Here is a 72,089-nt window from a genome sequence, read left to right on the forward strand (position 1 = left end):
TGTCAGAAATCACCACACTATCAAGTAATCACATAAAATGGCATGTATAGCTAGACCCAACGCATTACGGTAGTCCTAGAATCGAAAAACCGTAGCTCTGATACCAATCAAATGTAACACCCCGAACCCGAGACCGACACCGGAATCGAACACGAGGTGTTAACAGACTTTAAACCCCTTATAAAAAAAATTTCCCAGACACTGCCAATCTGCGTACTAGTCGCTTTAAAAATCATATCTTGAGTTTCACAACTCGAAAATCAGTTTCGTGATTTTTCCCTGAAACTAGACTCATATGCCCTCTACATATTTTTTCTAGAATTTTTGGTTGGGCCAATTAGTACAGTTTATTAGTCAAATTCTCCCATGTTACAGGGATCGACTACACTGACCTTTGCGCATTACGACCTGGATATCTCCCTGCACAGAGCTTCAATACTGATCCGTTTGTTTCTATAGAAACTAGACTCAGAGAGGAATCTATAAATATATGATATGACTCCTAATTATCTCTGGTTAATTTATAGTGAATTTCCAAAGTCGGAACAGGGAATCCAGAAACCGTTCTGGCCCTGTCTCACGAGAACCTGAATATCTCTTAACATACTGTCCGTATGATTGTTTCGTTACTTTCCTATGAAAGTAGATTCATCAAGGTTTGTTTACATAATTTATTCACTATTTAATTCCCTTCCTACTATTTTTAGTGATTTTCCAAATCTACATCACTGCTGCTGTCAGCATCTGCCTTTAAGGTAAACTTTACCTATTTCATGGTATCCATGATTCAACTAGCCCTTTTTGCATAAATAGCACAATTTATGATAGTGATTAACCATTCCTATGGCTAATCCTTTGTCAAGCATATCCACACCGAATGATTATAACATTATACTCAAACACATATAAGCCATTTTCGCATGGCTATCCAAAATTATACAAGTCCAAAGGGTCCACGACCCACAACAAACGGGTAGTCCTATACATGCTATTTCGAAGTTCAACCAAAATTGTACCAAAAGGGGGCTTTGATAGTGTGGGCGACTTCGACCTCAAGATCCCGAGTCCGATAGCTGGAGAACCAAATCTATAAAACAGAGGAGCAATGAAACGGAGTAAGCAATTTATGCTTAGTAAGTTTTGAGCAATGAATTCCAGCACAACAAAAGTATAGCATTCATATAGCTAAACGGATAATTTCATATGCACAAATTTACGATATCGTACTTGCTTCACATTATCAACCCTTATGTACATACACAAAAGATCAACTCAGCCAAAGGCCGGTAGCTCGTTTATCAACTGAGCGAATACTTATTTGTAAGGGCTCAACTAAATTCAAGCACATACGAAACATACCTCAATGTTGGGATGTTTCGAGAGTATTAACTGGAATTTTACAGCAAGTTCATTCATTCCCAAATCACGTACCTTCGGAATTTAACCGGATATAGCTCCTCGTTCAAATGCCTTCGGGACATAGCCCGGTTATAGTAATTCGCACAAATGCCTTCGGGACTTAACCCGGATTTAGTAACTCGCACAAATGCCTTCGGGCTTAGCCCGGAATTAGTATCTCGCACAAATGCCTTCGGGCTTAGCCCGGAATTAGTATCTCGCACAAATGCCTCCGGATCTTAGTCCGGATATTGTCACTTAGCACAAGCCTTCGGGACTTAGCCCGGACATCATTCAAATAACCATGCACATTTAACAATAAATCATGGCCCATTCGTATTTCATTTTCGTTAGCAAAACTCAAACACAAGACATTTATCATTCTTGCAAATTCGGCTCAATAGCCACACAAAGAGCATGATTTTAATTTGCTTAAAACATGATCTAATCACATCATAATTTAAGCTCTCTTACTCAAGAACTTACCTCGGATGTCGTCGAACGATTCCGATGGCTATTCGACCACTTTTTCCTTCCCTTTATCGGATTTATTTCCCCTTTGCTCTTGAGCTTAATTAAACAAATAAATTGATTTAATCATTTGAGCATCGAAAAGAGGAACATAAGGCACTTAGCCCATATTTATACATTAGACTTTAAAGTCACATACATGTGAAATCATGCATCAACTCAACATATTAACCCACACTCCCCTTTAGCCGATTGTCCTAACCAAGATATAGGCATCAATATGTTTGCCTCTAACCGAATTCATGCAACGCCAATCCATCTCATGTGGCCGAATATGCATGTCTACTTTGAGGCCAAATTATATTCTTAGTACCACATATAAATGACATACATTTTACTAACTAATGCATTACATATTATAACTTAATATGCATCCATCATTTAGTCCATAACTAAACCACCACCATATATAAACATATACTTTGGGGTGATATATATTTGTATCATACCAATACATCATGTGCATATATATATATATATATACAAGAGCCGAATCACAAGGCTAATTATAGCCATCTCATATATTTTCATCCCATACCCGAATGTACAAGTACATTATAATAGCTTCCAACTTAATTCATCATAAATTTCCCCCTTTGCTCTCTTTTTTTTCTTCATGGCCGAATGCTCCTTCTACTCCTTTTACCTTCACAAAGCATGAATTTCATCATCCAACTTACAAGCTTACAATCTCATGAAGTTTAACCTCATGGTACCTATCAAACTCTCACTCATTAGCTTCTATCATAAACCTCCAACAACACCCAATAAACATATACTTTGGGGTCTATGGTAGAACCAAGAAAGGAACTCATAGATATCAAGATGTGAGCAACTACCATTATTCATCTAAGTTTAGCATGAAACACAATCATCACCCTTATTAATCTTTTATAGCCGAAAACCATACTCACCCCCAAAATCGAAATTTCAACATGGTTTACAAAAATCACTTGATAACTCACTCAATATCAACTAAAATTTCAAAAGCTAGTACAAACTTCCTTACCTTAATAGTGACCTAAGATGACCGATTGCTTCACTCCCTTCTTCTTCCTTTCAATTCGGCCAAGAAGAACCAAAGAACACAACTTGTTTTTCTTTCTTCCTTAGAACATTCGGCCAAGGGGAAATGAAGAAAGATGGACACTTTTTTTTTCTTTGTTTTCTTTCTTACTTTCACGGCAATGGGGAGGAGAAGAAACAATTACACACATCCTTTCCTTTTTCCATTTCTTTATTCCCCATACTTCTTATTATATTTTATCCTACATACCTCACTAGGCCAACATGTTCCCAACATGTTTCCACCCATAGCATGGCCGACCACTACTTATTAGGGGGGAATTTGACATGCAAGTCCCCCCTTTTTTCCACATGCACTAATAGGTCCTTACGCATTGACCTATCACATTTTAAAATTTTCTCACATAAGTCCTATTGACTTAATTCACATGCAATCGACTAAATCGAAGCTTGAAATTTTCACACATTCATAATTACATATTCTAGACAATAAATATCACATTCAAACATTTCGGTGACTCGGTTTAACGGTCCCGAAACCACTTCCCGACTAGGGTCAATTTTGGGCTGTCACAATCACACTCTTTGCAGCGGAAATAAATCATGTCAAATTTTACTTAGGCCAAATAGCATGCATTTACCGAGATTATGTCCATGCTATTATAGTATATGATGTATGCATAAGATATTTCCCCAAATAAAATTTAGCAAGCCACGATCCAATTTAATAATTTATAGTTCAAAAACCAGTAGAAAAATTATAAAAAAATTAAAGAAATATTTATTATAAAACAGTCTGGTGTCTTAGAGTCATCCGTATGCCAAGCCCAATCCTAGTTTTGAGCAATACCTGAGAAGTAAGAAACTAAATAGGTTTTCAATTTTATTCGAGTTAGCCCAAATTTTTACGATCTATTCCCTGAACTTTATATCAGCCAATTAACATTTCAATCAATCAACCATAAACAAAATTAGTTACTACCCATGATCAATTCAAGCAACCCAATCATTTTCATGCTAAATTACATAAGAAAAATAACATAAAAAAGATAAGGTTTAGAGATGCTTAATAAATTCGATGAAATCCTTGAGTCAGTTGATGTGTAATGCTTCAAATCCACATTTATGCACAACCTATGTAAAATTAGATAAAAGGAAATACTATAGATCTATTGAAATAATAAATGAATGCAAAAAAGGTACAAAGAAGGTCCTTGTACCTTTTGCCATGAAAAATAAGTGTAGAAAAATTAAAGAGAAATATCTAAAAATCTAACCTAAATAAGATAGTACTAATAATCTATTAGAAAAAGTCCTTTCAAAATGTGCCATAAAGTGACTTATATAGTCTGATACAAATTGACCTACTAATGACAATTATACCTTCACTTAACATTTCATTTAAGCTTGGTTGGATTGAAGATTGCCCTTTAGGATTTTTCTTTCTCAAATGCTAGCGTCGAGACATCCAAACCTTGGTGTCATGACTTCCTCGACAAATGACTCCTCTAGTTGTTAGGCAACTTCAATTTCGTGACATTAACACTCTAGTGTCATGATTCTTCCCTAGACCGCTCGACTTCTTCAAGTTGGCAACTGTGGTCGATGTTGTAACGTTGCAAATCCCTTGTTACAACCGCAAAGGTTCATGTTGTTGAAAAAAATTCTGTTTGAAAATGGTTTTCTTGCACGAAGAAAAATAAAAATTTTGAAAACGAACCCAGTTTGTGATATTTATAGTAATAAACTTTAGGCCGAAATCGTACCATGTCTTTGGATAAGCAGATCCTTAATGTTTTCAGCTTTCAACCAAATAATCTTCTGCACTATTCTCGTACCATGAACTACTTCGAGTGTGGACTCAAACCAATTGAATTGAAACACAGAATTAGAAAAAGTTTTCCCTTTGCGATGAAAATGAAAATTCTCTCTACAATAATAGAAAACGGTAAACTTGTTATTCTGAAAAATATACTTATAAGTTGAGAATAAATTCTCTTTATTTTTTTGAAGGATAAAAATCTCTCAAAAGTTGTCTAAATAGTTCTATCAGTGACATTTATTTATATGAAGACAAGGTATAACACTTGTAGAGTTGTAGATGTAACACCCCATACCCGTAACCCACACCGGGGCGGAGTACAAGGTATTACCTAACTCGATATCATGCCTACAACCAACCTCAAGTCATCGAGACTCGGTTCAAATTAAACCTTTTTCTATTTCTACTTTAACCTTCTTATTATGGGCCTACGAGCCTTAAATCGATCATTGAAAACTATCCGAAACCTTTCCGGGTCTCTAAACCAACCTTAAAAAATTTGCCTTTAAACTAGGACACACGTCCGTGTGGAATGGTAACACGCCCGTGTGACCATTTTGACATGGTTGTGCTGATGGGCTGATGGCCCGTGTAATTCAAATGGCCTAAGCACCCTGGGACACGCCCGTGTCCCACACCCATGTAGAATTAATTTCTAATTCATACCTACAGGGGTTTTCTCACGGTCGGACACACGCCCGTGTTAGTGGCCTGTGTTTCTCACACGGCTATGACACAACCGTGTTCTAGCCTATGTGCAAAAACTTGGACATTCTATTTCTGACGTCAGCATTCCTAAAATGTCACACGGCCATGGCACATGCTTGTGTACTAGGCCGTGCCCTCTACACGGTTGAGACACACGGCCATGTCTCTGCCCGTGTGTTTATTACCATGCATATTGACTTGAAATTTTTATGTGCAGGGGACACACGACTGGACCACATGCCCATGGGGCTGACCGTGTGTCAGACACGGCCTAGACACACACCCGTGTGTCTACCCATGTGGACAATATAAGACTATTTACCAAGCCTCTTTGCCACCCTGACATACTTAGATTCATACAAATACCAACCAATTTCAAAACAACACAACTTCTAATATCAAATCAGCCACAATAGACATTCATTTAACCATGACAATACATCTTTTAAAAATCAAAATGAGTGTTAGCCATCATTCAAGGCTTAATACAAAATGAAGGGTTCCCAACCCGAGCCATTACAATTGGTCAATTCTCAAAGGCACAAAATGATGAAGTCTAAGCCCTATACAGCCATATTTAAAAATATAAATCCAACTATACCGATTGCTTCGGCTGATAGTGTGATCGATATCTTTGACTTTTGGTGATCCTTGATCTATATAGGTGGCGCTGTAAAGAAATGGAAAGGAAAGGGAGTAAGCATAAATCTTAGTAAGTTTTACATAAATAAATATACAAAACTAAGTCTACCATTTATCAACAACTCATGATACCAAAGTGGGCATAAGCATGACTTACTCTTCACTTCATACAAATCACATAGCATATACAATAAGTTCACATCTTATACATATGTATCACTTAGGTACCTGTAATACTCACAATATGAATATACTTTCCTCATTAACTTAAATTCATAACTTTCACCGTTGAACCATTCGGTACACTACTAGATATTCCATAAGACTCAAACATGGGTAAGGAATGATGCCATGTCCCAGACATGCTCTTACACTGGCTATACTCTTCAAGGCTGATGCCATGTCCCGGACATGGCCTTACACTAGCTCTCACATAACCGTGCCGATGCATGTCCCAGACATGTCTTACACTGGCTTATGTCTCGAGGTCGATGCATGTCCCAAACATGTCTTACACTAGCACTTGTCTCGATGTTGATGCCATGTCCCAAACATGGTCTTACATTGGCTCTCATATTGTGGCCGATGCATGTCCCAGACATGTCTTACACTAGCTCACACAAGTGACCCAAATGTTACAGTATGAATATACGGTTTACTTCCTAAGATTTCAACGGAAGTTCTACTATATCAATTTCATAATCAATCAATTTAGGCTATATCAATTCAATGACGATTCCAACACATATGTCAGTAATGTAGTTGTATCATTCACATACAACTTACCTCGGATTTCAAAACGTAGCGAATATACGACTTAGTCGATTTCCTTGGCTTTCCCCTGGTCTTGGTTCTGATTTAGAAATTCTTGATCTATATTAGCAAAAATACACTCATTTAGTCACTAATTACAATTAGGCAATTAAAAATTTACACCTTTGGTAAAATGACCATTTTGCCCCTATGCTCGAAAATTGATTTTTATCAAATTTCTTCGCATCTTAAGCCTAGCTGAACTCTTTTTACTCTTATAGCAACTCCAAATTCTCTCTATTTCACACACTTATCACTTATTTTGTAACTTGTGCAAAATAGTCCCTTTAGGTGTTTTTATGCTAACACCTTTCACAAAAGTTGTTTATAAGACATCCAAGACACATTCTCTTCCATAAAAAACTAGCAAATAACACAAATCATTTCATGGCAAAACCCTAAAATCTTGATCATTTTGCAAAATAGACCCCTCATTAGAAAGCTCATGTTTCTAGGGTCTCAAAAATATAAAAATCATTAAGAGAAACTATCAAAATCACTTACTTGAGAGGGCTCAAAGTTGCTGAAATTTTTGAAGCTTTCAAACCACAACAATGGCTGATAATTTTAGTGGAAAGAGATGAGAATAAAAGAAAGTTGACTACTTTTTCTATTTTAGTCAAAATAAGTCACCTAACATACCAAACTTAAAGATTTTGTCCCCTCTTTGACTCTATGGCTGGACAAGCACTTTTAAAAGGGACTAATTGCCCTTTAAAGACCCCAAATTTTTGGTTCTCTAGCTATTTGACACCTTTAGCTATCAATTTAGGACTTTTGCACTTTATGCGATCTAGTCCATTTTCGCAATTGGACTCACAAATGTTAAAATTAGCTCACCAAATTTTTATGCACTATTATAACCATGGTATGACTCTATTTTAAAAATAAAATAATTCCTCCAAATTTAGATTTTGTGGTCCCGAGACCACTATTTCGACTAGGCCCTAAATCTGGCTATTACATTTCTCCCCCTTAGGGATTTTCGTCCTCGAAAATCTTACCAGTGAATAAGTTTGAATACTGATCTCTCATAGTCTCCTCGGGTTCCCATGTGGCTTCCTCGACTCCATGTATATGCCACAAAACTTTCACAAGTGCTATACTCTTATTTCTCAACTGTTTGACTCCCGAGCTAAAATATTGACTGATTCTTCACCAGAAGTCATGTCTAGATGATCTCCACCTCTAACGGCGTAATCACATGTGAAGGGTCTGATCTATATCGACGTAGCATGGACACATGAAACACGTCATGAATCTTTTCCAACTCTGATGGTAAATCCAATCGATAGGCAACCGACCCTACTCTCTCAGTAATCTCATAATGTCTTATGAAACGAGGACTCAACTTACCTTTTCTACCAAATCTAAGGACTTTCCTCCACAGAGATACTTTTAGAATACTTTATCATCGACTTGAAACTCAATTTCCTTTCATTTCAAATCTGCATAGGATTTTTGTCAATTTGAGGTGGCCTTCAAGCAGTCACGAATTACTCTAAGGTGGCCTTCAAGCAGTCACGTATTACTCTAAATTTCTCTTCAGTCTCCTTGACTAATTCGACCCCGTGAATCTGACCCTCTCTAAGCTTAGTCCAATATAAAGGCATTCGGCACTTTTGCCCATATAAAGCCTTATAAGCTGCCATTTTCAGACTTTTTTATAACTATTATTATAGGTGAATTCAACCAATGGTAGATACTTTTCCGAACTACCTTGGAAATCGAGGACGCAACATCGTAACATGTCCTCTAATATCTGAATTACTCTCTCAGACTGACCGTCAGTTTGCAGATGGAAAGCTGTGCTAAAAATCAAGTTTGTTCCCAAACCCTTTTGTAACTTTTTCCAAAACCTCGAGGTAAATCTTGAGTCTCTGTCTGAAACAATCGATAAGGGTACCCCATGTAGTCTCACAATATCGAAAACATACAAGTTGACTAATCTCTTAAGGGAGTAGTTGATACGCACAGGTATGAAGTTTCTCGACTTTGTCAGCCTATCCACAACAACCCAAGCAGCATCTTTTTTCTTCGGGGTTACTGAAAAACCCATCACAAAAGCCATAATGATCCGATCCCACTTCCACTCAGGGACTATGATAGGCTGAAGTAGACCCAAAGGTACTTGGTGTTCAGCCTTCACTTGCTAACACACTAGGCATTTAGACACAAATTCTGAAATGTCTCTTGTCATACCCGACCACCAATACACTTTTTTAAGGTCGTTGTACATTTTCACACTGCCCAAGTGGACGGACAAACAACCACTATATGCCTCTCTTAGAATCTTCTGAATAAACTCATTTTCCTTGGGTACACAAACTCTGTCTTTAAACCTTAAACATCCGTCGATACCAATACAAAACTCGGACTCATTTTTCGTTTTACACTGAGCCATCTTAGCTTGCAATTTCTTATCACCTTTCTAAGCTTCACGAATCTCTTGTAGGAATATCATTCTAACTCTCAACTCTGCTAGAACCGAACCATCATTAGACAAAGCCATATTGACATCCATTGCTCTCAGCGCAAATAATAATTTTCTGCTCAATGCATCGGCGACCACGTTCGCCTTTCCCGGGTGGTAGTCAATTACCAACTCGTAATCTTTTATTAGATCTAACCACCTTCGTTTCCGTAAATTTAACTCCTTCTGAGTCATCAAATACTTTAGACTCTTATGATCGGTGAATACTCAACATTTCTCTCCATACAAGTGATGCCTCCAAATATTCAACGCAAATTGTAACATCCCGAAATAGGGCCTAAACAGAATAGTGGTTGCGAAACCACAAATCTGAGGTAGAAAAATTTATTTTATTATTATTTTTAGGTTCATGATATGATTGCATGATTGTGTGAAAATTTCGTGATGAAATTCTATGCATAAAGTGCTTAAGTTGAGATTAGGGACTAAATCGAATAATTTGCAAAACTTGCATTCTAGAAGTTTTTAGTATCAAATTGCTTTGGAATATTAATTAGGAGGGTTTAAATAACAATTTGACCAATTTCTAAGTTCATGGACAAAATAGGACATGGATGGAATTTTTGAAAGTTTAATAAGGAAGGGCATTTTGGTCATTTGGATATTAAATGAAATAAAAAGGGAAAAATAACACAAATTTATCATCTTCTTCATTAGCACGAAATTTCAAGGGTTCTCCATAGCTAGGGTTTGTTTCAAGCTTTCAAGCTCCATAGTAAGTGATTCCAAGCCCCGTTTTTAATGTTCTTTACGTTTTCGGAGTCCCGATAGCTCAATAAAGCTTATGCTAGCAATAATTTAAGTTAGGGTTCATATTTGGAAAAATACCCATAGGTGAAAAGTGTTTATTTTGATGTTTTATGATAGAATATGAGGTTTTAATTTATGTTAGACAACTTGTGCTACTCGGTTTTAAGTGAAAACGAGTAAAAGGGCTTAATCGGTAAAAATACCTAATAGTCATAAGTACAGGAAGTTGGTTTGTGATATGTATTATTATTATGACTTTGACCATACGTATCGGTCTGCATTGAGTTATCGTATATGATCATGAGATGTCGTCCTTATCCATTATGGTTTGTAAGTTTAATTAATCATGCCATGTCATATGTTTTGATGTGATGATATAGTTAGCTTTGTTTGTTATTGCATGATTATGGATGTGTAAGTGCTCATTTATGCCACGTTATATGTCTTTTAATATGAGTCTATGCATGGGTTTGAAAAATTTTAAATTAAATGAAATTTTATGGCTCGGTTTTCGTCATGTGTATGGTTAAGTCTGGTAATGCCTCGTACCCTGTTCCGGCCTTGGATACGAGTAAGGGGTGTTACAAAGCGTATCTTGCTTATGTGTTGAATACAAAAGTGTCTGAATTGAAAATTGAATAAGTGCCGATAGTTTGTGAATATCCGGATGTGTTCCCAGAAGAGTTGTCTGGATTGCCATCGGTTAGAGAAGTTGAGTTTGGTATTGACTTTGTACCAGGGACCTGACCGATATCTATTGCTCCGTATAGAATGGCCTCAACTGAATTGAAGGAATTAAAAACCCAGTTGCAAGAGTGAACAGATAAGGGTTTTGCGAGACTGAGTTATTCTCCCTAGGGTGCTCCAGTGTTATTTGTAAAGAAGAAGGATGGGTCTATGAGACTTTGTATCGATTACCGACAGCTCAACAAGGTAACTATAAAGAACAAGTATCATTTGCCGAGGATAGACGACTTGCTCGATCAGTTGAGAGGAGCAATAGTATTCTCGAAAATTGATCTAAGATTTGACTATTATCAGTTGAGAGTCAAAGAGTCGGATGTCCCAAAGACCGCTTTTAGGACAAGGTATGGGCACTATGAATTTCTTGTCATGCCTTTTGGATTAACAAATGCACCTACTGTCTTTATGGACTTGATGAATAGAATTTTCTGACCTTATTTGGACAAGTTTCTGGTTGTGTTTGTTAATGACATTCTGATTTATTCTAGAGATGAGTCTAAGCATGCCGAGCACTTGATGACTGTATTATAAGTTTTGAGAGATAAGCAGTTGTTTGCTAAATTCATTAAAAGTGAGTTTTGGCTTCGAGAAGTCAGATTTTTGGGACATATTGTTTCAGGTGATGGTATTCAGGTGGATCCAAGTAAGATATTAGCAATTGTTGATTGGAAACTACCAAGGAACATATCCGAAGTTAGAAGCTTTTTGGGCTTAGCTATTATTACTGAGGATTTGTTAAAGGATTTTTGATGATTGCTACTCCAATGACAAAGTTATTGCAAAAAGATGCTAAATTTTAATGGTTTGAAAAATGTCAGCAAAGTTTTCAAAAGTTGAAGGGATTATTGACTGAGGCACTGGTTTTAGTACAACCTGAACCAGGAAAAGAGTTTGTGATTTATAGCAACGCATCACTGAATGGGTTAGGATGTGTGTTGACGCAAGAGGGAAAAGTGATAGCTTATGCCTCCAGACAATTGAAACCGCACGAGAAGAATTATCCGACATATGATTTGGAATTAGTCGCTATTGTATTTGCTTTGAAAATTTGGAGTTATCATTTGTACGGTAAGAAATGTCATGTCTTCTCTGATCGTAAGAGTTTAAAATACTTGATGACTTAGAAAGATTTAAACTTGTGAAAACGGAGATGACTCGAGTTATTAAAGGATTATGAGCTAGTAATTGATTACCACCCTGGTAAGGCAAATGTGGTCACCGATGCGTTGAGTAGAAAGTCTTTGTTTGCTTTGAGAGTGAGGAATACACGGTTGATTTTGTCCGATAATAGTTTTATTCTAGCCGAGTTGAGAGCTAGACCGTTATTTCTTCAACAAATTTGTGAAGCTCAAAAATGTGACAGAGAATTGGAATCCAAAATAGTTCATTGTGAATCGGTAGTGATTTAAATTTTCATATCAAATTCGATGACTTTTTGATGTTCTGAGGTAGAATTTGTGTACCAAAGAATGGTGAACTTATTTAGAAAATTCTTCATGAAGCACATAATGGTTGTTTATCTATGTATCCAAGTAGTACAAAAATGTATAATGATTTGAAGAGAATGTATTGCTGGTCTGGTATGAAACGAGACATTTCAGAGTTTGTTTTGAGATGTTTGATTTGTCAACAAGTGAAAGCTGAAAACCAAGTGCCTTTGAGTTTACTTTAACCAATGATAGTGCCCGAGTGGAAATGGGATAGGATTATCACTGATTTCTTAACGGGTTTGCCTTTAACTACAAAAAAGAAAGATGGCGTTTGGGTCGTTGTTGATAGATTGATGAAATCAGCTCATTTTATACCGGTACGTACTGATTATTCATTTGATAAGCTAGCCGAATTGTACATTTCAGAGATTGTGAGATTACACGGGGTGCCAATGTCTATTATTTTGGATAGAGATCCGAGGTTCACTTCGAGATTTTGGAAGAAGTTACACAAGGCTTTGGGTACAATGTTGAACTTTAGTACCGCATTTCACCCGCAAACCGACGATCAGTCTGAAAAAACTATTCAGGTACTCAAAGATAAGCTCCGATGTTGTGTTCTAAAATTTGAAGGTAGTTGGGAGAAATATCTACCATTAGTTGAGTTTGCTTATAACAACATTTTTTAGTCGAGTATAAATATGGCACCTTATGAGGCATTGTATGGCTACAAGTGTCTAACACCTTTGTATTGGACTGAGCTTAGTGAGAAACAGATTCATAGGGTTGACTTGGTTAGAGAAACTAAAGAAAAAGTGAAGGTGATCCATAATTGCTTGAAAGCCGCTTCAGATCGATAGAAGTCATACGAGGATTTGAAATGAAAAGATATTGAATTTCAGACCGGTGATAAATTATTTCTGAAAGTATCTCCGTGGAAGAATATTCTAAGATTTTGCCGTAAAGGTAAGTTGAGAACATGTTTCATTGGGCCGTATGAGGTTATCAAAAGAATAGGTCCAGTGGCATATCGGTTACCTTTACAGAAAGAGTTAGAAAGAATTCATAATGTGTTTCATGTGTCGAGGTTGTGACGATATTGTTCCGATCCTTCACATGTGATCTCTCTATCAGAGATTGAGATTAAACTGGATATGACGTATGGTGAAGAATCGATTAAGATTTTAGCTTAGGAAGTTAAACAGTTGAGAAATAAAAGTATAGCCCTAGTGAAAGTTTTATGGCAATGACATGGAGTCAAAGAGGCTATGTGGGAACCTAAGGAGGCTATGAGAAAATAGTACTCAAACCTATTTTATGGTAAGATTTTTGGGGACAAAAATCCCTAAAGGGGGAGAGTTGTAACAACCCGATTTTGGGGCTAGTCGGAACAGTGGTTTCGGGACCACAAATTCGAAATAGAAAAAATTATTTTTGTTATATTTTTATGGTCTAAAGTTTTACAGAATGATTTCGTGAAAATTCTATTCGAAAATTTTGACGTTTGAGCACTCAATTTAGTCAAAAAGATTAAATTGTAGTAAGTGCAAAAGTTGAGTTCTACATGTTAAAGGTGTCCAATTAATATGGGATTTTAAATTAGATGTCACTATATGATAATTAGACCATTTGTTAAGTTAGTGGACAAAAATAGACATGAGGTAAGAGAATTTTAGTGATTTAGGAAAAGGGCATTTGGTCATTTGGTTAATAAAAGAATTAAAAGGGAAAATAAAGCCAAAATTTGCTCATCTATATTCAACCTTGGTCGGAACTTGGAAGAACACCATAGCTAGGGTTTTTTCATCTTTCAAGTTTGATTGTAAGTACATCGTAGCCCCCTTTTTATTGTTCTTTATGTTTTTGGAGTCGTATTCACCCGATCTTTCTATTTCTACCATTGTTTTCAAGTAGGGTTCATGTTTAAAATTTTTACCCATGTATGACATGCATGTATTTTAATGTTTTATGGTAGAAAATGAAAGTTTGATGTGTTATAAACAACTTTTACTAGGTGATTTTTGATGGAAATACATAAAAGGACCTATTTGTAGAAAGTTATAAAATGTGTAGTAAAGATGTGATTTGATGAAAAATGTGGGATAATATGAGTATGTATACGGTTTGGCTAGGCTTGGGTAACAAAGAAATTGAATACATTTCAATTTACGAGCCTAAGGACTAATTTGTAAAAATGTGAAAAGTTAGCGGCAAAATGATAATTTTTCCATAGTGTGATTTTCAGACCGAATTGAACAATGTGATAATTAAATAAGTTAAAATTTCTATTTTAGAGTAAGAAAGACGAGGTTCGGACCTTGATCGGGGGAAAAATAAGGTTATTGACGATTAGATCCATTTCCACTATTTTTATACCGAGGTAAGTTCTTACGTAAATAATGCATTGTTTTAATTATGTTTTGTATGCTTTACTATTGTATGAATTACAACTGACCATTGAGCGTGTTCGACAAAGTTACGACAATCTTAAAATCCCGATTGAACCTTAGGAATAGATAGGATACAAATGTGATGACATTAAGGTTACCGAGACTATGTGGAAGACCATATCTAGGATATGGCATCATTATGAGACTTTGTGTAAGACCATATCTGGGATATGGCATCGATATGAGATTTTATGTAAGGCCATAGCTGGGCTATTGGTATCGATACGAGATCCCATGTAAGACCATATCTGGAATATGGCATTGATGTGGTACTATGTGTGCAAGATACCCGAGTATCCTTTAGTATTCCAAGTGGTTCAATGGGAAATGAAACAAGAATGTCATAGTTGTGAAAGACTATGGTAAGTTGTAAATTGGTATAGGTATGTACAAGAAACTTATGCTTAATGAGCTTGATATTTGATGAATCCCTCGGTAAGGTTGTGATTGAGTAAGTTGGATCCCAATTGAACTGAGGCTGATGAAATCGAAAGTAATGCACCGGCCCCCGCTCAAGGGGTAGTGCCATCTAATAGTAGACCTCATACAGTTAGTTAGGGAGAAAGGGGCAGAGAAGCCTTTCTCCACATGATGAATGAGTACACTAACTTAAAACATGAAATTTCTTTTACCTCATGTCTATTTTTGTCCACTAACTTAATAAATGGCCTGATTTCCATATAAGGACCTTCAATTTAAAATTTCATAACAATTAGACACCTCTAGCATGTAGAACTCAACTCTTGTACTTTTTACAATTTAGTCCTTTTTGCTAAATTAAGTGCACAAGCATCAAAATTTTCAAACGAAATTTTCACGAAATCATTCCGTAAAATTGTAGACCATGAAAGTGTAATAAAAACAAGTTTTTCTATGTCAGATTCCCCGAAACCACTATTCTAACTAGGCCTAAAATCGAGATGTTACAAAGTTTATTTCATACGAGCTTAATAAGCTTTATAGCTTACATCGTTTATTTTTCCCGTGTTTTATAGTGAGTTCAAAGCTAGATCGGACTCGAGGATTTTCGGAGGCATCATCACACTATCCATCTATCAATTTGGTACTTTTGAGCTTATGTTTTGAGTATATAGCATGTATAGGGACTTAGGTCATTTTGATTATATTTGGTAATGTGTTGTGCCATTTGAAATGGCTTGTAAATACTTCTTCTTTGGTTTGTATATATATATAGCCATAAGGATTGGCTTAATTTAGTTACTTTGAATATGTATATAAATGTATGTATGTGGCTTATGTAATGAACTTGAGGTTGGCTTTGAAATGTTTGTGGGCAGTAGATATTGTGGTAGTCAAAAGATGGAAATTTTAGAAGATATATGCTTGTGAAATTAAGCATAAAGATGCATGTTTAGAAAAAACTTACATTGTTGAATTGTATAAGTGAAGTTTAGTAGGAATTGAATGGTATTTTATGGTATTGATATGTTTTTGTATTGGTTGGTGTTTGAAATGGTTTAATTGATGATTGATTGAGAGTACTTAAATGCCTATATGTGCCATGTTTTGTGTCAATTGAGTTTAAACTAGGTGAGCACAAGAATGGGTGGCAAAATTACTTGGTAAATAGCCTATTTTTGTCCACAAGGGCAGAGACACGGGTGTGTGTCTCAGCTGTGTGTGATACACAGTCATGTACATGGCCATGTATCCCTAGTTGTTGAAATTAAAAGCAAGTCAGTATGCTCTACATGGCCTCACACACGGGCAAGTGACTTGGCCATGTGGGATAAGTCAGTATACCCTACAAGATTGGCACGGCCTAGTACACGGCCTGGCACACGGGCATGTATTGCCATTTTAAAGGCACATGGGCTAGCCACATGGGCAAGTGTGTGGGTCATGTGACCCAAGTCAGAGAGTTACATGGGGTCAAACAGGGGCTGTGACACGGTCATGTGCTCCCATTTCGAATGTCCACATGGCCTGTAACACGGGCATTCTAGTGGCGTGTGAGACATATGGCTTGGCCACACGGGCATGTGTCCCCTGTTTTGAGGAAAATTTTCAAAGTTTTGTGAAAGCTTCTTAAGTTATTAGTTTCGTCCCGAACCACTCCCAAAGCATGTTTAGGGCCTAGTAGGCTTGTAATAGGGACAAATTAATTGAGATTAAATGTTTATTGTATAAATTGATTAAATGTATGTGAAAAGTAATTTAAAATATGTTGTAAACCTATTTCGGCGTTCAATATGGGTCAGGGGTGTTACATTTATTGGTATCAGAGCTACGGTTTAGTCGATTCTAGGACTAACGTAGCATGCGTGAGAGTCCAGCTATACATGCCATATATAAATTGTGATAGTGTGATGACTTCTGACATTTTAAAATGTGTTTTATATAGTAAATGGATCCTAATCGAGCAATAGCTGATGAGGTTGAAAGTAACGTGCCAGCTCCAGTTCAAGGGACAACGCCTTCTGATTCTAGACCCGTATCGGGTAGCCAAGCAGAAGAGGTTAGAGAAGCCTTCTTCCAAATTATGAACGAGTGGTTCACTTAGTATATTCGGACAAACCCAGCTGTTCAACAACCTCCACCCCACCTAATCCTCAACCGATTCTTGTAATTCCTTAAGTTGTAGAACTTCAATGACTGAATAAGCCTCCAGTTGATAAGATTTGAAAGTACAGGAGGAAGAATTCAGAACTACTATTGATGATTATCCTGAGATAGCTAAATTTTGGCTTGAAAACACTATTCATGTATTTGATGAGCTTTCATGTACTCCATGTGAGAGTTTAAAGTGTGCCATTTCATTATTAAGAGATATAGCATACCAGTGGTGGAATACATTAGTATCAGTGGTGCTGCGAAAGAGTCACCTGGGAGTTCTTTCAGATCGAGTTCCAGAAGAAATATATAAGCCAACGGTTTCTGGATCAAAAGCACAAAGAGTTTTCGCCGTATGACTGTAACTGAGTACGAAAGAGAATTTTTGTGGTTGTTTAAATATGCTCAAGAGTATTTTTCTACAGAAGAAATCATTTGCGAATGGTTTGTTGATGGGTTGAACAAAGATATTAAACTTCTGGTCAGAATTTTAAATTTGAAGGAATTTGTTGTATTAGTTGACTGGGCTTGTAAAGTCGAAGACTTTAACCGAGAAAAGAGGAATACTAATTCAGAGGCTAAAGATTCAAGAAAAAGACCGATGAGTAAACCATATCATTCTTCATCAAAGAAATCCCGAGAATTGTATAGTCGATCGAATGCATCAGTGGTATACCAGAATAGAGATCGTGGAAATCAACATGTAAGTTCTAAAGCTCAAGCAACTTCCGTATCAAGTGTTGGCAGTGTAAGAAACAATAAATCCAAGTGTCAATAGTGTGGGAGACGACATTTTAGAGAGTGCTGGAATAAGAGTAGTAAACATTTTCAGCTGGTCGAAACTTTTCAGACACTTTTCAGACCACTCGAATTTGACGTCTTTTTTCAGCAATTTTGTCAAAGGTGTTGTGATCATCGAAAAACCTTTTACAAATCGTCGGTAGTAACCCGTAACTCCCAAGAAGCTCCGAACTTCTGAAACATTTCTAGGAGGTTTCCAGTCGATAATGGCTGAAATCTTTTTTGGATCGACTCGAATACCCGAAGCAGACACTATATGTCCCAAAAAGCTGACCTCGCGCAACCGGAACTCCAATTTACAGAATTTCGCGTACAATTGATTATCATGTAAAGTCTGAAGCACGAGTCTCAAATGCTCGGCATGCTCGATCTCATCACGAGAGTAAATCAAAATGTCGTATATAAACACAACCACAAATCGATCCAGATACTATCTAAACACCCGATTCATCAAGTCCATGAAAACCGCAACATCGCTAAAAATTCGTAGTGTCCGTATCTCATTTTGAAAGCAGTCTTTGGCACGTCGGAATCTCTAACTCTCAACTGGTAATAACCGGATCACAAATATATCTTTGAAAACATTGAAGCTCCTTTCAACTGATCAAACAGGTCGTCGATTCGGGGCAACGGATATTTATTATTTATAGTGGCTTTATTCAATTGTCTATAGTCGACACACATTCTCATAGTCCCGTCTTTTTTTTTCACAAACAAAACTGGTGTGCCCCATGGTGAGAAACTCAGTCATGCGAAACCTCTATCCATCAACTCTTGCAACTGAGCTTTCAATTCCTTCAATTCGGTTGGTGCCATACGATATGGAGCTATCGAAATTGGTGTAGTCCTAGGTACAAGTTCAATGCCAAACTCTACTTTACGAATAGGTGGTAATCCCGGAAACTCTTCAGGAAACACATCCGAATACTCACAAACCATAGGTACAGTCTCAATCTCTTGTTCGGATACTTTGCTGTCTACCATATAGGCCAGATACGCTTTACAACCCTTCCTCACATATTTCTGAGCTGACATGGAAGTTAATACGGCTGATAGCCCGTTTAAATCAGTGGATACAACCCAAATTATCTCATTATTCGAACATCGCAAATCGATAGTCTTTCACTTGCAATTCACTACAGCATCGTGCACAGTCAACCAATCCATTTCAAGAATAATGTCAAACTCATCGAAGCGTAAAAGCATCAAGTTGGCTGGGAAACAGAAATCTTGAACCATCAGGGGGCATTTCCTGCACACTTTGTCGACTAGCACATATCAACCCAAGGGATTGGATACTCGAATCACGAACTTAATAGACTCAACAGGTAAAGTCTTACTGGATGCTAAAGTCTCACATACATATGAATGAGTAGAACCAGGGTCAATCAAAGCAATCACATCAGTATCAAAGAGAGTGAAAGTACCGGTAATAACATCAGGCGAAGAAGCATCCTCGCGTGCGCATATAGCATAAGCTCTAGCAGGAGAACGAGCCTCGGTTGTAGCATCTCTAGACCCTATCTGACTGTCTCTAGCATTCCCCGTATTCCTAGGTGTTCTACCTCGTGCTGTAGTAGTACTCGATTTCCCACTCTGGTTCACATTTTGTTCGGATAATCTCGGGCAGTCTTTGATAAAATGGTCGGCTGATCCGCATCTATAATAGGAGCGGTCATGAAATCTACAGCTCCCCGAATGCCATTTTCCACAATCTTGCACTCGATCCTATCCCGTCGATCATTTCCAACACTGGCAACTGAAGTAGCTCGTGTACTCACAGGGGGTCGATCGCGGTCTCGCCTGGAAAAACCTGAAGTGTTCTTTGATTGGCCTGAATCATCTCAAAATTTCTTCGATGATTGCTGAAAAGAATTTCCTAAAGATCTTTTACGAAATTCTCCAGCTTTGACATCAACTTTTCTTTTCTCCTTACTAAGTTCTTTGGCTTTGCAAGCTCACTCGACAAGTACTACGAACTCTCGTATTTCAAGAATGCCAACAAACATTTTTATATCTACATTTAGCCCATCTTCAAAACGTTTACACATAATAGCCTCAGACGATACACATTCCTGAGCATATCTACTAAGTCTGACAAACTTCCGTTCAGAATCAGTAACTGACATGGAACCCTATTTAAGCTCAAGAAATTCTTTTCGTTTCTGATCGATAAACCTCTGACTGATATACTTTTTTCGAAACTCAGTCTGGAAGAATTCCCACGTCACTCATTCTTTGGGCACAACAGAAACCAATGTATTCCACCAATAATAGGCAGAATCATGTAGCAGAGATATGGCACATTTCAGGCATTCATCAAGTGTGTAAGATAGTTCATCGAATACTCGGATAGTATTGTCCAACCAAAACTCAGCTTGCTCGGCATCATCACTGTCTGTAGCTTTAAATTCAGTAGCCCCATACTTTCTAATTCTGTCTACCGGGGGCTTATTCAACCTCATGTGATCAATCACTGGAGGTATCATAGGTGCAGGGGGTGTATTTGTTGGAAGTGGGGGTTGTGGAGCAGCCGTATTTGTCCGAATGTATTGGTTGAACCAATCATTCATCATATTATAAAAGGCTTTTCTAGCCTTATCATTTTGATTGCTTGCATTAGGTTGAGAGTCTATCGGCATGGTCCCGTGTGCGGGAGCAGGCGCTACACTCTCAACATCATCAGCTATCGCTCGTTTAGGATCGGGATCCATTACTATACAAAAAAAATGGTTTTAACTGTCAAAAATCATCACACTATCGTATTAACACTTAATGGCATGTATAGCTAGACTCATACGTGCTACGTTAGTCCTAGAATCAAATAAACCGTAGCTCTGATACGAATAAAATGTAACACCCCTAACCCGTACCCGTCGTTGGAGGGTTAAGGAGTATTACCATACAAGCACGAAATTCCATTTAACTTTATTCGAATAACTCCCGTTGGCACACTTATAAAACCGAATTCCAATTTGTTTTTTTTTCAATTATACAATATACAAAAGAGTCATCTCAAGTTAAAGGGTACATTGATTCATTCTTAAGTTCAATTCACATCAAAACATGGAAAACATTAATCGAATATCAACCACACATTCACATTAACTATCTGGAACACATATAGTAACTTAACAATCGATTTTCGCATGGCAATACATATATACATCATCAAAAAGATACTTATTTAACATCAAAAAGTCAAGCCTATACATGCCATTATCAAAGTTTAGCTATTAGAGTACCGAATGAACTTAGATAGTGTGGACAACTTCAACTTTGAGATTCCTGAGACTGTAGCTAACGAACGAGATCTATAAAACATAGAATTAAGGAGAACAGAGTAAGCATTTCTATGCTTAGTAAGTTTTAAGCAAAAAGCATAGCATTCATAAGGCTTATCATCTTTTCTTTAACCGAATGTAACCATGACTAAAATATACCACTATTGTTCATGCATGTCATTTTAAATTTTTCCTTAAACACAAATTCATATCACCTAGATAACTTCTTTTTATCCAATCAACTTCATCATTTGGCCGAATACATCTAATTCAATTACAAGGCTAAATAAATACATATACGCATATTCACATATTCATGTTAATTCACACTTCAACCAATATACTCACATGCTCAGAGCCAATCTTAACATATTTCCACTTGAATCAAAATTCATGTATCCTGAATAAGCTATAGAATTCATACAACCCTAAGCAATGGTCGAAAGAGCACTACCCAAATGAATAATCACAATTTAAACCGAATCAAATTTTACAACATATATACGGTACATACCTGACCATCTTAGGGTTGTGAGCACATTAATTGGAATTATTACAGCATGATCACGCATTTCCAACACAAATGCCTTCGGGACTTAGCCCGGATATAACACCAGCACGAATGCCTTCAGGACTTAGCCCAGACATAACACCAGCACCAATACCTTCGGGACTTAGCCTGGATATAACACCAGCACGAATGCCTTCAGGACTTAGCCCGGATATAAATCTCACACAAGGCCTACAGGTCTTAGCCCGGTTATAATCCTCAATTATCATGCACATATATATAGCATAACACATTAGCATTTCATTTACATTACTAGAACACAAGTACAACATGCTTATCAACCATTCCACTTTTGGCTCAATAGCCACATACAAAGAACAAGATTTCGTTTCGCTATCCAACATGATTTCTATAACCATTCGGCTACAAGTCATATGCACAAATTATTTATCTCACTACGTAATTCAAGTAGAACCATTAGGTCACAATTTATTTATTATGCTTATATATCATGATTTTATCAAATCATAAGCTAAGTTCCATTACTCAAAGACTTACCTTGTATCTTTCTGAACGAATTTCGGGTTGGCTAATCTGTGACTTTAGCTTTTCCCTTATTCGATGTTGCCTCTCTATGCTCTTGAGCTATGTTAAACAAGTTTAATTATATTAAACCTTATTCATACCTCTCATTCAATAATTACACTTGCATTCCAATATGACACACACACACGCACACAATTTTCCTTTACATACACATTCGGCCAAATACAACTATGTTACAAGTCACAACTAAATTATTGATTTGATCCAGTTTACATAATCTTTTAATCAAACTCATTATTCATGACATATTATCATCAAGAGTCGAATATGTGATCACTTAGTAAGCTTAAATTCATGTGAACTTAAGTGTCAAAAATGTCTATGAAATATTTACTCACTATCTTCTATCTTTAACTCAATTTCCTAGCTCCCAATCGGCACACTAGGACCATCTTAATTCATTTCTCATCTTGTTAACATAAACATGGCAAAGTTAATTCCCATAAACAATTATCATCAATTCATTCATTCTCTAGGGACAAAGCCGAATGTTCAATAAGCAAATAAGGCACACAAAGCATGACTTCTTCAATTAAACCTACAATTCTCTATTTCATTGATTTTAACATCAATTTTACTTAGCAACTTCTCACTTTACAATTCGGCAACCATGAAAGCTTCTTTTTAAGCATATTGACTAAATTCTCAATTATCCGAATCTTAACAAAATCTAGCTAATGGCCGAATATAAATACTTTGCCCCATACCCACGAATTCACCCATTCTAAGCTCAATTTGCCAATTAAGTAAATAACACTAATGTTGAGCATTATTTGTCAATTTGCCTTATGCAGCTGACTAAATTCATGTTCCTAATTCATAATTTCAAGTATTTCATTCACAAGTTACACAAATTATGCTCAAAACCTCAAATTCAATTTCGATAAGCACAAACATGTTAGCCAAAATTCCCCAAAGCACCTAAACTACTACTATGCATATTTAACTAGTTTAAACCTCACTCATCCACCTTTAATCATAAGAGCATAAAACAACCACCATTTCTTACCATCCATATCATGGCCGAATGCCCAAATCACCATAGAATTCAAAATTTCAAAATGGGCTAAGTCAAATACTTAGCTATCAACCACACTTAAAAATTTTCAAAGGAAATAACATGAAATTTTTACCTTAATCAAGAAAAAATCAAAGAGTGACCGAAAGCCTAGCTTTCCCTCCTATATTCAGCAAATGAAGAACAAAAGATGAACTAAGCCTTGTTCTTTTCACCTTTCACTATTTTATTTATTTTATTTTAACACCAGTAACATATACAATTATAATTATATTATAATACAAATATATATATAAAATACATACATTTCAATGATTATTCCACATGGCCGGCCACTATAAAAAAAACATGTCAATTTGACATGCAAGTCCTTGTGTTTTAAAGTCACATAATACAAGGCCATTTCAAAATTTACCTAACACATTCTCAAAATTTTCACACAAGTCCATTTTCAATTAATTTCACATCAATTTGCAAAAATTAAAGCATTTAAAAATTCACACGGGCATAAACACATATTTTAGACATAAAATATTATATTCAAATATTTCGGTGACTCGGTTTAGCGGTCCCGAAACCACTTCCCGACTAGGGTCAAAATAGGGTTGTCACAAGCTCGTAATATCTGATATAATTCCTCCTAGGGTCCCAAGGGAACCTGGAGGAACGGGTGCCTAATCTCCGTGGTAGGACCCGAGGATGACGCTGTTCCTTTCCGTTTCTTCGAGGAGGGAACAACGGTCTTCTTACCACATGAGGATGGCATTGTATATCTGCATTTGAAAAGTCGAAGTTCAACCGATATGTCCCAAGAATAGCATGGAAAAAAATAACTAAATAGGAATATTTCATGAGACTCATGTACTAGATGAAGTAAAACAAAACTAAAGCAACTAAAATAAATATATTAAGTTATTACAATAAGACTATGAGAATAATGCTACGGGAAGATCTAATGCATGAGTGCATGTGAGTAAGCATGAGTATTATTATTATACTATGAATATTCACTTAATATAGTCAAATGGATCAGAGAAATCATGAAATAGGCAAAACATTTAAAGAAAATAGAGAGAAAATAGTAAACAAACGCAAAAGGGAGAAGCTTGGGTCGACGGAAACAGTGTTGTAGGCAGTGCACAGGCGTAGCAGGTAGGGCGTGTAGAGTTGCAGTGGCTAGGGTTAGGGATTTTTTGGGGAAGGCGATGATGAACAGTGAGGGGTTTATATAGATTTTAGGGAACACGGCCGTGTGGCAAGCTTGTGTGCCCTAATTTTTGCCTGTGTGTTTCGCGCTTTTTAAATTTGGGCTCGTCTAACATTCGGCCCACACTCATGTTCCTTGGGCGTGTGGGTGCACACGACCGTGTCTTGCTTCATTCGCTTCTCCCACACCCGTGTTCTTTTTGACAGTGTCAACCACGGGTGAATGACACGGGCGTGTCACATACCCGTGTTAAATTCTCAGTTTCAACCATGGTTTCAAGGCACAGGCGTGTCTCACGCCTGTGTTGTTTTGGCAGTTTCGCCCATCGCCATGTCTCACGGTTGTGGCAAATTATCGCATCCCGTGTTGGGGAAATTTTTTTCCCTATTTTTACAAGGCCGTATCGCACGGCCGTGTCTCCTCTTGTGGTGTGAACACGGCCTAAGGCACGCCCATGTGTCTGGTCGTGTGGATGGGAAAACCCTGTGTTTCAAGACTCAGTTAGTAGGTTAGATGTGAAAAACTAGAATTCAAATAAAGCATTAATGTTAGTGCTAGAGTTGCCTCCCGAGAAGCGCTTATTTATAGTCTAAGCTTGGCTTACCTCTCTGGTGTGTGATCATGGTGGCTTGAGGAGTTTACACTCCTCATCCCTGCTATCAACTTTATCAATATAAGGTTTAAGACGAGTATTGATTACCTTAAAAGTGCCAAATTTGGGATGGATTACCTCTCATATGGGAAAATATTGAGTACCATGAGATGAATTTCTTCATTAGGTTTAGAAGTGGCAATACGAGGGTCTGCTGCATCTAGTAGTACTTTGTCTTCAACCTTAAGTTGATTTGGTGCGTCATTGAGCTCGTCATGGCGTGGTTTTGGTTTATCTGTGTCCTCAGTCTATGTGTCGCCATTCATCCAGTTCCTCGATTTGTAGCCTTCGTTCTTCATAGATAGGTCCTTTGTTGTTTTCGAACATGGCTCATATGCGTTCTTCGAAACTATTTCCTGCACAGAGGGTTTAACCACATGATCAGTACTAGTAGAATGATTTATACAACCACCTTTAATTTTTGATGTGTTACTCGAATTAGAAGGGTGATTGTTTCATCTCCCACACGAAGTGTGAGTTCACCTGTACCAACATCAATAATGGTTCTAGCAGTCGCTAAAAAAGGTCGTCCTAAAATCAAAGGTGCGTTACTATCCTCTTCCATGTCTAGAACAACAAAGTCTACTAGGTATATAAATTTATCGATCTTAACAAGAACATCTTCAATGATACCCCTAGGAAATCTAATGGTTTTATCAGCCAATTGAATGCTCATCCTAGTTTGTTTGGGTTTCCCAAGACCTAGCAATTTAAACATTTTATAAGGCATAACATTAATGCTTGCCCCTAAGTCAGCCAATGCATTATGAACATCTAAACTACCAATTAAACAAGGACTCGTAAAACTCCCTGGATCTTTCAATTTGTTAGGCAGCTTATTCTATAAAATGGCTGAGTAAGCTACATTCAACTCCACATACGATGCCTTATCCAACTTTCATTTGTTTTCTAGAAGATCCCTTAAAAATTTGACTGCGTTTGCAATCTGAGAGAGAGCTTCGATAAACTATAAGTTAATATGTAATTTCTTTAATAGTGTAAGGAATTTACTAAATTCTTCATCTGTACGATCTTTCCTTGTCACATTGGGGTATGACACCTGTGGTTTGTACTATTTACTTACCATTTTCTGGTTATTGTGGTCCACCTCACCCTTACCTTTACTTACTACAGTTTCTTGCCTAAGTTCTGGTTCAGGTGAAACTAACCCTTCCTTGTCATGAGTGGTAATCACATTGAGTTGTTCCCTTGGGTTAGATTCCGTGTTACTCAGCAAACTACCTTGTGGTCATTCAGAAATCAGATTGGCGAGCTGGCCTATCTGAGTTTTGAGCCCTTGGATTGATGCTTGTTAATTCTTAAGGGCTGTCTCGGTATTCTGGAAACAAGTTTCTGACACCATGATGAATTTTGTTAGCATCTCCTCAAGGTTCAACTTTTTCTCTAGTTGGTAGAGTGGTTGTAAGTATTACTATAAGAATTATTCTGAGACCGAGAATTATTACCCATGTAATTTAACTGTTCATTCTCCATGTTGTGGTCATAGGGTGGGTATTCTGAATTGCTTGATCCACCTCCACTTGCTTCGCACTTCATCACTCGGTGAACCTATAAAGAACTAAGAAAACCATGAATTTTCTTATTCAAGGGTTCTACCTGATTAGAGAGCGGGGTGACCGAATCGACGTTATAAACACCAGTTGTTTTTGTTGGTTTTTTCCTCATGACTTGCCACTGATAATTATTCAGTGACATCTCTTCTATAAATTCATAAGCATCTTCAAGTGTCTTATTATTGATGGTTTCGCCAGCGACTTCGTCAACCATTTGTTAAGACGAAGGATTCATGCCATTATGAAACGTTTAAACCTGTAGCCAAAGTGGTAACCCATGGTGAGGGCATCTTCTCAAGAGGTCCTTGTATCTCTCCCATGCATTGTAGAGTGTTTCTAAATCCATCTATACAAAAGAAGAGATATCATTACGTAATTTAACCGTTTTAGTTGGCGGAAAATATTTTAATAAAACTTTTCAGTCATTTGTTCCCAAGTAGTGATTGACCCTCATGGTAACGAGTTTAACCATTGTTTAGCCTTATTCCTCAATGAAAAGGGAAACAACTGAAGGGGAATGACGTCATCAGAAACGCTATTGATTTTAAAAGTGTCGCAAAATTCTAAGAAATTTGCCAAGTGAGCGTTGGGATCCTCGTCCTGCAAACTATCAAACTGAACAAACTGTTGGATCATTTGAATGGTGTTAGGTTTTAGTTCAAAATTATTGGCAACAACAATAGGCCTAACTATGCTCGATTCAGTTCCTGTTAAAGAATGTTTAGCATAATCATACGTAGTATGCAGAGCAGGATTCTGATTAACAGCAATCGCAGGAGGTAGCAAAATTTCTTGGTTTTCAACCATTTCCTCTGTTGTGGTGGAAGTATCGTCCTCTTGCTCTTCCTCTGTGTATCGTAAGCTTTGCCTTATTTCTCTTCGGTTTCTACGAACTATGCGGTCGATCTCACTGTCAAAAAGTAATGGTGCTGATGGGTTTCATCTGGTCATAAACTAGAAAAACCTGTCAGAAGAGAATAAATGAAGAATTTGAAAATAAAATAAAAATTTCAATTTCAATAAAAGTAAAATGGCTAAAGTAATAAAAATCGAGTGTTCCTAATATCCTAGTTCCCCGGCAATGGTGCCAAAAACTTGGTACGTGATATTCGCGACAGGTTTTAAATATTTATAATTAATCATTCTTGAAACTAACTATTATCACGATGAAGGCAAGTGTACCTATCGAACAGTAGTATAGTTCAACAAGACCGAATTATCAAACCCAAAGGAACCACAAGTACTAGTATTTACTTCCTTTTTATTATCTAGCCTAAAAATTAAGAGGTTTGGTTATCTAAACTAATTACTAACCTAAGAATGCACAGAGAGAAATTGGGGAAAAGCTTTTGGGAAAATTCGATTGATTAAGACAATACCCAAGGAAAAATCCACCTAGACTTCACTTGTTATTTGACTCTGAATCAGACGATTTATTCATTTGACTTGATCCGTAGAAATCCCTAAGTTATACTATTATCTCTCTCGAGACTAATAACGTCTAACCCTAGGTTGATTAATTGAAATCTCTTTCTAATTAACACCTAGTGTTGCATTAACTCAATCTATGGATCCCCTTATTAGTTTTCACCCTAATCTGGCAAAATCTTATCACCCTATCTCTAGGCGTGCAATCAACTCCGTTTAATTATGACAAATTTACTCTTTGACAGGGTCTACTCCTCCTCTGAATAAGAATGTTAAGTCAAATCAATATCCTGGAATATTAAAACAAGAATTAAGAACACATAATTAAGAACAAGTCAAATATTTATCATACAATTTAGATAATAATAACAAGACTCGTCTTAGGTTTCATCCCCCTTTGGTATTTAGGGGTTTAGTTCATGATTATAGACAAAAACATCTCAAAAGCGTAAAGATAACAAATCATAAGAAAACCCAAAACTCCTGAAGGAACTTGAAGGGAGATCTTCAGTCTTGATGATGAATCCGGCTTCTGAGATGGATCAATCGACTTTCCTTGAGTAATTCATTGGTTCCTACTCAGCGTCTCCCTTCCTAAATGCCTCTTTCGGTGTTTAAATAGGCTTTAGAATGCCTAAGAGCCCTCAAAATTGGCATTTTCCGAATAGGGTTATACTCGGGCTCGGTAGAGACATGCCCGTGTTCAATTACTCCAGCCAGTGGTCAAGGCTGTTGAATAGGCACGGGCGTGTAGTCTACCCATGTAAGTCGTGCTTCGATCCTACCAAAGGGACACGGCCGTGTGACACGCCCGTGTGAGGAAGTCTAGGCCGTGTTGATATTCCATGTGGGTCCATTTTCTCTGTTTTCGGCCCGTTTCTTGCTCTTTTTACTCTCCTATGCTCACCTAAGTATAAAACATGAAATTAAAGTATTAAGAGCATCGAATTCACAAAATCTAAGGAGAAATCATCCATAAATGTGCTAAGCATGAGATAAAAACATGTATAGATTACTGTTTATCATGGGTCTAGTTTTACATGGAAGAAATGGTGTAAGCAAAAGAATTTCATATTATGATATATATGAATTTTTGTGAAACAATGTCAGATTGATTTAGGGTTCCCCTATTCTGACTTTGGAAAACCATAAAAAATTGTAAAAAAATAATTAGAGGTTTAAACTTATATGTTTAAATTCTTAATGATTCTATTTTCAAGAGAAACAAATGGAAATGTCATCCTAATCCCGTACTAAGGGATAATTAATATTTAGTAAAGAAAGGTCAAAGTTGTCAAATAGAAGAACAAGGAAAAATTTGAAGATTTTACTGTACTTATTGGCTAAATTATAAATTTTGAAATTTTTATGGTAGAAAGATATTTGAGTCTAGTTTCAAAAATATCAAAAGGATCTTAATTTATAATTCTTTAGCTAAAGATATAAATAATTTAGTTACTATGACTCAAGTGGACAGCTTTGATATGACCACATAAGTAAATAGTGGAACTATAGATAATGTTACATATAAGCATGTTATATACTAAAAGCTAAAGATTATAACAAATATATATACATAAAGGATATGGAATGGAGAGGAGGAAGAGAAAAAATATATGAATATATATATATAGTAAATGAATTTGAGATGTTTTGAAATGGTTGTAGGTGATGGAATGATTGATACATATGAGTATGTTTAAACGGATTGATAACATAATAAGCGAATAATTTTGCAAGTGCAAGTCCTCCAATGGTCTTATTTGTAAAATTTTAGTATTTGTGTTAATTTTATAAACTTTGTTATATTTAATTGAATATCATGTTGTTATAAGGACTTCAGATTAGAAATAGATGTAAGTGGATGATATGTAAAATGAAGTGGTGGTTATGATATCTAAATACGGTTCAGGTAATGATATAAAATAAAAAAATAAAAATAAAGCGTCAAACTTATAGGAAATAGTTCGCCATGTTACGACGTGGAAATCCCCAATGTCACGATGACAATTCAAAAATTTTTATGAACTTTACAAATTAGCCTTTGTGTAACGCCCCGTACCCGAGACCGTCGCCGGAGTCAAACACGAGGTGTTAATAGACTTAATTCATTACTTAAACAGCTCAAACAATTTATTTTTAAAATTTTCAGTCAAGCTAACAATCTGCGTCATAGTCACTTAAAAATTCATATCTCGAGTTACGAAACTCGAAATCCAATTCCGTAAATTTTTCCTGAAACTAGACTCATATATCTATTTATTAATTTTTTATAGAATTTTTAGTCGAGAAAATTAGTACAGTTTATTAGTTAAAGTATCCCCTATTTCAGAGTTTGACTGCTCTGACCTCTGTGTATTACGAATCAAATATCTCCCTGTACAGAGTTTAAATGACTATACCGTTTGCTTCTAATAAAACTAGACTCAATAAGGAATCTGTAAATATAAGTTATGACTTCTAATTATCTTTGAACAATTTATGGTGAATTTCCAAAGTCAGAAAAGGGGATCCAGAAATTGCTCTGGCCCTATTTCACAAAAATTTAAACATCTCATAAAATATAACTCATATACCTGTTTTGTTCCATCCATATGAAAATAGACTCATAATTATTCAATTCCATATATTATTCATCATCTAATTGTATCTCTACTATTTTTAGTGATTTTTCAAACTCACGTCACTGCTGCTGTCTGAATCTATTTTATGGTAAATTTTACCTATTTCATGGTTTCCATGGATTAGCTAGCAATTTAGCATACATAACACCAAATATGATCATGATTAGCCATTCCAATGGCTAATCATTACCAAGCATTTCCATACCACTCAATAACCATATCATAAGACCATATACACAAAATGATTATAATGCTATACATGCCATACTCAAAATATACAAGCCATTATGCCAAGATGGTATACAGATAGTGTGAGCATGCCTCCGATCGTTCCCGATTTCCGAGCTGGCTTGTCAACACTACAAGGAATGAAAAGGAGGAAGTAAACATAAATGCTTAGTAAGCTCACATGCAAATAGCAAGTAACACAACTATATAAGCAAACATAAAACATCATTTGCATAATCATCACCGAGACATTCATATCACATTTTCATTTATCATCTTACCATATTGTTGTTATATCGAGTTTTCAACCCGAGGGCTAAGTACATACCTGTTCAAAGTATTCATTTCATAACACTTACCAATACGTCCCTTTCATCTCGAGTATTCCTCCGCTTGAGTAGAATTTTACCCATTGAACACATCGGAATATAATTCAGATACATGGAAAGTTTGCACATAAGTGCCACATATGTAGCCAAGCTACTATGTAACCCGCCCATAAGCGAACTCGGACTCAACTCAATGAGCTCGGGCGTTCGCATCCATGAGTGAACTCGGACTCAACTCAACGAGCAAACGTCTAGCAGTTATAAATCCCTAAAAATAAATAATAACCCAATTTAAGTAAAAGTCTCAGAAAGTCTACAATTTACTTCAAAATAAACTAATAATCATAGTATGGGATAAAACCATGAGAGTTCAAAACCATGGTCACCACCGAGTCCTCCACCGCACCAATCCGTCTAAGTCTGGGGATTACCTATGCACATTAAAAAAATGGGTGAGTTTACATAAACTCAATGTGTAATCCCACAGAAAACATACAATAACCAATCATGGTGCACAGTCAAAATAGTTTTGGGCCTAAGCCCTTTCCAGTATCAGTAAAAGTTTGGGCATTAGCCCATCTTAGTATAGTATTCAGTAAGTAGTAGGGCCTAGCCCATACAGTATCACAGCATATGCATATAATATTCAGTAACAAAATCCTACCTAACCATCCTCTACATACCATCTCCGTCCAACCCTACACTCCATGTGGGGATATGATCAAGCCACCCATCCCTACACTCTAAAAAGTACCAAATGCGACACTAAATAGTGGTTTTAGGCCCAAGGCCTTTCAGTACAGTTCCTCCGAATAATACCAACCCCCATCCCAATGCAATGCAACATACAGTAATGACATGATATATCGTGGCAACAGTGCATGCAATATCAATTCATTTAAATATCACTATACTTGATAACATGCAAATATATATATTAGTCATACAGTCATTTCAGTCAATTAGGGGTTTAGGTAGTGCTTACCGACCGGCCCTATAGTAGGTTCACAGTCGACTTGGGCGACCCGTGCAACCTTAGAAAACATTTTAGTAAAATGGGCTCACACGCCAATGTGGCTTGCCCTTGTGGCCCACACGGCCCAAATTGGCCCTGCCCGTGTGGATCACACGACCTGGCCTAGAATCCCACACACCCGTGTGCCCACACGGCCCAAATTGGTCGAGCCCGTGTGTCATACACGGCCGACCTGGCCATCACACTACCATGTCTGAAGTGCACGGCCTGGCTCATCGATCACACGCCCGTGTTCCATCACATGGCCTACCAAATGGGTGACCACACACCCGTGTGGTGTCGATTAGTAAGCTTTTTTGACTTTTTACCGAGCCTTATTTTCTGTGTTTCGGGTACACACCTGGTATCAGTTTGATGCGAAACCACTCCCGAGACCAACAATTCTTATATTAGCCAACAATTGATCATATTATTCGCTTAAAACATACGGTTAAACTGAACCATATCAAGAATACGCAACCTCTAAATGCCCAAAATCCTTACTTTAGGACGAGCAGCAACAATTCACGCAATTAAAGCGTCGATTGGAAAACCCAAGCACATAGAACCTCTCCTAAACAAAAAGAATGCATCCATTAACCTCTAACTCAAAAACCACAATAAGAATTGCATAAACTAAACTTACCGGTAACACACAAGAAGTACCAAAATTAAAAAAATTGAGCTATGGTAGTAAAAGAAAACAGAGGGGACGGCAACAAAAAGGAACAAAAGAAAAGAAATGGAAAAAGAAAATAGTGAAGGAAGAAAAGGAGAAAAGTTTTGACGTTTGGGAATTTAGGAGGAGAGAGAATAGATAACCACAACCCAAAAATTAATCTCCCAAAACCCTAAATCTACTCACCCCCTAACCCACTACTCAGATTTTGTGTTTAACTGAAACTCTATCCACTAACAAAACTAAAAATATAACCTTATTTGTTGAAGCAAGGATTCGAACACCTAACCATCAACAAACTTACACTCCACCTAACCATCAAACCCGCAGGCCAGTTCTAATATGAGAATACAAGTAATTGCTGCTAAACTAGTATCAGGCTTAATTGAGGAAAAAACCAAAATTTTCCCAAGTAAAGGCTTGTACTTGGGACCTCACACACACACTTAGAACACTTAACCACTAAAGCAGATACACAATAGTGTCATATTTTAATAGAACATAAATATTAAATTTTTGAGGCGTTACAACTCTACCCCGTAAAAGAAAATTTCGCCCTCGAAATTTACCTGATCAGAACGGATGAGGATACTGCTGACGTATTGCATCCTCAGGCTCCCATGTAGCCTTCACAGTGCTATGATTATGCCATAGAACCTTAACCAGTGGAATGTATTTTCTCCTCAGAATCTTTACGTCGTGATCTAATATCTGAACTGGCTCCTCCTCAAAGGTCAGATCTGGCCAAAACTCAATTTCCTCAACTGGAACAATGTGCGTTGGATCAGAGCGGTAGCACATCAACATCGAGACGTGGAACACATCGTGGTACGGTCTAACTCTAGAGGTAGCTCCAACTGATAAGTGATCGGCCCCACTTGTTGCAGAATCTGGTATGGTCCAATAAATATACGGCTCAACTTGCTCTTACGACCAAACCTCAGTACCTTCTTCCATGGTGAGACCTTCAGAAACACGAAGTTCCCTACATAGTACTCGATCTCACGTCTCTTCAAATTAGCATAAGATTTTTAGCTGTCAAAAGATGTCTTCAGTCGATCCCTAATCAATCGAACCTTATCTTCAGTCTCAGAAACCAACTCAGGACCTAGAACTCATCGCTCGCCCAACTCAGTCCAGCATAAAGGAGTGTGACACTTACAACCATAAAGTGCCTCGTAAGGTGCCATCTGTATACTAGACTGGTAACTATTATTGTAAGTGAACACTGCCAACGGTAAATACTCCTCCCAACTACCTCAGAAGTCAATCATACAACTCCTCAACATATCCTCCAGTCTCTGAATCACCCTCTTAGATTGACCATCTGCCTAAGGATGGAAAGCAGTATTGAAGTCCAACCTTGTACCCAAAGCTTCATGTAGCTTTTTGTAGTACTAAAACATGAAGCGAGGATCCCTATCAAATAAGATTGAAATCGGTACCACATGCAGTCTCATGATCTCAAACACTTACAATTTAACCAGCTTCTGTAGTGAGTAGTCAGTACAAACAGGTATGAAATGGGTGGACTTGGTCAATCGATCCACGATGACCCATACAAAACCCTTCTTAGTAGGTGTGAGGGGTAACCCTCTAACGAAATCCATAGTCACTCGCTCCCACTTCCAAAGTGGAATCTTAACTGGCTGCAACAACCCTGAAGGTAACTGATGCTCAGTCTTAACCTGCTGGCAAGTCAGACATTTACCCACAAAATCGATAACCTCTCGTTTAGGTCCTGGCCACCATTATAACTCACGAAAGTCTCAATACATCTTACTTCTACCAAGATGCATAGTATATGGGCTACTATGCACCTCGCTCAGTATCGACTGTCTCAATTCAGTGTTTTTTGGTACACAGATTTTCCCACGAAAACAGAGTACCCCTTCGCTATTCAGTCAAAAGTCCTCGGTATGCCCACTCTCAATCTGCCAGAAACGAAGACCCAAAGATTCATCCTCCAACTGCATACCCTTAATCTTCTCAATCCACGTAGGCTTAACCTGAAGCTCAGCTAACAGACTTTCATCATCAAATAAATTGAAGCAAGCAAACATCACCCTCAAATTAGTCATAACCTTGCGGTTCAGTGCGCTGGCCACCATATTGGCCTTACCAGGGTGGTATTCAATTGTACAGTCGTAGTCTTTAAGTAGCTCAATCCATCTACGCTGCCAAGATTTAGCTCCTTCTGAGTGAGGAGATACTTGAGGCTCTTGTGATCCATGTAGATGATACACTTTTCACCATATAAGTAATGCCTCCAGATTTTCAGTGTGAATACCACCGTGGCCAACTCCAAGTCATGCGTCGAATAATTCACCTCATGAGGCTTAAGTTGACAAGATACATATGCTACAACCTTTCCCTCCTGCATTAACACACATCCCAAACCGACATATGATGCATCGCTGTAAACAGTGAACTTTTTTCTAGACTCTGACTATATTAGAATAGGGGCCTCCTTCAGTACTGTCATGAGCTTCTCAAAGCTCGCTTACTGTGCATCAGTCCAGTTAAATGGCACACCCTTACGTGGCATCTTAGTCAAGGGTGCCACAATTAGTGAAAACCCTTCCACAAACCGTCGATAATACCCTACCAGTCCCAGAAAACTATGGATCTCAGATACAATCTTAGGCTGCTTCCAATCCAAGAACGCCTCAATTTTTTGAGGATCGACCCTAATCCCTTCAACAGAAACCACATGGCCCAGATATGTTACTTTCCATAAACAGAACTCACATTTATTGAACTTGGCGTACAGTTGTTCCTCTCGCAAAATCTGCAGAACCACTCTAAGGTGTTCATCATGTTCGTCCTCAGTCCTCAAATACACCAGTATGTCGTCAATATATACCACTACGAATCAATCCAGATAGGGTTGGAACACTCGATTCATCAGATCCATGAAAGCTGCTGGTGCATTCGTCAGTCCAAATGGCATTACTAGGAACTTGTAATGACTGTATCGAGTCCTAAATGATGTCTTGTGTACATCAGTCTCCTTAACCCTCAACTGATGATATCCTGATCAGAGGTCAATTTTGGAGAAAATTGAAGCCCTTCGAAACTGGTCAAACAGATCATCTATCCTCGGTACGGGATACTTATTATTGATTATCAACTTGTTCAATTGTCGATAGTTAATACACATACGCATGATCCATCCTTCTTTTTCACCAACAGAATTGGTGCTCCCATAGAGACACAATAGAGTGGATGAACCCACAATCTAGTAGCTTTTAAATCTGAGCCTTAAGCTCCACAAGCTCTTTCGGTGCCTTTCTATAGGGAGCGATGGACACCGGAGCTGTACTAGAAAGGAGCTCAATCCTGAACTCTACCTTATGATTTGGAGGTAACTCGGGTAGCTCTTCAGGAAAAACATCCAGAAAGTCCTTAATCGTCCTAATATCCTTAACCAAAGAATCCCCAGAATCTGAAACACTGATGTAGGCCAGATATGCCTCACATCACTTATGAACCAACTTTTCTTCTGACGTTCCCCAATTACGACTACCTCACTATCCTCTTCAGTTCTCAGTTATGGCACAATCTAAGTGCACTCGGTGTTTAACCAACCAGTTCATTCCCAGTATCAGATCAAACTCTCCAAAAGGCAACTCCAACAGATCAGCTAGAAAAATAGCCCTTTGAACCTCTAAAGGAACGTCTTTAAGCAACTTATTTACCCTTACTAATTGTCCCAGTGAACTCAATGCAGTCACCTCACTTGCAATGCTCTCAACCAAGATACCCAAGTTCTTAGACACAGTACAAGCTATATAGAAGTGAGTGGATCCTATATCTATCAGTGCAGTATAAAGTACATTATAAATAAAGAACATACCCTAAAAACGTCTGGAGCATCTCCATCCTCTTGGCGGCTTGCAGCATAAACTAGAGTCAGCTGCCTCGCCTCAGTATGACCAGTACCTTTGCCCAGTGCTCTCTGACCACGACCCAACCCATTACCACCTCTGGCCTGACCATGGCCTCTCAGTTCCTGCTAAACTAGTTTCGGTGGTGGTTCAGTACCAGTACCTAGAGCTTTCATCTAATCAGACCTCCGCGGATACTCTCTAATATAGTGCTCTAACGAACCGCACCTCAAACAAGCCTCAGCTCTTTTCCAACACTTGTCCTGATGGTGTTTACCACTGTCAATACACGGCGGCTGTCTAGTAGCAGCAATAGGAGCCCCAACTCTAATCAGCCCATCAACTCTAGCCTTTTTCTTAGACCTCTGAATGGAACTCGAGGGCTCTGAATCCCTCTTGCCCCTACCCCTCTCTCAGTTTTGGCACTCAGCGTGCTTCACTTCTTCGGTGATCATCGCCTTATCAACCTATGTAGGAAATCTCTCTCACTCTACGGAGATATCAGAACCCTCAGATTATCCTTGAGGCCATCCTCGAAGCGTACACACCCCTCATACTCAGTCGCCACCATACCTTGCGCATAGTTGCTCAGTCTCAAAATTTTAGCCTCATACTTGGCCACCGATCTATCTCCAGTCAAGTTTAGGAACTCCCTCCTATGGGCATCCATATAATTAGCCCCCACATACTTCCTCTGAAAGTAGTCTTAAAGAACTCCCAGGCCAGTCGGTCGGGGTGAGTGCCCTCCTTAACAGTGAGCCACCACTGATATGCCTCATCACATAGCAGTGATACAACACCCTTTAATTTTTGCTCGAGAGTGCAGTCCAGATCGTCCATAATCCTCTTTGTGTCCTCTATCCAGTACTCAGCCACATTAGGGGAAACTCTAGCAATACTCCCTAAAAGCTCAGCTCCATTAGACCAGAGTCATTCTGAAACTGACCCGCGGCCCTCAGCTCCAGTATTGGGCCCAGCGTCCCTCTCTAAAATCCCCAACATGGCCTGGGACAGTGTGGCGTCCCCAACCGCTCGATCGTGAAACCCAGTCTCAGTCACAAGTGAAGCCGGTGTCTCACTAGTATCCAAATTAGATAGATTGCTAGATGACGAGGACCCAGCTCAAGCACCTCTACGGCCTCTACCACGGCCTCTTATACCCTGTCCGCGAGTACCTCTAGTGGTCATTATCTAATTACGTTTTATCTGTATTAACAATATGCATCAGTTTACAGTTCTAGTGTTTATTAATAGATATTTTATGAAAACAGTATCAGAAGTGTAAAGTTTGTTTCGTACATCCTAGTGTCAATCAATGTTTATCAATTTTACTACAGTCTCGCTATACCCTATTTTGGGTGTTTTCAGTAAGTCTATCTATAGTTGTCTCAGTATGTACTACCTATAGTAGTTTCAGGATATACTATCAATAACAGTTTCAGTTCAGTTTAAACAATTCACAATTTTAGAAAACTTACTGGATCAGTACTGGAGACTCGGTGTACCACACTTTCAGTAAAAACATTTAGAAATTAGTTCTCAGAAATCACGTCTTAAAAACCCATATCCACAGCCAAGTTTTGCAACTAGGCTCTGATACCACTAAATGTAATACCCCAAACCCGGCTTAAACGTTAGGGATGAATCTGGCAATATTACATGATAGCGTTTGAAACTAATGTTGACTCCAAAATCATTACTTATTTAGTCACTCGTTTTAACACATTTCGTTGCGGAAGCTTTTAAAAGTCATTTTCTGTAAATCGTGTGTATAGAGGAAACTTTACCTTTTTGACAAAATTAAGTTTTTCAAACGTCTAGCAGTTATAAATCCCTAAAAATAAATAATAATCCAATTTAAGTAAAAGTTTCAGAAAGTCCGCAATTTACATCAAAATAAACTAATAATCGGAGTATGAGAAAAAACAATAAGAGTCCAAAATCGTAGTCACCATCGGGTCCTCGCTGCACCGATCTGTCTAAGCTTGGGGATTACCTATGCACATTAAACAAATGGGTAAGTTTACGTAAACTCAGTGTGTAATCCGACAGAAAAAAATATAATAGCCAAACATGGTGCACAGTCAAAACAGTCAAAACAGTCTTGGGCCTAAAAGTTTGGGCCTTCGCCCATCTCAGTATAGTATTCAATAAATCGTAGGGCCTAAGCCCATCACAGTATCAGAAGCAGTCATGCATATTCAGTAACAAAATCCTACCCAACCATCCTCTACACACCATCTCCGCCCAACCCTACGCTCCATGTAGGGATATAATCAACCCATCCATCCCTACACTCCAAAAAGTACCGAATACGACACTAAACAGTGGTTTGCAGTTGAGCTGCCAGCAAATTAGGCTTGAGGTCTTTCAGTACACTTCCTCCGAATAATACCAACCCCCATCCCAATGCAATGCAACATATAGTAATGACATGCTATATCATGGCAACAGTGCATGCAATATCAATTCATTTAAATATCATTATGCTCGATAACATGCAAATATATATATATTAGTCATACAGTCATTTCAGTCAATTAGGGGTCTCAATAGTGCTTACCGACCCTATAATAGGTTCACAGTTGATTTGGGCGACCCGTGTAACCTTAGAAAACATTTCAGTAAAATGGGCTCACACGCCCGTGTGGCCCTCACGGCCCAAATTGGCCTTGGCCGTGTGGTTTACCTGTGTGGGACCACACACCCATATGGTCTACATGGCCCAAATCGGGCGAGCCCATGTGTCACACACTACCCACTTGGCCATCACACAGTCGTGTCTCAAGCGCACGGCCTGGCTCGTCGATCACACGCCTATGTTCCATCACACGGCCTAGCATACGGGCGACCAGGCACCCGTGTGGCATTGACAGTAATCTTTTTGGCTTTTCATCGAATCCCGTTTTCTACTTTCGACTATACACTTGGTATTTGTTCGATGTGAAACCACTCCCGAGACCAACAATTCCTATATTAACCAACAATTGATCAGATTAGTCGGTTAAAACGTGCAGTTAAACCGAACCATATCAAGAATACGCAACCCCTAACTACTGAAAATCCTTACTTTAGGGGCGAGAAATGACAATTCGAGCGATTAAAGCGTCAATTGGAAAATCCCAACACCCAGAACCTCTCCTAAATTAAAAAAAATGCATTTATTAGCCTCCAACACAGAAACCACAATAAGAATTGCATCAATTAAACTTACTAGTAACGCACAATAAGTACCAAAATAACAAAATCTGAGCTATGGTAGCAAAATAAAACAGAGGGGACAGTGATAAGAAGGAACAAAAGAAAAGAAATAGAAAAAGAAAATAGTGAAGGAAGAAGAGGTGAAAAGTTTTGACGTTTGGGAATTTAGGAGGAGAGAGAATAGATAACCACAACCCAAAAATTAAGCTCCCAAATTCCTAAACTTACTTATCCCCTAAGCCACTATTCAGATTTTCAGTTTAACCGAAACTCTATCCATTAACAGAACTAAAAATATAGCCCCATTTGCTGAAGTAGGGATTCAAACACCTGACCATCAGCAAGCTTACACTCTACCTAACCACCAGACCAGCAGGCCTGTTCTAATATGAGAATACAAGTAATTGAATGTAAGCCTGACGAACTAGTACCAGGCTTAATTCAGGAAAAAGCCAAAATTTTCCTAGGACAAGGCTTGAACTTGGGACCTCTTACACACACTCAAAACACTTAACCACTAAAGCATATACACAGTAGTGTCATATTTTAATAGAACATAAATATGAAATTTTTTGGGCGTTACATGAATAGTCGCTAAACTTCTGTTATTGCTACAGTTAGTTTGGTAAGTTTGTTCGATTTAATTTTAGTACATTTTAAAATGTATTATATGAACCTAATTGCATAATGTTGGATTATATTGATATGTGTAATTGAAAATGGAAATAATGAATTGATATAGTGTCGATTACTGGTTTAGATACTCTAAACCGTTACTGCAAATCGATCCTGTAAGTTCGTTTATATAAGTATGTTATAGGTAATTTCCTTAATACTTGTTTTACTTTAGTAAGGGTAGTGTTTTATGATTATTTGAACGTTTGATTTAACGGAGGTCAATAGTGAAATTGAAATGTATTGAGTGTATTGAATCGGGCCTTGAGCCTAGCAGGCTTTATGCCGGTGTACTGTAATGTATCAGACCTTGTTCCTAGCAGGATTCGCGCGTGTGTAATTATCGAGCTTAATGCATAGTAGGCTTTGTGTTGGTGTAATTATCAAGCTTAATGCCTAACAGGCTTCAGGTCAGTGTAGCAATTGTGTTGGATATTGGTGATTGGAGATCTTACTAAATGATAATTTGGAATATGATTTGAATTAATGTGTTGTACAATACTCACATATTGTGAGCTATGATTGACAAGAATCCTGATAAGTACCTTGTGAGAGGAACTCTGTTCTTTAATCTTGTTATTTGATTTATTGAGTTTAAATTCGGTAAGATTTATCGTTCAATCGACAAACTTACTAAGCTTTACGAAATCTTACTCGTGTTATCTGTCTTATTTATTATAGATACTTTTTGTGGATTGGGAGATTGGATCATCTCGAAGAATCACACTATCTAAGAAACATTTGGTAGTTTTTGAATATAGCTTGTCTTATATGGCATGTAATAAGATTATCTGGTTATGTTTCCTAATGTTACATAAGTACTAGTGGGTGTTGTTGTTAATGTGCATATGATGATGTGGTATAAGTAGTTAAGTGAGATGTAAATACCTGGTTCTATGGTAAAGTATAAGAGGTTGGGCATGAGATGGTAAGTTTGACTAGAATTTTGGTATAGCATTTTCAAATAGAAAGTAAGTTATGTGAACGTGCTTGTAACTTGTGTACATAGTTAAGGAAATAAATTGTGTAAGTACTTGAAATATGGTGTCATTCATGACACATTGGTTAGACCTTAGGATGATTGTTTTGGCATGTTTTAGGTGTGATTTAAATACATTTTAAAGTCTTATAATTATATGTTAAGAATTGGTTTAGGTACCTAAGCATTTAAATATGAATTAAGTATGTTTTGGGTACACACAACCTGGGACACGAGCTATAACACAACCGTGTCTCGCACACGGGCATGTGCCCTGAACGTGTTAGGTGTAGTTTTCACACGGTCTGTGAGTGACCCAAGTCAAAGAGTTGCACTGTCCATGCATACGGGCATGGGAGGTCGCACACAGGTGTGTAATATTGCCACACAATCATTCTAGAGCCACACGGTCTAGGCTCTGCCACAAACCTGGACACATGATCGTGTAACCCTTGTTTTGAAAATTTTCTTTTTTGTCCTAATTCTCCTATTTTGTTTCAAATTAGTCCCTGATTGTTCCTAAACTAATTTTAAGGCCTCATAGGCTCGATGTTATATCCATAAATACATGTATCACTTCAATCTGAATTATTAATGAAAATTCTATTGATTAATTTGGTAAACTTGCTGCTATCTATTATTGATTGTTTTGGATTGTACGGTAATACGCCATAACCTTAATTCAGAGATTGGTACGAGTAATGGGTGTTACACTTCAGGTCAACCAAAAGTGGATAAGAAGAAGACTAAGAAGCCTAAAGACTTATAAAAGTCTATTTTTTTCTTCTATAGTAAGAAATGACACTTCAAGGCTAACTGCAAATAGTGAAAGGACTACCTAGCCTCAAATGGTAAAGGTATGGAGGTCACACATGGTTTCCTTTAAGTCCTAAAATTAGGAATAAGTAGGGGTTAAATTGAAAGGAACTATAAGTTGGTAGCCTCTATTGAAAAATCAGGAAAAGTTAATGACTGATTGGAAATGGTTGAGATCAAATTCTAGTTTGGTTGGATTAAAACCAACTAGTTCCTCAGTAGGAGACAAAATGATTACCAACAGATGGTTTCTATAGGGTTGATAACTGAGTGCGAAGGACTTTAAATAGCTCAGAAATGACTTCTCAAGGAAAACTCTCCTCATCTCTAATCCTTTTTTTTTTATCCTCATCTTGGGTTTCTCTAAAGAGGAGATAGTTATAGGAAGCCCTGCATAGAGAAGTGACCATAATGTTTGAGTCGAAAAAGTAGAAAATCGAGTAAACTAGAAAGGTTCTAAGTCTTTCAATATACATAAAATTAAGGAAATGAAGTTAAGGACTTTCCAGAACATTTTAGTGGTTTTATCAAAATTGCATTGCCATAATCATGTATATAAAAGTTGTAATTTTGTATATTGTGTATTTTTTTATTGATATTTAATTTGTTATAAAATTCCAACTGATCTTTTTAGCTCACTCTTTAGTTTTCATAAACTTTTTAGATGACTCACGAGCGTAGAACTTGGATTCAACATATGGAGAGGTCTTACGAATGAAGTATTTTATAAAATGGTTAATAAACTTTTTAGGTTGTTATTTTGACATTGGACATTAGACTATTTATGGGTTGTTTTGACTTATAATTTATAAACTGCCATTCATGCATGATAGATGAGCTTATAAGTATTTTAAATTTTTGTTATAAAATATTTTAATGATTTTATCTAATTTGTAATATTCTTATAAATTTAAGTTTTATTCTTAAGTATTTTCAAAGTCTGCTATGAAATATTTTACCAAAATCATTTTTAAGAAATATTTAAAATTGATGTTGCAAATTCTTTATTTTTGTAACACCCTTTACTCGTATCCAATGCCGAAACAGGGTTCGAGGCTTTACCGGACTAAAACATAAACATTCATACGAAACTGGGCCATAAAATTTATTCAAATTAAAATCAACCAATTGCATGCAAATCATCCCTTATATGGATCTACGAAGCCCAAAACATACAACGAGAGCGGTTCGGGACTAAATTGAAAACTTACAAAGCTTCTTGGAAAAACTTAGAAAATTTCCATGGAACAGGGCACACGCTCATGTGGACACAAAGACATGCCCATGTGCCTTCGACACGCCCGTGTCCTCAAGCTGTGTAACTCTCTGTTTATGACATCAGCAAACAAAATGAACCACACGTCCAAGCCACATGCCCGTGTGCTAGGCCGTGTGATGGATTTAAATTCTCGTAAAAATGCTACAGACTTAACACGCCTGGGACACACACCCATGCCTCTTGACCGTGTCCTTCACATGGCTGAGACACACAGCCGTGTCTCTGCCCGTGTGGCCAATACTTAGTCTATTTTCCAAGCCTTTTGTTACCCTTAATATTATACCACATCTAAACACACCAATTCACATTCATTTTGCCTTGTCGTTATGATTATTACTCATACCTTAATACCATGATTATCAACATACCAATTAATCTCAAGTTAAACATCAAACATTCACATTCAAGGCTAAATCATATCTTTGTAAGATGCCAACCATTCACATTTGTAGAACAACATGCTTGCCTAAGACATTCCATACCAATTTCGTATGCAAGCATTATTTACATATTACCATTTTAATACACTTATTCCATAGTTATAACCACTTCAATTAAACGTAAGGCATTCATTCAAGCATATATATATACCATGACACTATCATTCATAGCAAGCAAGTATGATTATATCCACAGCGTCTTGGCTCATGCATGCACATAACCACGTCTCAAGGCATTAACACATTGCACGGATAACCAGGCTTACGATCCCATAACCAAACATAAGCCACACCTTAAGGCCATATACAAGTGAATTAATATAAGCCAGTACATTTGGTCAAATCATAAGAACACATATCACAAAAGACTAGATCTCTATACATGCCACCCACTTAAAAACACTTAGGATTTATCGATACCCCAAATTGATAATTCGATAGTGTGATGCTGTCGCTGACGATCTCCAAGCCAACCTGACAACACTAAGAGAAATGGAAAGGAAGGAGTAAGCTTTAAATCATAGTAAGCCCGTATGAAAATAATAAGCATTTCATGCTATTTCTTTACTTAGATCCATAATGTAAACACAATATAACATAAATCACAAGTATTTCATGGATATATCTACATACTTTCCATTCACAACTCTTACCACCTATTTACCCTCCCATGTTGCAGCTTATGAACACATAACTTACATTATACCTCATACCCATCACTTGTTCAAACATAATTCACCACAAGGTCATCAAGTATCTTAAACATATTGTAAATCATATCATTAGCATAGTGTACAATAAAGTCTTATAATCATGATTCATTCATTTACAACTCATCAAGATCTTATAATCATAACTTTCTCATGTACAATGTTACCACTTGGTCATCACATACTAAGCTCATTACTCATGAGTTTCGAGTACGTACCTGTGCCCACTTGTACATAATAACTTACTTTTTCATCTTTGATGTATTCAATAATATTACCCATTGAACTTCTCTTTGGACTACCCGTTGAACACTTGAAATACCATTGGATACATCAGAATCTCGCACCTAAGTGCCCTATATGTAGCCAACACTACCTCATATCACATACCACATGTTGCTCATTTTCAAGCTACTCACGGGTTTGCTCACACAAGCTGATGGTCAAGATGTAGCTACACGGGCTGCTCATACAAGCTATCAGGTATCTGCAACACATGCCGGACTACCTAGCCACCGGTAGAACATACATGACCAGCACTCAGAACCCTATAACATGTGTCACATATATCATGAACTCAAACCACAACTCATGAGCTCAGATCACATAGTTCCTAGTTTATCTTAAACTACTCCTAAGGTTCAAATAGGATTTCCATACTTATCGCATCACTATCGGACTGGTTCGTAATGTCGATCTCAATGTACATAGTATCAATCACTTTCTCATGAAAAAATCAAGGCATACTCATAACAACAATAAAGCGTTTAAATTTCCAAAATAACAAAGCATTGAACTTAATACATATTGCATTATTCACATATGAACTTACTCGAAAAATCTTTTTTACAACGCATAGAACTGATCATAGTATAAGCTTCATTTCATTTCACTTTTTCACAATCTATTCAATTCAATAAAATATCATGTTCCATCAAATTTCCAATATATCCAACCATCATATAGCACGTTATAGACACTTGGACTATCGAAGATTTCATGGGGTACGTCACTATCACATATACATTATCATAAACATATAATTCATCATAGCCAAATTGACATACCAATTTAGGTTTCAAGCATAAACAACAATAACATTAACAACATGCTTATTTTATCATACAAACTTACCTCGAATGCAAAAACAACTATTTATTCTAATTTAACCTATAACCTCGTTTTTTCTAGATCTAAGCCCAAATTTCGTTTTTCTTGATCTATCATATCAAATAATACTTATTTAACACTCATATTACTCAAATCAGTCCAAAAATCACACTTTGGAAAATTTACATTTTTGCCCGTAAAGATTCACATATTTACACTTTAGTCCCTAGGCTCGTAAAGTGAAATGCATGCATTTTCTTGATTACCCAAGCCTATCCGATTCATATTCCTTCTCATAGAAACCCGTATTTTTCTTTATTTCACATTTCTACTACCCACTCTTACATCTTTTTCAATTTGGTCCTTTTTAAGTGTTTTCATCCAAAATCACTTAGTAAAAGATGTTAAACACACATCAAATTTTCATGTTCTTCCTTTAAACATCAAAACACAAGCATGTCATACATTGGTAAAATTTTAAACATGAATCCTATTTCAAAATATGGGTATATCATGCTACGAGGACTTCAAAAATGCAAATAATATAAAAAACGGGGCTTAGATGCACTTACTATGGAGCTTGGAAGCTTGAAAACCCTCGCCATGGTGTCATCCTTGGTTCACACAGCAATAGGGTAGAATATGGAAAAATTTTGTCTTTTAGTTCATTTAACCACTAAATGACCAAAATACCCCTAAAGCCTTTCTTTAAAATTTTAGCCATCTAGGCCCATTTTTGTCCAAAATTTTAGAACTTGGTTAAATTTCTATTTAAAGACCTCTAATTAAAATTTCAAAGCAATTCCATACTAAAAGCTTCTAGAACTCATATTTTGCAACTTATTCAATTCGGTCCTTGAAATCATAGCGGACACTTTTCACATAAAATCTCTTCATGAAATTTTCACACAAGTATGCAAACTTATCATAGGCCTTATAATAGTCATAAAATAATTATTTCTATTTTCGATTTGTGGTCTCAAAACCACTATTTTGACTAGGCCCTAATTCGGGATGTTACAACTCTCCCCTTTTTAGGGATTTTCGTCCTCGAAAATCTTACTGGAAAAGAGGTTTAGTTTTCACATAAACTCCTCTATCCCATAATCATTGCTAAAGGACTTTCACTCAGGCTGTGCTTTTAATACTTAGCTATTTAAATCTCTCATACTAGATTCATGATTAGTTCTTCACTATATAACACGTAAATCTGAATTTTAACCTCTATCGGAGAGTTTATGTACCCAAAGGGTCTGATCTATACTGTCATAACACATATACACATAACATACTTGAATCTGTCAAATCCAAATGGTGAAGCTAGCTAGTTCATCATGGCCTTACACTCTCTATAATTCATATGGCCTGATAGTTTGCTTTTTAAATTTCAAAGCTTCCTTTATCTTTCTCAATAAATCACTATATAAAACCCGAATATTAATTCGATCAATGAAGACTAGCATTCTAAAAAATTTGACAACCTCTAAAAAACACAATTCCATCAATTTATTAAGCGAGAATTTAGTACATACAGAAATGATTTGCAGATTTCACCAAACGTTTAACAACAAGCCATATAACATTTTTCTTTCTTAGAGACGGGGACAATCCTAATATGAATTCTATAGTGACTCTTTCTCATTTCTATTCTAGTGTCAATACTGGCAAAAATTATTCTGATGACACTTGATATTTAGCTTTAACCCTGATGCAATTCAAGTATTTATACCCAAAGATCAAAAATGTCGAGTTCCAAACTCGATCATTAATACATTATTCATGTGAGTTTTCTTGTAGAATTTCTGTATAGGTTCTGGATTTTCTATCCGAACACTTGTAACCGCATTTTTCTTTTCTCAAAGATCATACAATAACTAACATCGTCATCTTTTAATAACTCAAGTCATCTATGCTATCTCAAACTCAGATCTTTCTATGACATTAGATACTTTAATTCTTAAAATCAAGGAATAAGTGACACTTTTTGTCAAATAACGATATCACCAAATTTTCAATACGGACATAAAAATGACCATCTCTAAATCACTGGTCGAGCGATTCTTTACATTCTAGTAATAAAACACATTCCCAATCCATTCAATAGTGCATCACTGAAAAATCATAAATTCATTACTCAATTCAAACTGAACTTAGAACCAGAGCTTCGATTAATAAAATCTTCAACTCTTTTCAACTTTGCTAACTTGCAAAGACCATTCAAATTTTCATAAATGTGATAACCATATTATTCAGAATAGCTTTAACTTATAACAATGTCTTCTAAAAATATACATTCTTCATTCAGTCTATTCATCATTTATCCGTAGAGAGATTGTAACACCCCTAACTCGTATTCAACGTCAGAATAGGGTTACAAGGCATTACCAAATAACACATTTCATTCACATACATTTATGAAATCATAACAATATTCATTCAAATTATTCACATTGTCCTTTATAAGGTCCTACTAGACCTTAAAACATGCTTAAAAGTGGTTCGAGACTAAGTCGATAACATTTGAAAACTTTGGGAAACTTAGAAAATTTTCAAACATATAAGGGTCACACGCCCGTGTGAACAGGCCGTGTGCCTCACATAGTTACCAGACACACTCGTATCACAGGCCGTGTGAAAACAAGGCATACATACTGACTTGCACCACACGGCTGAAGACACGCTAGTGTGCCATGGCCGTGGGAAAACTTGGGTTGTTGCTGACTTGGGTCACACTGTCGGCCACACACTCATGTGCCAGCCTGTGTGTCACAGACGTCCAGTAGACACCCCCGTGTGTCTAGGCCATGTCAAAACTATAGGGTATACTGCCTTTAATTCGAAAGGTGCCCCAGGGGACAAGCAGCTGTGTAACATGACCGTGTGTCACACATGGCTTAGACGCACGCCGTGTCTCTGCCCATGTGGACAAAAATAGGCCATTTGAAAAGCCAATTTGCCACCCTTTCCATAAGCACACCTAGCAACCAAAATAGCATCATTTCAATATATTTTTAAGTAACCAAAATCATGCTAATTCATACTCATATCAAGCCATTTATTTACAACATTTTCAACCACTTAATTCCATATTCAAAACATACCAAATCCTTATGCCAAAACTATGACAATTTACCTAATTACCAAATGGATTAACTCATCAACTTATCCTCTATTTCAAGTCACTTAATAGACCATATCATCATCTCAAGTCAAACCACAATATAACAACTTCCAAGCAATAGCACATCAATTAACAACTAACCAAAATAGCTAACACATAACCACACCAAATAAGCCAACTTATAAGTCATTACATACATCACATATATAACATTTACCAAACACAATTCAAGCCAACTTTAATGGTAATACATACCAACATTTACGAGCCAAATCTCATGGCTAATATCATAGTTCAAAACATACCAAAATGACACTAGCCTATACATGCAATATACTAGATATACAAAGCTCCCAAAAGTACCACTGAGATGATCGATAGTGTGATTACGTTTCCTGACGATTCCCGAGTCCAAGCTAGCTTCGAAAATCTATAAAACATGGAAAGAACACACAAAGTAAACTTCAAAAGCTTAGTAAGCCATATACAAATAAATTTACCACATGAATCACAACATTTTTATCAAGAAGCCAAATACAAGTAAACACATATAGATACACAAACCTTTCTCAATGAATGTATATTCAAATACACTTGTAATTTCATCAACCACTTCTTTTTCAAATTCTCGTATGAATCTTGTACGTACTTGTGTCATTTAACTCATTAACTCATTCTTTCTCGATTTGTCTTTGCCTGTGAACTGTTCAGAATTGTTAAGGATACTCGGCAATCACATATAGCTCGTACAATGCCATATCCTAGATATGGTCTTACATGTTATCACATATCGATGCCACTGTCCCAGATAGGGTCTTACATTAAATCGATTAATGATTTCGATGTCCCAGACATTGTCTTACACGTAATTGTAATACAATCCCAATGTCCCAGACATGGTCTTACATGTAATCACATCTTGGTAACCTAATGTCAAGACATTCATATCCTATACTATTCCTAAGGTTCGTACGAGACTTTCGGACGTCGCAACTTCATCGATTCTTGCTCGTAAGTACTCATTCAACATTCATAGAAATTCAATGACAAGTAAACATGTATAATTCAATTTAAAGACATTCATTTGTATATGAACTTACCTCCTAGTCGGAATAGAGGGAGTGGATCAACTATTTGGTAACTTTAGATTTCTTCTGATCTAATTCCGATTTCTTTCATTCTTGAACTATATACATTCAAATTAATCCATTTAATCACGAAATTATTCAATTTCATCCAAAAGCACATATTTGGGCATTTTTGTACTTTGGCCCCTAAAGTTACACATTTATTCAATTGAGTCTCTATTTCAAAAATACATAAAATTTCACAATTTCTTTCTAATACATGCTAGCCGAATTTTCCTAGTGCTCAAATCAATCCATTTTATCATTTATTCAAACATTTAAGCACACATGTTACACTTTTCACTTTAATCCCTAATTGACTTTTTGTCAAAAAATCACTTTACAAAACATGATAATCTATCAACAAATACTAATTTTTCATCATCAAACATCCAAAAGCTCAAGCACTCATCAATGGAAACTCAAAATTTCATCAACCAATACAAAAATTAGGGTACGACTAGCTAGAACTCAAAGCAACGATCACAAAAACGTAAAAATCATAAAAAATCGAGCAAAGAACATACCTTAATCAAGCTACCAAGTTGCCGAACCCTAAAATGCTTCCAAACTCTCTTTTATTTCTTTCTATTTGGTTAAGGAAGACAAAGATGGACTAAATTTGGCTTCAATTTTATTTAATTAACCTCTATTTACACAATTACTAAAATGCCCTTAATTAAAATATTAATCACACTTATAATGGATGATCATTTATGTCAAATTCCACTATCAATGGTCTAATTACATCATAAGGACCTCACATGTAATCAACCATAGCAATTAAACACATTTAACATATAGAATGTCACTTTTGCATTTTATGCGATTTAGTCCTTTTTCTCAAATTAAGCTATTAAATGATAAAATTAGCTCACGAAATTTTCACACATATATATTCACATGCTATAAACACCAAAAATAATATTAAAATAATTTTCTGACCTCATATTTATGGTCTTAAAACCACTGTTCCGATTTAGCTAAAATTAGGCTGTTACAGAGATGAAATTTTATTTTTAGACCTGGGAATAGACCCGAACACAAATGTCACATTTACTCTTTCAAAAAAATAACCCATACAGATTGAACAACCGAGTCGATCTTAATGATCAATTAAGAAAACTTCAAGAAATCCTTTCTTCTAGTTGATAGAACGATTCAAACATACAATATTTCATAATTCACTTATCATGAAATTCAAAAACCTTTACAATCGCATTAATTCAAAGTAACAACGATATTCTGATTTAATGCATTAACTTTGATTAACTTACTTGAGAAAAGAATCCATCATACAGTTTGGAGCTTGTGATTTCACCACTTATGCCTTTGCTGATGTCAAGTCCTTACACGAAAATTAGAGAAACCTGGATACTAGAATCACCACGTTACTATGATCGAACTAGAAGCATAATCATAATTGACATAGTTATAACAAGTTGAAGAACACACTTTAGATATGATTTATGATTGAAAATTTATGGAATAAAGATGATAAGGAAACCGAGATAAAGAAATCCAAAACAGAGAAATCCAAGATATGACATTATGTCGAAAGACCGAGAAAAAATCTCACAAGAAAATAGTAAAGATCTTGATGATTCCTCAGAGGAAAGAAGTCCAGAAGAAAACATCATGCAGACCCACTAGAATTAAATGTAACGAAAACAATGTACCTTTCATATATGTATATATCGGATAGAGTAACAATCAAAAGAAACAAAATCATAGCATCATACACATTTTCTCATCAATTCCCAACAGGCGGAGTGAAATGGAATGCTAGAGAGTAATAGAGCAATACATATCATAACCAATCAAACAAACAATGCTTTCGTCTAACATCATGATTAGAAAATGTTCTCATACAATAAATTTTTATTAAAGAATAGATAGCCACAATAAGACTTCTGAGGACAAATGATCACATAGAATGCCCTAGAAGGGACTGTCATAACTGCTCAACTGTAATTTGCCACATCAGATAGCTTACATTTCAAATATTATTTGTAATAGCCCAAAATTGGGTCTAGTTGGAATAGAGGTTTCGGGACCACAAAATTCGAGAGAGAAATAATTATTTTATGATTATTTTGAGGTCTATGATATGATTTCATGATTGTGTGAAAATTTTGTGAAGAAATTCTATGCATAAAGTGCTCAATTTGAAGTTAGGGACTAAATTGAATAAGTTGCAAAACTTGCATTCTAGAAGTTTCTAGTATGAAATTACTTTGAAATATTAATTAGGAGGTCTTAAATATAAATTTTACCAATTTCTAAGTGATGGGAAAAAATTGGACATGGATGAAATTTTTGAAAGTTTAGTAAGGAAGGGCATTTTGGTCATTTGGTAATTAAAAGAAATAAAAAGGGAAAATAAAGCCAAAATTGACTCATCTTTTTCATGGAGGCAAAAATTAGCATGGGGGAAGCCATGGCTAGGGTTTTCAAGCTTTCCAATCTCAATAGTAAGTCCGTTCTAACCCCGTTTTTCAAGTTCTTTACGTTTTTGGAATCCCAGTAATTTGATTAAGCTTACTCTAGCAATAAATTAAGTTAGGGTTCATATTTGGAAAAATACCCATAGGTGAAATGTGTTTATTTTGCTATTTTATGATAGAATATGAGGTTTTAAATTATGTTAGACAACTTGTGCTACTCGGTTTTGAGTGAAAACGAGTAAAAGGGCTTAATCGGTAAAAATACCTAATAGTCATAAGTATATGTTAGAGTGAGAATTTGATGTTTCCATAGAAGGGAAAAGTGATCAACATTTCATAAAACATAAGAATAAGGGATGAAGTTTAATTCCCGAGCCTAGGGGAAAAAGTGTAAATATGCAAAAGTTTAAGGGCAAAATTGTAATTTTTCCAAAGTTTGAGTTAAGGACTGTTTTGAATATTACATTAATTAAATAAGTAAAATATGATGTTTTAAATCCCGGAAAATGAGATTTGAACCTAGAATGAGAGAAAAATCGAAAGTTGGGAAAGTTGGTAAAATGGCCGTTTTAGTATCGAGGTAAGTTCATAAGTATAATAAGCATTAATTTATGCATGTTTCAATATAAAATTCATATATTTATTATAATTTCTGAGGTGTTGAAAGTATGTAAGTTGGAATGATAATAATACAACAATAATGCTGTAATTTATATTTGAAAGTTAAATTTAGTGAATTAATTGAATTATGTTAAATTAAATGATTATGGTGCCAAGTTTATGAATTGATGTAAAAATATGTCTATGGTACATGAAGTGCATTGAATTATCATACATAAATGTGATTTCTATGATTATGGATATTATGGGAAATTGTAAGTTCATATGATTTTTAATAAGGCAATGTGTAATTTAATGTTATTGCCTTGATATTAAATGAGATGTAAGTTTATATGTAAGTAATACATCAATATTACTTGTATTATGATATTTTATAATAATATTGGAAATATGTTTGTGGATAATTACTTGATTGGTGAAATTGTTGGAAAAGAGAGAGAAATCCCGGTTGAACCTTTGAAAAGGTCGGATGATACAGATAGTATGTAGCTAGGTCACATGTATGGTGCTGAGTGCACATCATGTGTACAAGAGAGCTACAAGACATTATGATGTAGCTAGGTCACATGGGTGATACTATGTGTACACCATGTAGACAAGAGAGATATGGGATATATGTAGCTAGGTCACATGCATGGTTCCAGGTGAAGGGCACCATGTAGACAAGAGAGTTACGAGATAAATTGTCTAGGTCACATGGGTGGTACTGAGTGTTCACCATGTGTACAAGAGAGCCGAACTATATGATGGGTGGATCTATGTGCTGAAACCACCAAGTATCGAGGATTGATCTGAAGTGTTCAACGGGAGACTCTCTATGTATTGATTTGTGAGTTTTGTGATGAATAAGTGCAGGAACTTGGTTATGTGAATGATGTGTTCATTAAGTGACCAGGATGTGGTAAGGTTATAAACAAGTAAGTTATACATGAGGATGATTTTATGGTGACCTTGTGATCATGGGCCTATACCTGTAATGTATGAAATGTGGTGAAAATGATTTGCGATATGTATGTTAAAATGAGGTTAATACAAAGAAAGTGTGAAAGAGTGAATTAGCAATAAAACTATTTTGGATAGTTTGAAAAATCACCAAAAATAGTATAAATTTAATCAGAGACTATTTGAGATATCAGATTAAAGATTAATGAGTTTATTTTCATATAAAAGAAACAGAGCAAGAAAAGGAGTTCTATATTTTGAGATATTTATGTTTTTGTGAGACTGGTCCAGAATGATTATGTGATCCCCTGTTCTGACTTTGGAAAATCACAAAAATTTGGATAAAAATAATTAGAGACTTAAACTTATATTTTTAAAATCCCTAATGAGTATATTTTCAAGATAAATCAACAAGAACATTATCCGTGTTCTGTACTATGAGATAATTAATTTTTAGTGAAGAGAGGTTAGAACTGTCAGAATGTGAAATAGGGGAAACTTTAATGAATAAACTGTACTAATTGACTAAACTAAAAATTATGAAAATTTTAAGGGGGAAAGATATGTGAGTCTAGTTTTAGGAGAAATTTACGGATCTTAATTTAGAGCTCTGTAGCTCGAATTATAAATAAGTAAGTGACTATGACTCGTGTGGATAGTTTGATGTGAGCATTTATTAGTAAATTGTGAAATCGTACTTACAAGAATGCTATATACATTAAGGATGTGGAATGGAGAGGAGGAGGGGGAAAATAAATATATGTGGAATACATGGAAACTATGGTATATGAAATATTGATATAATGAAATAAATGATATGTGTTTATAAGAAAACAGAAAGAGAATGATATGTATCATGACATGTATATATATATATGACTAGTCTCAATGTAATGCTTATTGGGTATGGAGTTGAATTGAAATGTTTCAGGCAAACATGTTACTTTGCGCATCTGAATTGTGGTATTTTATAAAGATATGATCTAGTTTTAAATATGAATGCTTGATGATTAAGCTGAAGATATTTGGTAAGATGATAATCTTGGTATAAATGTATAAATGGTACTATAATAAACAAGGTAAAATGAGTATGAGATACACATGTATGATGACATACAAATGCTATGTTTGTGGTTTAATTGAGAATATTTAATCATTAAATGAATACCATGTTTTATACTTTTGATTTTGTATAAGTGTGTAAGACACGACCATGTGTCTCAGTCGTGTATGGAACATGACTTTGGGACACGGGCGTGTGGAGCCTTAAAGCATGAAATTTCCAAGATTTTTGTAAGTTCTCAGTTTAGTCCTGAACCCTTTCTAAAGTATGTTTTGGGCTTCGTAGACTCAAATAAGGGACTATGTGTATGTGAATGAACGTTTTGAAATATAAATGAAATTTTATGGCTCGTATTTTAGTTTAATGTTTGGATGTTTGTCGGGTAACGCTTCGTACCTTATCCTAGCCTCGGGTACGGGTAAGGGGTGTTACATTATTCCTTCAACTATTTCTGCCATCACTAATTCTGCATTATTTATTTCACTAAAGAAAATTAGTTCAGAAGAAATTCCAATTAATACATTCTTTCAACATCATGCCTGAATAGGTCAATTTAATTAGTTAATCTCTTCTCTAACTGTGATATTGCATAAATCGAATAATCTTTAGATCAATCTGATACCTTTCTAGCTCTATCTTTACTTGCTAACCCATTCTCAATCTCTGATCATATTTATAATTATTCTACCACCAAACTCTTTGGTTTCACACTTGGGAACTTATTCAACATAGTTCTCATAAAATTTCGTTATAAAACACCTCATTGGTAAGAAGGAGGTGAGGTCGTAAGGCCTTTAACTCGACTCTCTTATACACACATATGACACAACTTTTGATCATCGTCATCATAATATCATCACAGTTATACAATTCATTTCAAGCAAGTTCCCACACATATCTATGTTTCACAATTTTTCCAATTATTTTATTTAAACAAGTGCACTGATACATGCATTTTATGAATTTTGAGTGACTTTACTCATCACATTCACTTAATCAAACAAGTCGAGCACATAACATCATACGAATATCAAGCAAACATGGATAAGCTTATTAGAACATAAACTTTCATAACATACCTCATTATATCATATCATGAACTCTTATTCATACTTTTCCTATTTTTGACTCATCATAACTGCACTTTACTCAAATACTTCAATACCACTATCAACATGGTTAGGTGTAGCTCGGTTGGAGTGTACCTCTGTCTAAACAAGATAGTTCTTGTGACAGCCCTAAATTGACCCTAGTCGGAAAGTGGTTTCGAGACTACTAAATCAAGTCATAAAAAATAGTTAACCGTCCTAGTTGATGCTCATTATATGTACTTATGCATGTGTGAAAATTTCATGTTTGAATTTTGTTAATTGTAAGTGAATTTTAGTAAATAGGACTTATGTGAGAAAATTTAGAAATGTGCTAGGCAAATGTAAAGTGGCCTATTAATGCATGTTATAGAAATGGTGGGTTTGCATGTCAAATTGCCCAATATTTGAGCTAGTGGCCGGCCATGCTATGAGCGGAAACATGTCACAAACATGTTATGTTAGTGATGTATGTTAGGAACAATAAAATAAGGAGTATGGGTAATAAAGAAATGGAAAAAGGAAAGAATGTGTGTGATTGTTTCTCCCCCTCCCCATTGCCGTGAATGTAAGAAAGAAAACAAAAAAAAGGTGTCCATCTTTTTTTCATTTCTCTTGGCCGAATGTTCTAAGGAAGAAAGAAAAACAAGTTGTGTTCTTTGGTTCTTCTTGGCCGAATTGAAAGGAAGAAGAAGGGAGTGAAGCAATCGGTCATCTTAGGTCACTATTAAGGTAAGGAAGTTTGTACTAGCTCTTGAAATTTTAGTTGATATTGAGTGAGATATCAAGTGATTTTTGTAAACCATGTTGAAATTTTGATTTTTGGGGTGAGTATGGTTTTCGGCTATAAAAGATTAATAAGGGTGATGGTTGTGTTTCATGCTAAACTTAGATGAATAATGGTAGTTTGCTTACATCTTGATATCTATGAGTTCCTTTCTTGGTTCTACCATAGTCCCACGAAGTATATGTTTATTTGGTGTTGTTGGAGGTTTATGATAGAAGCTAATGAGTGAGAGTTTGATAGATACTATGAGGTTAAACTTCATGAGATTGTAAGCTTGTAAGTTGGATGATGAAATTCATGCTTTGTGAAGGTAAATGGTGTAGAAGGAGCATTCGACCATGAAAAAAAAAGAAAATTTATGATGAATTAAGTTGGAAGCTATTATAATGTACTTGTGCATTCGGGTATGGGATGAAAACATATGAGATAGTTATAATCAGCATTGTGATTCGGCTCTTGCATATATATATATTTGCACATGATGTATTGGTATGATATATATATATATCATCTCAAGGTATATGTTTATATATGGTGGTGTTTTAGTTATGGAGTAAATGATGGATGCGTATTGAGTTATAATATGTAATGCATTAGTTAGTAAAATGTATGTCATTTATATGTGGTAGTAAGTATATAATTGGCCTCAACGTAGACATGCATATTCGGCCACATGAGATGGATTGGCGTTGCATGTATTCGGTTATAGGCAAGCATATTGATGCTTTTATCTTGGCTTAGACAATCGGCTAAAAGGAAGTGTGGGATAATATGTCGAGTTGATTCATGATTTCATATGTATGTGACTTTAATGTCTAATGAATATATATGGGCTAAGTACCTTGAGTTCCTCTTTTCGATGCTCAAATGATTAAATCAATTTATTTGTTAAATTAAGCTCAAGAGCAAAGGGGAACTAGATCCGATAAAGGGAAGGAAAAAGTGGTCGAATAGCCATCGAAATCGTTCGACGACATCCGAGGTAAGTTTTTGAGTAATAGAACTTAGATTATGATTTGATTAGATCATGTTTTAAGCAAATCAAAATCATGCTCTTTGTATGTGGCTATTGAGCCGAAATTGCAAGTGTGATAAGTGTCTTGTGTTTGAGCTTTGGTAATGAAAATGAAATACGGATGTGTCATGATTTATTGATATATGTGCTTGGTTATTCGAATGATATCCGGGCTAAGTCCCGAAGGCTTTTGTGCTAAGTGACTATATCCGGACTAAGATCCGAAGGCATTTGTGCGAGTTACTAATTTCGGGCTAAGCCCGAAGGCATTGGTGCGAGTTACTAAATCCGGGTTAAGTCCCGAAGGCATTTGTGCGAGTTACTATAACCGGGCTATGTCTCGAAGGCAGTTGAGCGAGTAGCTATATCCGGTTAAATTCCGAAGGTATGTGATTCGGGAATGAGCGATCTTGCTGTAAAAATTTCAGTTAATACACTTGTAAAATCCCAACAATGAGGTATGTTTCGTATGTGCATTGGAATAGTTGATTCCCTTCGAATAATATTCGCTTAGTCGAGTAATGAGCTTCCGGTATTTGGCTAAGATGATCCCTTATGTATGAATATAGGGGTTGGAATGTGAAGTAGGAACGATTTGAGAATATGTATATATGGGGTTATCCGTTTAGTTATATGAATGCTATACTTCAGTTGTGCTTAAATTCTTTGCTCAAGACTTACTAAGCATTTAATGCTTACTTCGTTTCTTTAATCCTCTGTTTTATAGATTTTGGTTCGTCAGCTATCGGACTCGGGAATTTTGAAGTCGAAGTCGCCCACACTATCAAAGCCCCTTTCGGTATACTTTTGGTTGAACTTTGAAATGGCATGTATAGGACTACCCTTTTTGTTATTGGTCATGTACCCTTCGATTTTGTGTAAATTTGGATAGCCATGCGAAAATGGCTTAAATATACTTTGATCATAGCATTATAATCGTTTTGTATGTTGTTCGTCGAGAGGTATGGAAATGTTGGTAACGGTTAGCCATGGGAATGGTCATTCAGGATCACTTTTGGTATATGTATGACAAACTCTAGTTGATCCATGGAGGATCATGAAATGGGTAAAGTTTACCTTAAAAATAGATGCTAGCAGCAGCAGTGATGTGGATGTGAAAAATCACTAAAAATAGTAGGAATGGAATTAAATAAGTGATTTAAGTCTGCGAACCCCTCGTGTCTGACTCCAGCGACGGTCTCGGGTACGGGGTGTTACAATTTTATTGGTATCAGAGCTACGGTTTAGTCGATTCTAGGACTACCGTAATACGTTTGGGGCTAGCTATACATGCCATTTTATGTGATTATTTGATAGTGTGGTGATTTCTGACATTTGCAAATGTGTTTATTTATAGTAATGGATCCCGATCCCGACTGAGCGGTAGCTGATGATCTTGAGAGTGTAGCGCCTGCTCCTGCACAAGGGACAGCGCCGGCGGACTCTCAACCTAATGCTAGTAACCCGAATGATGAAGCTAGACAAGCTTTCTATAGAGTGATGAATGATTGGTTCAACCAATACATTCGAACTAATACGGCTGTTCCACAACCTCCATTCCCGACAAATACCACCCTTGCACCTACAATACCTCCGGTAACTGACCAAATAAGGTCAAATAAGCCCCCAGTTGACAGAATCCGAAAACATGGGGCTATTGAATTTAAGGCTACGGACAGCGATGATGCCGAGCAAGCTGAATTTTGGTTGGACAACACTATCCGGGTACTCGATGAGCTATCTTGCACACCCGATGAGTGCCTAAAGTGTACTATCTCCTTGCTACGTGATTCTTCCTACTATTGGTGGAACACGTTGACTTCTGTCGTGCCCAGAGAGCAAGTAACTTGGGAGTTCTTCCAAACCGAGTTTCGAAAGAAGTATATCAGTCAGAGATTCATTGACCAAAAACGGAAGGAATTTCTTGAACTCAAACAAGGTTCCATGTCGATTACCGACTATGAACGAAAATTTGTAAGGCTTAGTCGGTACGCGCAAGAATGCATTTCTTCAGAAGCCGTGATGTGTAAACGTTTCGAGGATGGGCTGAATGACGATATAAAGCTGTATGTAGGCATTTTGAAAATCCGAGAATTTGTGGCACTTGTTGAGCGAGCTTGCAAGGCCGAGGAGCTTAGTATGGAGAAAAGAAAAGCTGAGGTGGGAGCAAGGGAGTTTCGTAAGAGGTCTTCAGGGAAGCCCTTCCCACAGTCATCGAAAAAATTTAGAGATGGCTTAGGCCGGTCTAGGGACACTTCGGGCTTTTCTAGACGAGATCGCGATCGACCCCCTGTGAGCACACGAGTCACTTCGATCGCCAGTGTTGGAAATGATCGTCGAGATAGAACGGAGTGCCAATATTGTGGCAAATGGCATTCTGGGAGTTGTAGATTCCATGACCGCTCCTATTACAAGTGCGGGTCAGTTGACCACTTTATTAAAGATTGCCCGAGGTTGTCTGAACAGAATGTAAATCAGAGTGGGAAACCAGGTGCTACCACTGCTCGAGGTAGACCATCTAGAAATACAGGCAATGCTAGTGGTGGTCAGAGAGGATCTAGAAATGCTACGACCGGATCTGAGGCTCGTGCTCCTGCTAGGGCTTATGCTATACGCGCACGCGAGGATGCTTCCTCGCCAGATGTTATTACCGGTACTTTTACTCTCTTTGATACTAATGTGATTGCTTTGATTGACCCTGGTTCTACTCATTCTTATATATGCGAAACCTTAGCATCCAGTAAAACTTTACCTATTGAGTCTACTGAGTTCGTAGTTCGGGTGTCAAATCCCTTGGGTCGTTACGTGCTTGTCGACAAAGTGTGTAAGAAATGTCCCCTAGTAATTCGAGGTTCCTGTTTTCCGGCGGACTTGATGCTTTTGCCGTTTGATGAATTTGATGTAATTCTTGGTTTGGATTGGTTGACCGTGCATGATGCGATTGTGAATTGCAAGAGCAAGACTATTGATCTGAGGTGCGCAAATAACGAGATAATCCGAGTTGAGTCTACGGACTTAAAGGGGTTGCCAGCTGTAATATCATCAATGTTGGCCCAGAAATATGTAAGAAAGGGGTGCGAAGCATACCTTGCGTATGTACTTGATGACAAAGAGTTAAAAATGAAACCCGAATCTGTGTCGGTGGTTTGTGAATACCCGAATGTTTTTCCCGAAGAATTACCGGGTTTACCACCTGTTCGGGAGGTAGAGTTTGGTATTGAGCTTGTACCTGGGACTACGCCGATTTCGATAGCTCCGTATCGTATGGCACCAACCGAGCTAAAAGAGTTGAAAGCTCAGTTGCAAGAATTGACGGATAGAGGTTTTGCTCGACCTAGTCTCTCACCTTGGGGTGCACCAGTATTGTTTGTGAAAAAGAAGGACGAAACCATGAGATTGTGCATCGACTATCGTCAGCTGAATAAAGTGGCAATAAAGAATAAATATCTATTACCGCGTATTGATGATTTGTTTGATCAACTAAAGGGGGCCTCAGTGTTTTCAAAGATAGATTTGAGATCGGGTTATTATCAGTTGCGAATTCGAGATTCAGATGTACCCAAAACTGCTTTCAGAACGAGGTACGGTCACTACGAGTTCTTCGTGATGCCGTTTGGGCTCACTAATGCCCCTGCGGTATTTATGGATTTGATGAATCAGATCTTCAGACAGTATTTGGACCGGTTCGTATTTGTGTTTATTAATGACATCTTGGTCTATTCAAGAGATGAGACCGAACATGCTGAGCACCTGTGGTTAGTGTTGCAAATTTTACGGGATAAGCAGTTATATGCTAAGTTCAGTAAGTGTGAGTTCTGGTTAAGAGAGGTTAGCTTCCTGGGTCATGTGGTATTCGCATCGGGTATTCGAGTGGACCCGAGTAAAGTTTTAGCCATACTTAACTGGAAGCCTCCGAGAAATATTACTGAGGTTCGGAGCTTTTTGGGACTTGCCGGCTACTACCGACGGTTTGTAAAAGGTTTCTCAATGACAGCCACACCAATGACGAAGCTACTTCAAAAAGATGTTAAGTTCGAATGGACGGAAAATGTCAGAAAAGTTTTGATCAACTGAAAACCTATTTGACTGAAGCTCCAATTCTAGTGCAGCCCGAATCAGGCAAAGAGTTTGTCATTTATAGTGATGCATCCCTACTTGGGTTGGGTTGCGTATTGATGCAAGAAGGTCGATTTGTGGCCTATGCGTCGAGACAATTGAAGCCACACGAGAAAAATTACCCGACCCATGATCTCGAACTAGCTACCATCGTATTCGCTTTGGGAATATGGCGACATTATTTATTTGGTGAGAAGTGCCATGCATATTCGGATCACAAAAGTCTCAAATATTTGATGACTCAAAGAGACTTGAATCTGCGACAAAGGCGTTGGCTCGAGTTGTTGAAAGATTACGAGCTTGTCATTAATTATCACCCGGGAAAAGCTAATGTGGTTGCGGACGCCTTAAGCCGGAAATCACTGTTTGCTTTACGAGCGATGAATGTACACTTGTCTGTTCTATCCGACAATGTGTTAGTGGCAGAATTAAAGGCCAAACCATTGTTGATTCAACAAATTCGTGAAGCTCAGAAAGTCGATGATGATTTGGTTGCAAAGTGGGCTGAATGTACTCCGAATATGGAATCAGAATTTCAAATTGATGATGACAATTGTTTGAGGTTCAGAAGTCGTTTGTGTGTTCCAAGAAATTCAGAACTCATTTCGATGATTCTGGACGAAGCTCATTGTAGCCGAATGTCAAATCACCCAGGGAGTACGAAAATGTACAACGATCTGAGACGTCAGTTTTGGTGGCATGGTATGAAATGAGACATTTCCGATTTTGTTTTGAAGTGTTTAATATGTCAGCAAGTGAAGGCGGGACATCAAGTGCCTACGGGTTTACTTCAGCCGATCATGATACCTGAATGGAAATGGGATCGAGTCATGATGGATTTTGTATCTGGGTTGCCAGTGTCGGCAAGTAAGAAGGATACGATTTGGGTTGTTGTCGATAGACTGACTAAGTCGGCTCATTTTATCCCCGTACGTACGGATTTTTCATTGGATAAACTAGCTGAATTGTATGTTTCTTAGACTATGAGATTACACGGGGTACCGATTTCTATTGTGTCGGATAGAGATCCGAGATTCACCTCACGATTTTGGAAGAAATTGCAAGAAGCTTTGGGCACCAAGTTGCATTTTAGCACCGCTTTTCACCCCCAAACCGATGGTCAATCCAACCGGATAATTCAAATACTCGAGGATATGTTGAGATGCTGCATCCTTGAGTTTAGTGGTTCATGGGAACGGTATTTACCTTTGATTGAATTCGCTTACAACAATAGTTTTCAGTCAAGTATTAAGATGGCACCTTACGAGGCTTTGTACGGTCGAAAATGCCGTACGCCATTGTTTTGGACCGAGCTCGGTGAAAGTAAAATTTTCGGGGTGGATTTGATTAAAGATGCTGAACAGAAAGTAAGAATAATTCGTGAGAGTCTGAAGGCAGCATCAGATTGTCAGAAGTCGTACGCGGATTTAAAACGAAGAGATATTGAGTATCAGGTGGGAGACAAAGTGTTTCTTAAGGTGTCGCCTTGGAAAAAGATACTCAGATTTGGCCGTAAGGGCAAATTGAGTCCGAGATTCATTGGGCCGTATGAGATCTCCGAACGAGTAGGCCCAGTTGCATATAGGTTGCTTTTACCCCCTGAACTCGAAAGGATCCACAATGTTTTTCATGTTTCGATGCTTCGTCGTTACAGATCCGATCCTTCACACGTAATAAACCCCTCCGAGGTCGAAATTCAAGCTGATATGAGTTATGAAGAAGAACCGATTCGTATCCTAGCTCGTGAAGTGAAAGAGTTGCAAAACAAAAGGGTTCCGTTAGTGAAAGTGTTATGGCTCAAACACGGAATGGAAGAAGCTACTTGGGAACCTGAGAACTCTATGAAAGAACGATACCCAAACCTAATTACCGGTAAGATTTTCGGGGACGAAAATTTCTTAAGTGGGGGAGAGTTGTGACAGCCCTAAATTGACCCTAGTCGGAAAGTGATTTTGGGACCACTAAACCGAGTCATAAAAAATAATTAACCGTCCTAGTTGTAACACCCTTATCCCGTAACCATCGCCGGAATAAGTAAGGGGCATTACCGGACTTGTAACTCATGACAGAACGGTAAAACTTTTTTTTTCTTTTTTTTTTAGATCATCCATTTGGGTAAACACTAAACACAGCCAGTGATAAAATGTAAACTTCTATAAGTAAACATTCAAAAGATGCCATTTTCGCATGGCTTATATACAATAACCAAATTATTCTTTCGCTACTAGTCTATTCTATACATGCCATAAGATAATCCAATCTCATGGCTACCGTAATGGTAGATAGTGTGATGAAGTGCTGACGATCCCCGAGCTAGTAGTCAGAATCCACAACCTACAGACCAAAAACATGAACGAACAGAGTAAGCTTTCGTAAGCTTAGTAAGTTTTAAGCAAAACAATAATTTTGTTGAATCAATGACGTTTTTCACATATACTTAATCTAGGTAAAATCTCATTTGACCCAATATACCTCGCCAAAATTTCACATAATTTAATTCGCCTTTCTTTAGCCTTGAGCTTTAAGTCGCAAAGTGTTTTCATTCAATATCTTTGGTCATTCATTTCAACTGTTCGATGAAGTTAATCTAGAGATTCATCTCGAACTATAATATAAATAAACGCATCACTTAACTATCACATATATATACTTTCGTACAATAGTGACCTAGATGGTCGAATATTTCCAAAGCACATTCTTCACTAATTTACAACTTTCAATAATCCTTTCCACTTGTTCATAATCACATCCATATTTTCAAGTATTTCAACATGACAAGTATTAAATTACTGTAGGCACCTAAAGAACCAAACATATTCCTTATTACATATACGTAAGTTTACAGAATATAATCCTTACCTTGTACTGGCATATCTAGCTGAACCCAACCCGTACTCAAATCATAAGGCTTTTGGGCAGAATATGCACTAATACATAAGAATATTTCATCCCATACTTCATTATACAAGCATACCATTACCAATTAGATCATTCTCATATTTGGAGTTATAATATTGATCACATTTACATACCTTCTTGATACTAATAATTCACTTTGAAATCAATCCACCGACGAGTAAGTAATACGTACCTGAACATCTTTAAATACGTAATACTTATTTAATCGTAACTTACTGCGGATACTCAATATCAAAGTCTTACTTGAATCTTCGGGTCTTTAAAATCCGGTTATAGCACGAGCACGAAGCCTACGGACATTAATTCAGAATAATATTCTCGCATAAAGCCTGCGGGATCTTAACCCGGATATAGTACTGGCACAAATGTCCTTCGGGACTTATCACATATATACACTTTCCCATTCATCACATCGGCCATTAGGCCTTATCACATATATACACTTTCACATTCATCACATTTGCCATTCGGCCTTATCACATATATACACTTTCACATTCATCACATCGGCCATTAGGCCTTATCACATGTACATATCTTGTACATCAATTTCATCATAACAAAATTGACTAGGTATACTAGTCATTTACGGCTTATAGCTTCACTTTAATACGGATTTGGTATTTTGATTACCAATATTTAATCGATAGCTTATAAGCAACACAAATAGTTTTATTAAGGTTTACAACATAATCGCAAATTCAGCACAAGCTGTTTTTCCTGAGCAACAGTCATTAAATTATTCGTAAATGGAGCTACGAAACTCCAAATGAAGTGCCGTTAATTTTCCCTGAAAACAAACTCATATATATTTTATCCATAAAATTTTCAGAATTTTTGGTTTGGCCAATCAATACCATATTTTTCTTAAATTTTCCCCTATTTCACTATTTGACTATTCTGACCACTCTTCACTACGAATCAAATTTCTCATTGTACAAAATTCAAAATATGTTCTTGTTTATTTAATTTGAAACTAGACTCACTAAGGCATCTAGAATATAAATTTTGTCTTTTAAAAATTTTTGTACAATTTATAATGATTTTCTAAAGACAGAACAGAGGATTACAGTGTCATTCTGTACTGTCTCACACAACTTTAAAGATCTCATTATCGGAAATTCATTTTCTTACACAGTTTATTTTATAAGAAACTAGACTCATTAAGATTTAATTTCATAATTTATTAAGCCTCTAATTCAACTCCAACAATTAATGGTGATTTTCTAAATTCATGTTACTGCTGCTGTCCTAAGCAGGTTTATCACAAATTTACTCTTCTGACATATCCTTTTAGCACTTCATAATATCATATCCATTTGGCAACATATCATATCAATAACTTACCTATACTTCATAATAGCCATTAGGCTATATGCATAAAAATTTACAATAGAGTTATGATTCTTTTAATATGTGCTTAACATATCATACTCAATCACATTATAGGCTTTAATACTTAAAACTTACCTCGATCGCTAATGTACATCAATTCCGACTATTCGACCAATTTCCCTTTTTCCACGATCCGACTTTGTTTCCTTGAGTTCTTGAGCTAATGAACCAAATTTAAACTTATCACATCACTATTGTGTAAAACCACATTCGATTGTATTATAATTCGGTTAGCAAGAAATACACTTATTCCTTATAACATTTAGCTTTAATTTCTAAAATAATTAACTAAAGCCGAAATACCATGTAAGGGTTCCAAATATGTAGCATTTGTCTTATTTACAAGTATCTATGTCAAAAACCCTTATTAATAACTTACAAACCATTTTATTAGTATCATTATTCACAATCATGTTCGGTAATACGCATATAAACATATAAGCATGTCTCTCATCTTTCCTCGAGTAGCCGAATGCCCAAAATCTTTTATAACCACAAACATAATTTTTCTAAGGATTATATGCCACAAAGCTCTTAAATTAGCCTCAACAACATCTATCAAGCTTATCCATAAATTTACTTCTTACAAACCGTACACTCAAGCATATAATTAACAATTATTCTACTAAATGTTTTTGTCCACACTCGGCACTTAAATATACATAACACCCTAGCCGATAATCACTTAGCTTCGAGATCACCACCTCAATCATCTCAACCACAACATTCATTTTCTTACTTCTCATCATGGCCGAATACTAACCATGCCTTAAGCTCTTTCTCTTTCCAATTTTTTGTACTTTATAACTCATCTAACAACTATTTCAAAGCTAAAACTCCAACATCCAAAATTTAACACATAAAATCCTCAATTATTACATGGTTCTATTAATTGTAAGCTCTATTTCAATATTTAAGCATGAATTACAAATTTTGGACATCATTTCATAATTCCAAGCAAGTTGCCGAATGCAACCTTACTAAATTTTCATGGATTCAAATCATGGATTCAATATACCATTACCATGAAATCAACAACCAAAAATTCATAGACAATTTAGGAAAATCACATTACAAATCTCAAATTCAAGCAAAGACCATGGCCGAAATGCACATATAACCACATAACAAAAAAAATTGAACCTTTGGTTGCCTAACTAGCTTAACATCCATCCCAAAAACATCAAATTTCCATCAAATTTTAATCAAGAAACTCACCTCATGAAGAATATCAAAGTGCCGAATGGTTTTAGACTTTTCTCCCCTCTCTTATTTGATTTTTGGCTAAAAAGAACACAAAAAAGCTACCTTGTTCTTTTCACCAAATTCTTTTATTATTAATTCACCATTATAATAACATTCCACTAAGCTTTATTTTACAGTTAAAATACAAAAAAAAACAATAATTCCATTCAAAGCATGGCCGGCCACTAACCTTAGAAATGGATATTTGGCATGCAACTCCATTTATTTTACTTCATTCTTTTATTAATCTCTTAAAATTAGCCACATATATTGAAATCCTTTCACATGAGTCCTTTTTATTTCAATTCACATTCAAATTAACTAAATCAAAGAATTAAAAATTTACACATGCATTTTCACATATATTTGGCATGGAATAAGGTATTTAAATATTTTTGTGACTCGGTTTCGTGGTCCCGAAACCACTTCCCGACTAGGGTTAAATTAGGGATATCACACTAGTTGATGCTCATTATATGTACTTATGCATGTGTGAAAATTTCATGTTTGAATTTTGTTAATTGTAAGTGAATTTTAGTAAATAGGACTTATGTGAGAAAATTTAGAAATGTGCTAGGCAAATGTAAAGTGGCCTATTAATGCATGTTATAGAAATAGTGGGTTTGCATGTCAAATTGCCCAATATTTGAGCTAGTGGCCGGCAATGCTATGAGTGGAAACATGTCACAAACATGTTATGTTAGTGATGTATGTTAGGAACAATAAAATAAGGAGTATGGGTAATAAAGAAATGGAAAAAGGAAAGAATGTGTGTGATTGTTTCTCCCCCTCCCTATTGCCGTGAATGTAAGAAAGAAAACAAAAAAAAAGTGTCCATCTTTTTTTCATTTCTCTTGGCCGAATGTTCTAAGGAAGAAAGAAAAACAAGTTGTGTTCTTTGGTTCTTCTTGGCCGAATTGAAAGGAAGAAGAAGGGAGTGAAGCAATCGGTCATCTTAGGTCACTATTAAGGTAAGGAAGTTTGTACTAGCTCTTGAAATTTTAGTTGATATTGAGTGAGATATCAAGTGATTTTTGTAAACCATGTTGAAATTTTGATTTTTGGGGTGAGTATGGTTTTCGGCTATAAAAGATTAATAAGGGTGATGGTTGTGTTTCATGCTAAACTTAAATGAATAATGGTAGTTTGCTTACATCTTGATATCTATGATTTCCTTTCTTGGTTCTACCATAGACCCACGAAGTATATGTTTATTTGGTGTTGTTGGAGGTTTATGATAGAAGCTAATGAGTAAGAGTTTGATAGATACTATGAGGTTAAATTTCATGAGATTGTAAGCTTGTAAGTTGGATGATGAAATGCATGCTTTGTGAAGGTAAATGGTGTAGAAGGAGCATTCGGCCATGAAAAAAAAAAAGAAAATTTATGATGAATTAAGTTGGAAGCTATTATAATGTACTTGTGCATTCGGGTATGGGATGAAAATATATGAGATAGTTATAATCAACCTTGTGATTCGGCTCTTGCATATATATATATTTGCACATGATGTATTGGTATGACATATATATCATCTCAAGGTATATGTTTATATATGGTGGTGTTTTAGTTATGGAGTAAATGATGGATGCGTATTGAGTTATAATATGTAATGCATTAGTTAGTAAAATGTATGTTATTTATATGTGGTACTAAGTATATAATTGGCCTCAACGTAGACATGCATATTTGGCCACATGAGATGGATTGGCGTTGCATGTATTCGGTTAGAGGCAAGCATATTGATGCTTTTATCTTGGCTTAGACAATCGGCTAAAAGGAAGTGTGGGATAATATGTCAAGTTGATTCATGATTTCATATGTATGTGACTTTAATGTCTAATGAATATATATGGGCTAAGTACCTTGAGTTCCTCTTTTCGATGCTCAAACGATTAAATCAATTTGTTTGTTAAATTAAGCTCAAGAGCAAACGGGAACTAGATCCGATAAAGGGAAGGAAAAAGTGGTCGAATAGCCATCGAAATCGTTCGACGACATCCGAGGTAAGTTTTTGAGTAATAGAACTTAGATTATGATTTGATTAGATCATGTTTTAAGCAAATCAAAATCATGCTCTTTGTATGTGGCTATTGAGTCGAAATTGCAAGTGTGATAAGTGTCTTGTGTTTGAGCTTTGGTAATGAAAATGAAATGCAGATGTGTCATGATTTATTGATATATGTGCTTGGTTATTCGAATGATATCCGGGCTAAGTCCCGAAGGCTTTTGTGCTAAGTGACTATATCCGGACTAAGATCCGAAGGCATTTGTGCGAGTTACTAATTTCGGGCTAAGCCCGAAGGCATTGGTGCGAGTTACTAAATCCGGGTTAAGTCCCGAAGGCATTTGTGCGAGTTACTATAACCGGGCTATGTCCCGAAGGCATTTGAGCGAGTAGCTATATCCGGTTAAATTCTGAAGGTATGTGATTCGGGAATGAGCAATCTTGCTGTAAAAATTTCAGTTAATACGCTTGTAAAATCCCAACAATGAGGTATGTTTCGTATGTGCATTGGAATAGTTGATTCCCTTCGAATAATATTCGCTTAGTCGAGTAATGAGCTTTCGGTATTTGGCTAAGATGATCCCTTATGTATGAATATAGGGGTTGGAATGTGAAGTAGGAACGATTTGAGAATATGTATATATGGGGTTATCCGTTTAGTTATATGAATGTTATACTTCAGTTGTGCTTAAATTCTTTGCTCAAGACTTGCTAAGCATTTAATGCTTACTCCGTTTCTTTAATCCTCTGTTTTATAGATTTTGGTTCGTCAGCTATCGGACTCGGGAATTTTGAAGTCGAAGTCGCCCACACTATCAAAGCCCCTTTCGGTATACTTTTGGTTGAACTTTGAAATGGCATGTATAGGACTACCCTTTTTGTTATTGGTCATGTACCCTTCGGTTTTGTGTAAATTTGGATAGCCATGCGAAAATGGCTTAAATATACTTTGATCATAGCATTATAATTGTTTTGTATGTTGTTCGTCGAGAGGTATGGAAATGTTGGTAACGGTTAGCCATGGGAATGGTCATTCAGGATCACTTTTGGTATATGTATGACAAACTCTAGTCGATCCATGGAGGATCATGAAATGGGTAAAGTTTACCTTAAAAATAGATGCTGGCAGCAGCAGTGATGTGGATGTGAAAAATCACTAAAAATAGTAGGAATGGAATTAAATAAGTGATTTAAGTCTGCGAACCCCTCGTGTCTGACTACGGCGACGGTCTCGGGTACGGGGTGTTACAGTTCTCATTCGCGTCGAGAGACATTACACTATCACAGATTTGTGGCATGTATTGCTAAACTCTCACACATGCTAGGTTAGCTCGAGAACTGACTAAACCATAGCTTTGATGCCACTAAATGTAGCACCCCTTACCCATATCCAACGTCAAAACAGGGTTCGAGGCGTTACTAGACTTAAACATAAACATTAATACGAACCCGGGCCATAAAATTTCTTTCAAATTAAAATCAACCAATCACGTGCAAATCGTCCCTTATATGTGTAACACCCCACACCCGGCCTGGAAGTTTAGCTTGAATCTGGCGTGTCACATTGAAGTGTTTTTCGAAAACCATGTTTCCATTAAAAACCCTTCTTAATAATTAAAAACTTATACCCTTTTTAAACCTTGTTAGAAAACCTAAGCTGAATAACATTCTTAACAACTTTGTAAAAATATTGGCAGTTGCGGAAGCTTAATTTAAAAACAATTGCGAATACGTGATGTTTTGAACAACAGTAGTTG

General features: G+C 36.6%; 1 protein-coding gene and 1 non-coding gene across 2 annotated transcripts; one reads left to right on the forward strand and one right to left on the reverse strand.

Moving 5' to 3' along the window:
- The first annotated feature begins 27,307 nt into the window (after positions 1-27,307).
- LOC121207481 (small nucleolar RNA R71) lies at positions 27,308-27,414 on the forward strand. The gene has a single exon (XR_005902571.1). It is a non-coding gene; the product is annotated as a small nucleolar RNA R71 (small nucleolar RNA).
- Positions 27,415-35,242: 7,828 nt separating this feature from the next.
- On the reverse strand, positions 35,243-37,898 carry LOC107963183 (uncharacterized). The gene is made up of 7 exons (XM_016899754.1): positions 37,737-37,898; positions 37,198-37,353; positions 36,930-37,111; positions 36,653-36,794; positions 35,846-36,129; positions 35,668-35,755; positions 35,243-35,455 (listed from the first exon to the last, which is right to left on the reverse strand). The coding sequence occupies exons 1-7, from the start codon at positions 37,896-37,898 to the stop codon at positions 35,243-35,245; spliced, it is 1,227 nt and encodes a 408-aa protein (XP_016755243.1).
- Positions 37,899-72,089: the final 34,191 nt, after the last annotated feature.

Source organism: Gossypium hirsutum, chromosome A09 (assembly GCF_007990345.1).
Source record: "Gossypium hirsutum isolate 1008001.06 chromosome A09, Gossypium_hirsutum_v2.1, whole genome shotgun sequence".
NCBI lineage: Eukaryota > Viridiplantae > Streptophyta > Magnoliopsida > Malvales > Malvaceae > Gossypium > Gossypium hirsutum.

Coding starts and splice junctions, on each gene's coding strand:
- LOC107963183 (XM_016899754.1), bottom strand. CDS start 37,898: ATGGATGCCCATAGGAGGGAGTTCCTAAACTTGACTGGAGATAGATCG. Junction 36,795..36,929: donor CTGATACTGGGAATGAACTG/GTTGGTTAAACA, acceptor GGCCTACATCAG/TGTTTCAGATTCTGGGGATT. Junction 36,130..36,652: donor TCCTTTCTAGTACAGCTCCG/GTGTCCATCGCT, acceptor GTGGTTCTGCAG/ATTTTGCGAGAGGAACAACT.